This window comes from Leiobunum rupestre, chromosome 1, assembly GCF_980474605.1.
Source record: "Leiobunum rupestre chromosome 1, qqLeiRupe1.1.hap1, whole genome shotgun sequence".
Classification (NCBI taxonomy): Eukaryota; Metazoa; Arthropoda; class Arachnida; order Opiliones; family Sclerosomatidae; genus Leiobunum; species Leiobunum rupestre.
In genome coordinates this window covers 94,376,598-94,431,155 of record NC_143384.1, presented here as the reverse complement: position 1 = coordinate 94,431,155, position 54,558 = coordinate 94,376,598, and the positions used below count along the sequence as shown (strand labels likewise).

Here is a 54,558-nt window from a genome sequence, read left to right as displayed (position 1 = left end):
GGGGTGTTTTAATTTGATCGCCCCAGGTATTTTGCTCTGAAACTATATTACCTAGAAATGTGAAAGTTTCAGGATGGACACTATCGGAGAAAGTCGTTGGTAGTTGTAAATTTCAGATCAAATCGTGACTTTTTTCATGGTTTTGGAATTTTTATCTTCGTTTTGGTGTTTTTAAAATAAAATACTCTATGTTGCACCGCCTCTCCGCAACTTAACGAAAAAAATGGTAAATCACGTGTACCTCCATAAAAATGCATAACTTTACCACCTTTACCACCATAGCTGCACGGCCCGAGTTGGACTCGGGCTCATCTCAAAATTTTTACATAAACGTTGAAGTGATCGTCTCTGGCTCAATTTACGGAGAAATATTGCACAGGCTCAACTCAGACTCAGGTCAAACGACAGGGTTTGAAACGGCTCGTCTCGGACTTGTGTTAGACTTTATTTTTAATGTGGACTCACCTCGGTCTCACTTGTTTTTAATTTTTTTCCTCGTCTCGAGCCAATTTTTCTTAAGTTAAATAATTTGGGCTCGTCTTAAATAAATAATTCGTTTAGGACTACTCTCAGACCAGGGGGGCACACTTGTTTTGAGTCGTCAACTCAACCCAAATTTTATGGCAAAGTACAAAAATATATAATTACTCGGTATAAAATAAATAATAGTTGTTTTATGAATAAAGGGGATTTTGTGTACCTATACATAAGCATTAATGCTTTTTAACTTGCATCCTCCAATAAAATGGACAGATTACCAGAATTATCTTCCGAAATATTATGTTTTACATAAACAATAAGCAGCGTTCAGACTATGTGAAAATATTACGTTAGCATCGGTCGTGTCGTTTCGGTTATGTTGGTCGCGTCGGTTCGTTCATTTCAGAAAGGAACCAACCTTTCATGGAGATTAACATAAAAGGTGATTGTTCATCCAATCAGAGCTCAGTACTAACGGCGGAAAAATTTAAATAATATTTTATCCACCTCTGATTGGTTATAGTATTTCGATAGTCCGCGCTGATGAGGCATAAGGCTAATTGTCTGCTATGAACCGAGACGTCATCTAGACAGTCCGCAACGAAATGAAAAAATGTAAACGACACGCGCGAAAATTTAAAGTCTCTGTTGAGAAGTCTGAACGGTGTAAGAAATCGAAAGAACCGACACGATCGACGCAAACGTAAATTTTCACATAGGCTGAACGCTGCTTTAGTTGTTTAACCCCGAATACCTCATTGTTCAAGTGTTTATGGAAAGGGGAAACCTAAGAGTTAACTTGCAAACTCTAATCGGAAGGAGTGTTTCCGTGTTAATAATAATAATAATAATAGTCAGTTAGGCTAATGCCCAAGGCATATAGAGACTTACTCGCCTTTAATTCAGGTGGTCCTATAATGCTACCTATAAGACGGTAGAATATTCCAAACCTTATCGATATTTTAAAAGCAATATTTATTCTCTCACTCGGATTTCGATATTTATTTGTTATTCTTTGGTTTATTTAAAAACAATTACGATTAAAAACAATATAAGTTCAAAATTTACAAATACTGTTAAATTATGATTATTGAGGTGATGTGTTATGGTTGTTTGTGTCGAAACCAGGTGCATATTAAATATACTGCCAGCAAGAAACTTCCAAATGATACACTGTTGCCACATTTTGTGCGAAAACTTTTATTTTTGACAACAAATTTCATCAAATACGAAAAAATATTACATTTTTAAACGAATTTTCTTAAATTGAAAAAAAAATGAAAAAATATAAATATTTATGAAATTAGAAAACAACTTTTCCTAAATTAAAAAATATTAAATAAGATAAATATTTATGAAATTTGAAAACTAACTTTCTTAAATTTAAAAACTTATTTTAGTTAATAAGAAAAATATTTAATTTGAAAACTTATTTTAGTACATAAGAAAAAGATTTAAATTTGAAAACGAATTATTAAATCTGAAAACGAATTTTCTTAAGTATGAATTTCTGATATAAAAATCAAACTGGCTATTTTTTGGAAGCAGAGACCGCGGGAACAAGCTCCATTGTACCTTTGATCGAAAAATCGTTACAAATTGTACAAATTTACAAATAACTTCGTCCTTCCCCGATTGTGTTCATCGTGAATATTTGACATTTCTAGATAATATAGTTTTTGAGCAAAATGCCTGGGGTGAACAAATTAAACACCCTGTATAGTTTATTCAATCTTTATAGCTTACTTAGTTTATTGAGTTTATTGTAAAATAAAACAGAATTTAACAAAAGTAATGATAATTAAAACAAGAATATAATAGAATTAATGAAAATTGAAACAAGAATTTAATAGAATTAATGAAAATTGAAACAAGAATTTAATAGAATTAATGAAAATTAAATGAAGATTTTAATAGAGTTAATGAAAATTAAATGAAGATTTTAATAGAATTAATGAAAATTAAATCAAGATTTTAATAGAATTAATGAAAATTAAATGAAGTTTTAATAGAATTAATGAAAATTAAATGAAGATTTTAATAGAATTAATGAAAATTAAATCAAGATTTTAATAGAATTAATGAAAATTAAATGAAGATTTTAATAGAATTAATGAAAATTAAATGAAGATTTTAATAGAACTAATGAAAATTAAATGAAGATTTTAATAGAACTAATGAAAATTAAATCAAGAATTATTGACAATTAATTTAAAGAAAGGAAAGGAGGTTGAAGATATTGTATTTTGTCACGGAGCACAAAATTTGGTAACCGCGAGGTGCTTGCCTTGTGGGGGGCACCATAGGAAACTTGGGAGAAACTTGCTTCAAATTATTCGAAGTCGCTGAGATGTACGGTGGCTTAAAAGACTTAGTTGGCCAAACCCACATCTGGAAACGCGGAAAAATACGGAATTGTCGCCGTGAAGAAATCAGTGGTCAAATGTACCTACGAAGGCTTACATACTTGGCATATTTCCTTTCATTGGATTAAATCGATTTTAGGTTACAAAGGTTCTTTCAATTTTTTGTTATATGTATCTCTGGTATTGAAAAACTCAAACCGTAATGATGAATTCGTTATTCTTTGGTGGGAGTTAGAAAATAAGCATACGGTCTACAGGTTAAGTTTATAACGCTAAAACATTAATTAATTGAAAAGCATATTTAAAAATATATATGATTATTACAGGAAGGAAACCATTTTTACCGGTGGTTGGTTACGATAAGAACATTGTTCAAAACTTAACATTTACTGTTTCTGAGAATTCTTATCAGCGGATAAACTAACGGCTCGTAAGTATAGTTTAAGTTTTCCTTTTGCGTCGTAAAAATGTCGACATCGGACGTAACGCCGCCCGAAAACTGCTTTCAAGTTAAAATCCGACAATGGCAATTTAAAGCCATGGTCACCATGAAGAACGCCTTTTACGTTGGTCCAAACGGTGACCCGTTGCCACTGGCCGTCCCGAGCCCCGCTTTCACTTCGACTCCCAAAGGTAGCGGAATATTTTGGGTTCTAACCATCAGAACCATCGACGAGAATCACGTTGTGTTTCTGAGCCTGGACAGGATTCCAGGAGACTACAAATGCGTTTTGGCGACGTACGCCTTGGACATCATCAACAAAGAAGGTCAAAGAGGCGAGAACATCACGAACTTAGATCCGGTCGCCTTTGAATTGCAAAAACCACTCAATATCATGTCTTACAATTTGAGATATTTGAACGCCGACCTGCAGAAAGAATGGCTACCGGAAGGAGAATTCACCATCCTTTGCCAGATAACGGCTTACGTCCCGAATAAATCGAGCCTGATTGAAGATTGTTATCGAGGAATGAATAACGAATTAGCGTTGGACATCCTAAAAACTTTGTACAGAGAGGAACTTCACCACGACGTTGTCTTAAAAACCGGAGACAAGAAGTATAAGTGTCACAAGAACATCCTGTCTGCCAAGTCGAACTACTTCAAGGCAATTTTCACCCACGACATGAAAGAGAACCAGAACCAAGAAGTGGATTTGAGCGAAACCATGAACGAAGTTGAATTACGGGACTTCTTGAATTTTGTCTACCTGGGAACTGTTGACAACTTAGACGAGACTTGCGTAAAACTGTACGAAGTGTCAGAGATGTACGATGGTTTCAAGCCGTTGCAGGAGTTGTGTCAAGCCAAAATGTTGGAGAAAATATGCCCCGAGAACGCGGTGATGATGTTGAGCTTTGCGGAAAAGTTCAACATCGCTGCTTTGAAAAAGTCGGCGGCCCTATGCATTGCCAAAAATGTTTAAAAAGTAGTTTTGGGGAAAGGCCGAAAAGTCGTGCATAGCTCACCCGTGTCAGAGGTGCAGTTTGTAAAAAATGTCCTTTACAAGTTTCAAGAGACATTCTATAGCATAATTTCCCTCATTACCAAATACCTCTTTTTATGACCTTTAACACTCTCTAATACTGCATTTTTAATATTTTAAACTTCAAACAATATCGAAGTATGAAAATTTGTGCATTTCAACCGTGTCCAAAACAACAGTGGCGGCGTCAGGAGTTTCTGGTCAAGTACGTGGGACCCAGTTTCTATTTTTGGGACCCCCTAGAAGAATTTTTGGGGACCGGTTTACTTCCTAACGCTTTCAATTTTCAATGTCTTCGTCTGAAATAATATTAGTTTACACAAATTTAACATGGGTTATCTAAAATGTTTGGGCGACCTTGGTAGAATTAAAATTAACCCCCAAACGTTTTCGTAAATTTGGACTTTTGGGCCCTGCCCCAGCCACTTAATTGACTTCTAAAATCACCCTAACGTGAACATTATCCAAAACAAACGTGGAAGACTGCGTTTACAATTTTGTAAGCTTGTTTTAAAGAATAAATTATTATTTTCTATTGGAAACAATATTGATTGTTATAATTTTCTAGTTTAACTTTTATCACTACAGAACGATAGATTCAAACTGCTAACAATACATCTTCATAGAAAATCACTCCTCGGAATTCAGCCCTCCCACCACACGTCCTCAAAACTGCGAAAACTAAAGTTTCAGAGCGTCAAAGAACAAGTTGGATTCGTTAACTTACAAGACAACCGCCTCCTTACCAAAAGATTTCTAGCGACGTTTTGTTAAGTCTTATAAAAGTCTATAGAAAATATCAGATTTTATATCTCTAATAGAATAATCTAAATAATCTAAATTTCTAGGTATTTTCAGTGGTTACAGAAAAATAACCCAACTTTCTAACGCTTCTTTGGAAATTTGGGTCTTTGTTCTATAGCGATCCAACTACATTTTTATAAAAAGGCCTTGAATTTCTGAGATTTTTCAATAGCTATATAAAAATAACTAATTTTCTCTATAGAAATTTTGATTTTATATCTTTAAGATTCTGATTACATTAATATAGAATTTCTATAGAAAATACATCGAAAATTCTTGGTTTTTTATAGATATAAGAAAAATACAAAATTTCTATAGAATCAAAAGAAATTTGGGTCTTTATAATTTTTATAGATAGTTTTGTTTACCTTCTAAGGCTTCTATAATCACAATTTTAAAATACTTCATTTAAATAAGAAATTCCAAAATAACAGAATACGAAAAGTAAACCCTGATTTATAGAAGTTTGTTTCCTATAACGTTGGCCATCCAAATTTCTTGATAAATCCGAAGAAAAACGCGTCTTTTAAAAGACAGACAAACAACGGCAATGGATAAGACGGGCGATCGGGGACATACTGATAAAATAAGTTTTCCGAGCTATTAAAGAAGTATGCTAGAGGAGGAACAGTCATGCGAACCCGGACAAACGAGCGGAAAATAGAAAGTACATATTTTTGCCCGTCCTCGTAAACAACCTGACAGCCACCACGAACCCCTCGAATCGAGTCAAGTCGATACTTCGCCATAAGTCCCGTCGATATCAAGTTGATCCCGTAACCAGGCGATCAATTTCCGAATTTTCCCCTTCTGACGGCAGCGGGTGATAGTGCGTCTAACCAATGAAATTTGTACACAAGAAAATGCATGACTTTTGACGGGTTGCGTTCTCCTTGTGGGGGGTGCTGTGTTTGTTAATTGCTCTTAGCTGATACTGACTAGCAATGCGATGTATTTTCTTAATGGCAGCTATTGATCAGTGACCGCTTAGCCAAAAGATAGCCTCAAACTAACACGGCAATTTTTTTGCTAAGGAAAAGGTAATTCCGAAAGGTGTAGTTTTCAAATTTTCAGGGTATACTTATAAAGTAGGGAATAATCTTATTACTTAATTTCAAAATAATTTAATAATATTTTCATGTTTCTTAAAAATGTATGTTGATAGTCAATGAGAAATTTCTAGGGCATACCTGAAAACGTAAAATAAAGTTGGTTTGGTTAAAAAAGAGCGATTTTTTATGTTAAACAATGTTGGAAATTTACTCCGGGTTTGCCTAATTTGTAGAAAAACCACTGTAGAATTAGTGATATGATGCTTAATTATCTATGCTATGTAGGTATTATGGTCGATGTATTTTAATTATGTGGTTGCCACTTCCCCCTTTATATTGCATTTATAAGTAACATTAATGCAAAATGATTGTAGCATTTAAGAAGGTGGGGTGGCGTAGTGGTTAGCACTTTCGCCTCGCTGCAAGATAATCCAGGTTCGATCCCAGCTTGCGGCACTGGGTAGAAACTTGGAACAACTCCTTCTGCATTGAGTTTGCAAGTTCTCTCCCCGCTGCTCTTCGGTTTCCCCTCCCATAAAAATTTGTTGAGATTAACGGTAAAAGTTAGTGCAGGGAGCTGTTGGCTCGCGTGTCATGAAGGGCTTGCCACCAACCTCCTACGCATTGTAACGCGGCTACCATTATTGGCTTTAAAAGTCGCTCGATGACTTAGGCCGAAGGTGGTGACTTGGGTATTAGCTGAAAGTGACATTTAGGTAACACTGCATACTAGAATGTCATCGAGAAGAATACCGATCAGTGGTTTTTACAGCTCGTGCATGGAAATCGTTTCCAATAGCGAGATTTAAATATGGTATTGAATAGCGATCGACTGATAGTTACGACTAATAAAAGACTATTGTTATTCTATTAACATGATAAAGAAGAATAAATAGTATTTAGGCCTATGTCTCAATGGTTTGTTGACCAAGTAGGTCGTGACCATCAGTTCTTGAGTATTCTTTTAACAACCGATGGAACAGCCAGTGGAGTCCAGATATCCCCCCACGACTTGGGTTAGGTCTCATCAACCATTTAGTTGGTCCTTTTTTCCATCAGTCTAGGTTAAATGGTCAGGCATACTTACAATTTCTGCAAGAGAATTTACCCGAGCTACTCGAAGACGTTTCGTTAGAAAGGAGAAGGTGCATGTGGTTTCTGCACGATGAAGCTCCACCCCTTTTAGCCTCGACGTAATAGTGGGAGCGCATGGTAAAACATTGTTGTCCTACAGCTCTGAAAATTGATACACGCTTACTATGAACTATACTATAAAATAGTTAAAAATAATTGTACAAAATTCGTATTGGTTCAGTTTTTATAAACCATCTAACCAATTGGTACCGATATCGTGTTATCATTAGAATTAATTGTGAATTGAATGAATGAGTAGTTTATTGGATTTGCGTACAGTACGCTTCCTTTTTAATCAGGGCGGCTCCGCTTGGGGGAGCACAATCAGTAGTCAGAAATATACAAAATGTCATTACACATAAATAACAATATATATAGATATGTATATATAAAATTTACACATTAAAAAAAATAAAATAAAAAATAAAATAAGGGTTCTCATACAGAGGAATTTCGAATTTGGTCACTTTCTTTGCAAGACCTCTCGTTTCTTCCGGTGCCTCTTATTTAGTTGATGTTTCAGAAGTGATGGATTCCAGTTAGTTATCATGAAACCAAGGAGCTCTTCCAAGGGCAAATTAACAGACGACTCTCTCCAATCTTGAATTTCCTCAAAATCCTCCATGGCCGGACATTCCAGTAAGACGTGTTCAATGGTTCCATTATCTGCTCCACACTGTACACATCTCGGCGAACAACCAAATAACTGTTCACAACATTCGCCTATCAATAGAGCTCCTGTCCGAGCTTGAAATAAGAGTCCACTGGGGAAACTACCATCATAGTAATCTTCCGGACTTGGTTTAGCTTTGGCTTTATAAATCTGTAATCTGTAGGGACCCGTGTCCCACTACTCCATTATGCCATTTAGACTACGAACGTGTTTGTGTCAACATAGCTTTTCCATTGAACCTCCGTCGTCGCTTTATATCTCTCCGTATCAACTCCGTAGCCTCGATCTAGAACCGCTACACGAACGTTGTTTATAAACTTGTACAGGTTAACGGTAATAGTGAGTGTAGGAAACTGTTGGCTCGCGTGGCTTGCCACCACCTAGTGGCATAGCCAGGGGGGGGCACAGGGGGCACATGCCCCCCCCCGAAACGTATGGTCGTACGTACAAATATTTTTATTTTTTTACTTTTTTTTTCAATGGTGTGCCCCCCCCCCCCGAAACAAAATTCTGGCTACGCTACTGCCACCACCCTTCTAAGCAGTGTAGCCCGGCCACTGTAATTTATGGCATTGAAAATCGTTAGATGACTTGAGACTAAAGTGGTGTTTAGCTTAGCTGGTTATTATTATTATTAATATCAACATATAAACAAAGTATCATCAAAAACTACAATGTATTTACTATATGAAGCAGATTTTCTTTTAACTGCAAACTTTCGAACAGAAGGCTGAAGATTTTCCTCTTTTAATTATACTGTATAAATTACACATCGGTCCACGCTGTCGCGTCAAAACTCCTAAACCATGGGATCCTTTAAAAGGAGACCACAGCAGCCCTACTTTCAAGGTCTTCGAGATCAGCTGGTGCAAAGGTGGGTATATTTTTGTTTGCTAACCACGTCTTGTTATTATAAAATCCAGTAGCTTACAAATTTATCGCGTTCACCGCTATGTGGCTCTAGGTAAACTGAAAAGGCTAGTCTTAAATAAATTAAGCAAAATAATCGAAACCCTAACCTTCTATCTTAATGCCTATTCATACGAGCCAACAATTTGCCCCAATTTTGAGCACCGGAATCGACTTTAGTTCGCTAAACACGGTGTTACTTGGCGAAGGAAAACACTCCTAATTCTTAAAATAAAGCATCTTCTACTACCAAACATGTCGATTTAAATTAGTTAAGGCATTTAATTTTAATATTTTTATTCAGTTTTGTGTAATGAAAGGATGTGTACGAAAGGTATTTGATTGAAATATTTGTAGCTAAGCCTCGGCCAGAACAATCGATCGTTCTTCAAAATTTTACCAAAAGAAGCTCTTCTGCGGCCAACACGTGAAAATGTTTTTTTTTTTCAGTCATATGGAGCAAATTAGTTTTGGTTGAATTGATGTCGAATTGATCATTCTATGGAGGTATCACCCATTGTGTTGGTATAGGAATCTCAGATCTTTGATGAGATTAAAATTCAGCTCATTTTAAATTGGTGATGTACACAAAAACGAAAATGAATTGCAAAAATTGGTCACTTGTTGGGTTTTGTGTTTTTACACAATTGTTTTTTGCATTTGAACACTTTTTTGATGAACTTAAATTCCAAGAAAAAATTTATTCAAAAACCATATTTATTTATTTTCAAGCACAGATTATCAAATTAAGTGTTAACATATTTCGTCTGGGGTTGATAATTTAAAGTTTTCGTCTTTTCGACCAACCATTAAAGCAAGTGCCGGCTCGACGTGAAGTAGCTCTTTTTGCAACAGATGTCGCTATCGTGGACATCAAAACAAGATAGTTAGGCTACATCGTGACTCAAAAGGAGTTACTTATAGGTACCCCTCGCGTTGATTGAATCTTTTGTAAATTGGTCAATAACATAAATTACAGTAATTTTAAAGAATATTTTTAGATGCAATAAATTAATTAGGTTAAATCCCACTAAATAGAGTATAAGTTGTTAATATATAATACTCTAATATGGCTCTCTGGTGACTTTATCATATGGCTATTTTGAATTTTAGCTTCCTTTGCCATTAATAGATGGCACCACGCTCTCCACTAAAGTCGTTTTTTTTTCGAAAAGTCTGATAAATTCATGGCCGTCTCTAATAACAGGGGCCTTTTCATAATACAGGTGGCAATGATAGAGCCGACAGTTGCTTTAAGTTTTCCGTATTCTTCAGGCGAGATGAGGTGTTAGGATTTTTCGAGCGAACAGTTCATTATATCAATCTTAGGTTTTAATGTACGTATTTATTAAACCTAACGTTAAGCGGCTTAAGTTATAAGTAATGAGAGAGAGAGGGGGGGGGTGCGCCTAGCCTTGTTCTTTATTCGAATGACGTATACCGCCAACTGGTGGCAATGCGTTTTACCAGCAGCCTATAAGAACAAAAGCCTCTAACTCGCCCAAAATCGTGAAACGTCTCGTTTTCGAACTAGAGGTATTCGGAGGGATACAGATTTGTTACGGCGATATGTGGCCAGAAAATGTAGTCCCCTCGATATATTCATACCGAGGGACTTCAGGTGTACAAATCAGCTGTGAAATCACGTAAATTTAGTAGCTTATATAACTTTAATCAATTAAATATTGAAATCACTTGAAATCTGAAATCGGATGTACAAAATGTCTAACATTGGAATGATTGGATAGCCCCTCGAATCATACGCGAGAATACATTTGAAAATGCGGACGATTTTTTACATTTTAGCTCGTAGAATTCCCATAGGATTTGGCTGGGGATTTTAAATTTTGAGAGACTCGCCTTGTTTTGATTGAACTTGGTAATTTCTACATTATAAAGGTAATAAATGTTAAAACTATTTTTTGCTATCATTCATATACATCCAAATGAACAATAATCATGATTCTGAAGGCGATATATCCGTATAATTTTCTCAATACGCTTTGAAAAACCTTAGGCCTTGCCCGCCTTTCGCCTTTAAAGTTTTAAACCAAGGATGATCTATACCTACGTTTCAGGTTTGCCAACCGACGTGTTGGAGAGCAAACTATTTTTTCTCGACAAAGACTAAATATAGCGGTCACTAGATTCGCTAGTCTCAGGCCGGCGGCCGCGTTAATTTCTTCTTCGCTGCGTGTCGAAAACAAGACGTTTCAAAAGTTTTATGTTGAGGGTATCGGGAGTTAGAGGCTTCGCTTATTATAGGCTTCATGTTTTACAAAGAGGTGGAAGTGAGAGAAAGCCCACTTCCGAAAATTGGTATCGCCATCTAACTTGATGGCGATGTACTATCGTTACATGTTTCATAATTATAGATTAGATCAAAATTACATTCTTCCATAGTTAGATACTTCTCGTAAGTAATATAATATATTATGATTATATTTATATAATTTTGCGTTTCTAAATTTCAGTAATTCATTTACAGGTGGCGTTTAGTTGAGAGTTCATTATTTGGGCCACTTGTCGGGCACTTGGTCCTTCCAGGAAAGAAACGTGGTTTCCAACGACCGTGTGAACGTCAATCTTGCCTTCGACCATCTATAGAAAAGATTTACTTGTATTAAAACCATAAGAAATTTACGCATTAAATGCACTTCCTAGTACTTCACTGGCAAAAAATACTCAAAGCACGAAATCTTGATTTTATAACTTCTAACTAATGTTATTGCCTCCTCCAACTTCTTTGTCAGTTGAAATCTTCAGAAGGCTCAAATTATCATTTTAAAACGCAAATAAAGCTCATCGAACCTCAACTGTGTTTAAATTTCCCGCCAATCTGCAAATGCATTCGGAGAAGCTAGACTCCATTCAAAAATTCAAAACCATTCTCCAGACCTCTTTTGGTTTCACTTTGCCCCCTCCAACTTTTAGAACGTTCCTACGCCTCTGGCGTGTACGAATTAAAGAAAATACTGAAGTTTTAAATATCTATAGCGATAGTCGCTGCTTTCCCCATCTTGTTCTGCCTCACCAGCCTTGTAAAAATACCACACTACAGATAGCATTTTCCCGAAATTAAAGATTAAATACAACTATCAATCGTAATAATATATTTCTGATAGACTGGCATTGCATACAAAATTGTCCTTGGAAAAGGATTATTGTGGTAAGTTTTCTTTGAACTGCTTCTTTCTTTTGACTATCGTTGATGTATCTGCTGATTTTTCTTTATCTTATATTTACAAGTATCCTATGGCGACTTTCCAATGGCCGTTGATAGCCACAGCCATAATTACAAGGGCTGATGTCGCAACTTCGTCAGAAGCTTGAGTTTCATTTCCTGTCCATACAGTATGTTTCTTGGTTGACGTTTCATCAATAGATATTGCTATTAAAAGTTGATGATCTTATTTGTCACTCTCATTTTTAATGTAGTTAAAATTTTCAGCTGTGAAGCTAGTTTGGACCGATTTTGTTTATCTATTCGCCTAGAGGGTTGGGATGTGGTAAACAAAGGTGCTTTCTCAAGAAATCGTATGCTTTCGGTCCGGAGAATAAAAATGAACTGTCATGGTAAAGCTTCGTAGTAACTGAGGGCATTGCTGTTTTTTAATTTTTCAATCCAGGTTGGTGTAAAAATTTAAACAGTTCTATTGAAGTTGAACCAAATCTTTCGTCTAAATTCAATAAAAACTTTCGTTTTCTCATTTCACGAAGAGAGTTTTTTTAGCGATTAAAGCTAACATGAAGTTGTTTTCACAGAAAACTAACTTTGATTCCAGAGCCTTTGTAGTGCAACCCAGTGCATTGATGTTTGAGACGATTTACAGTGAATAAACTTAAAATTCAAAATCCATCCATACTGACTACCAATTTTAAACAACATGAATCACGGAATATTAATTATAAGGGAGTGTCGAGAGCATAGAACGTTTCATCTTGGACATCCGAAGACGTTTTTGGGAGTTTTAATGTTTCCGAAAACAGTAGGTGCTAGATGTATATTATTAATCTCGAGTGTCTCCGAACTGACCAAATCATTATGTTAGCTGTAAGTCCGCTATAAAGTTGTTTTTTTATATGCCAATCCACCCAAAAACCATTCGGTTAAAAATGGCAAGGTCCTTTAAACAAAAACGCCACGTCCAATATTACTCTAGGCCATAAAAGTAGTGAAATCAAATAACGGGCAAGATCTGTAATAACATTCCCATAAACGTCATAAACTGGACTTATTTATCGACAAGTGATGTGCTCTGAAGTAATATGATAGACCTTGCGCGTCCTAAGTGTTTTACTGAGTTAAAATCCTTTGTACAACCATAAAACATTTCAAAGAGAAATAGAGAATATTAGAATCGCATTGTATCAAATATATTGTTTAGATCGAAATATATTATCTACATTGTTTAAATTTACTCTTTTACCTTAAAACCTTAATTAAATAAAGCAGACAAGTTGTTGACTGCAGTAATTACGTCTGCTTTCAGTAATTTGCCAGTTTCAATAGTCGCACCGCCACCGATCGATAATGTACAGAAATGTTCGAGTACCACTAGTACGGACAGTTTTAGTAATTGTATCTAGTGTTTTTATTTTGTCTCGGTTGGCCCTTGGATTAAGAATAGTAGTGCCTACCTTGATCTATCACTTGGAAAAAATCTGACCAGCAAATGACTTTTGCGACAGCAGCGCCGCTTCGACGAATTTAACGGAGAATTTCCGAAACTCCCGTAATACTTAACCTTCTACAAGGCAGAACCCGTAACAAACACTTAGCAAATGCACGGGGAACGATAGAGTGATATTTGTTAATCCAAGGTTGGCCAAGGTGGTACTTTGAGCGAGACAAGAATTAAACACGTGCCAACGTTTATTTCACTGCCAAGTTATGTTGACACTGATTATTGAAACTCGTTTACTATGCTTTTAAGGTAAAAGAGTAAATCTAAACAGAGTAGATAATATATTTCGATCTAAACAATATATGCTCCTATAAATAAAATAAACAAGCCGGGCCACGTTTTGCGAGAACGAAAGAAAACTTTAAAGTTGGGAGGTTGAAATGATCCCGTGATTAGGTAATGCTGCCATCTACATCGTTTTTAGGAACTAATTCTTGATATTTATGCTTGCCTTTCGTCCGCTACGTTGTAAATTTTATGATTTGTTCCTCTTTAGACATTCTTAAGAAAACGTTTTATCTTATATTGACCTTTTTCTTTAATTAACTTGGTAAATTATTTAACTCTTTTGGTATTATTAGAATCGTTACAGCTAAGCTAAGAAAACTTGTCTCGGCCATCGAGCCGAAAATACGTTCTAGCGCATGAGCGAGAGATAGCATTTTCAGCCAATAGTGTGTTTCTTTCTTTCCCAGAATGCTTTGTGAACATCCCAATTTATTTAACGGTGTATTTGATACAATGCGATTCTAATATTAGCCATTCTCTTTGAAATGTTTTATGGTTGTACAAAGGATTTTAACTCAGTAAAACACTTAGGACGCGCAAGGTCTAGCATATTACTTCAGAGCACATCACTTGTCAAATGTGGATAAATAAATCCAGTTTAAATTGGAAAGTGAACTTTCACCTATTTGGAATATTGAGAACTGCCTAGCTCTTTCGCCAACATTGTGTACGTTTAGATATTTGTTCACTTTAATTTTTTGAAAACGTGACGTCATTGTGCTCTTTAATTCATTTTTAAATGTTAAGAAATAAGCTTGTACGATTGTTATTAAACTTTACACGTTTTGCACTGTGTTTATTACTCATTGGCATCGTTTACCGCCCTCTGGCGGCACACTGCCCACCCTGACACTGGCGAGACACTTCGAACTCACTGCTGCACCTGTTTCACTTAGAAACAACCTATAAATCAGTAGCATTCGAATGTTTAATCTATTTCCCTAGTATCGGCCATTTTGACTTTGACCGCCCTACGGCGGACAACCCCTACCCTGACACTCGCAAGACTATTGTTGTCGAACTCAGCGCCCCGTTTTACCTACAATCCACCTATAAATATGTTGCATACATAGTTTCCAAGTATATCCGTCATAGCGGGCATTTTAACCTTTAAGACTATTTTTTCTTGGGGTGGCGGAGTGGTTAGCACTTTCGGCTCGCAGCAGGAGGAGCCGGGTTCAATCGCAACTTGTGGCACTGGGTGAAAACTCAGAACAACTCCTTCTGCGTTGAGTTTGCAAGTTCTCTCCCCACTTGTTTAAGGGGTTTTCCCTGGAGATGTTCGGTTTCCCCTTCCATAAAAACTTGTCTAGGTTAACGGTAATAGTTAGTGTAGGGAGCTGTTGGCTCGCGTGGCTTTCCACCACCCTCCTACGCATTGTAACCCGGCCACCTGAATTAAAGGCTTTAAAAGTTGCTCGATGACTTAGGCCTAGGGTGGTGCCTTGGGTATTAGCCTAGCTGATAATTATGATTATGATTATTATTATTCTTCCCTATAACGCATGCCACACGGGGGATGAAATTTTCATAACAGAAAGAAGCTCTTTTTCCCCCTGGTTGGGCCTCCTCATATAGTTATTTTCTATATCTATGTATAAAACCCGTGTTTAAGCGTCTGGTTACCTTAACAGTAACTGCTGTTTCTAGAGCGACTCACTGACTAGTCAACGATCAACTCGTGAGTTTTGTTTCCAATTTAATTTATTTAATAATATTAGCGAATGATGTCGTATTTAGATAACACGATTATGGTTTTTGGTTAGCTTATTCCAGTCAACAATTTACGTTTATGATTGTTAGCAAATATAAATTTTTATTTTAAAAATTATACGTAGAAGTCGGTGACATAGGAATGCTGCTATTACCCTAAACCGGCCTAGCCTTGCAGCCTCGAATGAAGGGTGTGTGAATTTATTATGAATTTTGCCCATAGGGTCATTCCATGACAAAACGACCTAGTTTTTTTTAATTTTAACACCCGACCCCTTTCGATTTCGCCAAAATTTTGTATACAAGGTTTTTTGGGCCTAGGAAAACGATTTTGACAGTTTCATAACGATCGGTTCAGCCGTTTACGAGATACAGCATACGCGTTTTTTCAAAAGTTCGCCTTGACCCCCTAAATGTTTTCTAGTATATCTTATGACATAATTATCGCAAAATCACATGTAATACCTCATTTTAAAGACAATGCGCACCCTAATATGAATAGTTAATCAGAGTTGTCATTTGACGTAAATGTCATTAAAATCTGGGCCTTTAAATAATTTGACCTTTGACCTTGCCCAGACACCTCAGTCGTAGGTAAACGATTTTAGCATTTTTAAAATTCCCACTATCGAATACATAATAATCACTCAAAATCTCAAAGTAATATTTGTAGTTTTCGAGATATTAATTTTTGAAATTTACCCCACCACACACAAAATGAAATACCAAAACCATTTATTTTTATAGTTTACACACCAATTAATTTTTTATTTACACAAAACAGCTTAAACTTCTTTATACATGGAAAAGGCTTTGGTAATTTTATTTTTATCGTGTTCTTTGATTTGATAGCCTTTCGAATTTGGTAAACCTACAAGAATTTCAATTGCACATAGAACATTTTCACTTGACACCCAACTGCTATCGATCCTTCTGGGCCATGTGTATTTGTCCGAAATACCAGGGGGACGCAAAAAGTTTACAAAGAAGTCTCCAAACTCTTCTGATACTTCCTCAATTAATCCAACGTAAAGTTGGCCTTTGTAGACGCTGGCTACTAAATTTCCGACTTTAAAGTTTTCAGCCTCTTGATTTCGAGTATCTGACAATTCTAAAGTCGAAACCTTAACTGTGGTTAGCGAATCGTCATTAGATAACGGAGAAACCATGATTTCATTTAACGATTTCGGAACGAATTTATGAAACCCTCGAGTTCCTTTTACTGTTATGCCTTTAGAAAACCTTTCTTTTAAAAGTTCCTTTTGTCGCTCAATTTCTTCGTTTTTAACATAGATGAACTTGATATTTTCGAAGTTTGATAGGCAGAAATTAAACATATCTGTTGGAGTCAAAATCTGTCCAGTCACTGGTCGCTGAAGACTGACTCTTGCTGTTTTACGCTTCACTGTTCCGCCAATTCCGTCACAAGGTCCCTTGCCATGAGATGTGGCAAAAAAATGCCATTCAGCGTCCAAACCAAAATCTTGTTTGTGGCAACAGAGATTAGAAAAGTTGTATTTGTTTTTATACTGTCCAGCACATCCATCCGTAAAATAAATTAGCTTTCTAACATTAGGAACATGTGTTTTTATATTTGGAATTAGATAAGTTTAAAAACTGTGAACAGTATTGGTTGTATGTGTTCTGGTATCACTGATAATACAAAAATTTAAGTGGTTAAGTTCTCCGTTTTCGACTACCCTGAAGTAGATTACGAAGGGATGCACTGTCGCTTGAGAATTGTCCCAATGGAACCCTTGTGCTTCGTCTTGAATTACGAAGGAATAGTTCTCCGCAAAATCACCGAGAACAATTACGTCACCAGGTTTTAGAGTTTTTTTGAGGTTTTTAAGATAATTAGATTGCGACTTAGATGTGTAATGATGACGCGTTAGTTCAAGTAGTTTAATGGCCAAAGAGTCGAAAAAGTTTTCAACACTCTCGCTCAAGGTCATGAGCTTTGTGCTGTCAGTTGTCACCCATTGCATGAACTTTATATTTTCAAAATCTTCTAAAAGGTTCGTTAAATATTCATTTTCAAGTAGACCATTTTTCCCAGGACAGTCCTTGCACACCCTCATCATACAATTCCTGTTTTGAGTGTCACACACGGTGAGCGCCATGAAATCGATATCACATTTTAAAGGACAAGGAGACGGTAGAGCTGATATCATTAGCTTGACATTTTGGTGATAGGTGCAGACACACACTGAATGTGTACCTGACGAACCTGCTAATACACACCAAGGTGGTCGTAGATAACAAAATGACGAAAATCCTAACGTCAAATCATGCTCTTCCTTGAATTTGTTATAGAGCTCTCTCAGGTTCAGCAGTACAAGCCTCTTTTGATGATGTTCTTTTTGACCTGTCTCGTGGTTTCTAACTGACACAAACTCCTTTTGTCCAGGTGTCATACGACTGTTATCGTCATTTTCGTAAAATTCAACGACCTTTGATTTAACGTCTTCGGTCAATATTAATCCCTTCGATTGTTTCTCTGGTAGCGAAAGAATTCCTTGACTAGATTTAAGATTCCTGCTTCGTTTGACCATGTATTCTGGTGCTCCAAATTCCTCCATTGTGCGTTGTATTCCAAATGATGACAAGGTCAGGATCTGAAGCTTTTCGCCGTATGATGTCTTGGAGTTATTGAATTTCTCTCTCAGTTCGTTCAAAATATTCTCATATAATCGATGTTCTTCGAGCTTTCTAAAAACATCGTCCGTAACCATATTATCGTCTGTTTCATCAAGAGAAATTTCCATTGACTCTTCTAATTTGCGTTTCAATGAATTGTTCACAGCGTTTAACTTAGTCCTGCTTAGAATTGTTTTTTGGCGAGATGACAAACCTTCTGTACAAAAGTTAAAAAATATATGTATTTATATATGTATACATATATAAATTCTTTCAAATTGAATATATTTCTTACTTCTTTTAACAGGAGATTCTCCCAAGTTTATTAGAGTTTCGTTAACTGCCACTAAAGCTATAGCTTTGTCGTCTTGCGTCGCATCTCCCGATGAACAAGGTTGACTAAATGAAAAAGAATCGCTTTCTTGTGATTCTTGTGCAGTGTGAACTTCTGAAACGTCCAACTGTATTTGGAGTTCATCCTTTACTTTTTTTCCAGCAGACATAAAACACTGGATGCACAACTTATTTCCAGCGATAACTTCAATTCCTCGTAACTTTAATTTTTTGAACAAATCCAATGAAATAGTTTTTAGTCCACTCTTTCTTTCAGCGTCGTGAGTCCCAAAAGGATTCATACACTTCTTTTGACTCGTTGAATACCTTTTCATAAAAAGTTCTTCATGGTGACGACATATGTTTCTTATTTTGGACATAGGTATAGCTGTTCGGCTGCTAAGAACTAATTTGTCATCCTCGGACAGATGGTTGTTGATACCAACTGTTTTCGAAAGTGTTTGCAAATGACATTTACTACTGTCTCTCCAAAACGAACAATTTCGATCCATTTCAGGGCTTTGTTCGAGAATATACAGTTAAATAAATTATATTTCGCTACTCAATTATCGCTGTTAATATATTTAACTACTCAATTATAACTATTATATATTAAAAAGATATTAAAACATTTTTACGTTATTAAAAACGTAATCGATATGACTAAGAGCAATATTGGGTTTTCTTGAGATATCTAGCACATTTCCATTTTAGGGTGCAGTAAGATACGCTACAATAATATTGAACGCCAGACTATACTAAGGACAAGCAATTTAGTGATGTCTTCTGTCTACAGATAACATGCAAAACTAAAAATAATATGTAAATAACTCAACTTAATTTAAGAATTAGTGTATTTGATATTCTAAACTCAAAATTACCAAAATAATAATATTTTTAATTTATTTAGTAGGTCAACTAGTTTCGTGTATAAAATAGCATTTTCATTAATTTGAGGGGTAAATTTCAAAAATTAATATCTCGAAAACTACAAATATTACTTTGAGATTTTGAGTGATTATTATGTATTCGATAGTGGGAATTTTAAAATTGCTAAAATCGTTGACCTACGACTGAGGTGTCTGGGCAAGGTAAAAGGTCAAATTATTTAAAGGCCCAGATTTTAATGACATTTACGTCAAATGACAACTCTGATTAAATATTCATATTAGGGTGCGCATTGTCTTTAAAATGAGGTATTACATGTGATTTTGCGATAATTATGTCTTAAGATATAGTAGAAAACATTTAGGGGGTCAAGGCGTACTTTTGAAAAAACGCGTATGCTGTATCTCGTAAACGGCTGAACCGATCGTTATGAAACTGTCAAAATCGTTTTCCTAGGCCCAAAAAACCCTGTATACAAAATTTGGGCAAAATCGAAAGGGGTCGGGTGTTCTGTGGCAGGCGTTTTGTCATGGAATGACCCCATAGGAAACAGACATAAAATAAAATAGACCTCGGTGAATAGGCTAAGCCTAAGCAAGAACTAGCAGTCGTGAGGTAAATTCAGTAAAAGTGCCAACTGAAATAACAATACGATTTGTCTACCTTTCATTTTCTACGAATTAATATATTTATTTGCATAATTAAAATTAAATAGCACCTTCATCAGATTACCAAATAATCATTTTCTCGACACCCGTGACTTTCGTGAAATCACGTTAAATTTCTTATTTAATCGTGTCACCCATAGAAGGCGCTTTCCCCAGTTTTACCTCCCGTCTAGCTTGCACACGCGCTCCGTGTAAAATCGTGGGTCAATTTCATTTAGTATGTCTATGGCAGTGATGCACAAAAAAATTTCTATCTATCTTTTTCGTATCTTTTTACATAGATGGCAGCAGTTATACTATACTTTCAATTTTTTCCCTCTGAAATTTCTGTAAATATCATTTTATTTTTGATATTTTTGAGCATAGATGGCGACAAAATCATTCACAATCTTTCATTTTATTCAGTTTTGGCCCTTTGATTTTTTCACGATCTTTCAAATTTCTTTAAGATATGAGAGTTTCAATTATTTTCAATTCTTTTTTGCCCTTGCCTGAAAAATTTCAGAAGAAATCTTTAAAGATTTAGATAAGTATCATTTCAAATACTTCTTTAGTTTTCATTATTTTGAAAAGTATATTTAAAAATATTTCAAGTACGTTTCACGAGAAAGTAGAATCAAATTTTTTCATATCAAAAGTTCGAAGTATTAAAATTAATATTTCAATTTTTATCTTTTGATTATTAATTCAGTAGTAAACCTTCCAATATTTGATTTTGATTTTATGGATTAGAATCGATCTTAATTTTCGTATTTTCAAAAACTAAATTATGGAAAATAAATAAAGCTATTGCATCGCCACAGCCCACGCTGCCAGTTTGCAACACACGTGACACTCTAACTGCGTGGGAGTTGGGACGGTGGGAAAAATAACTTTTGGAAGTTTTGGTTTTAGTTTTGAAATCGCCTTTCAGTCTACGCGGCGCAGCTTTTTATCGCTAGAATCAGTCTTTGCTTTCCCTCCTCTGTCTGCCTAGGGATAGAGGGAATTATCCCCCCCCCCCCGTTAAAAAACAGCCAGAAAAACGGCGCGACCTTTGACCGCTCCTCTCCCTTCTATCACTTAACATTGTTTCGGGTTTGGCTATATTTCGGTATCACGTGAGATACGTTCGCCGCTCAAATAGTGTATATCGGCATATCTAGATGGCGCTAAAATATTTCCTCTCAAATACAAACAAAATTGAAGATAAACCAGAAAAAATCTATCGTGTAATTTCTAATACAAAAAATGGAAGCACTAGCTCTATTCCGCTCTTTTTTTCGCTAGGCTAGGTAAGAGAAGAATCTTTTCAAATATAGTTCGCTCCCGAATTTATTTCTTCAAAATTCTATCGCGATCATTTTGCAATGTAGAAGATCATATCAAAATCGTATATTTTAATTTTTATTTTTCGGATAAAGTATCATCTCGTATCCTAAAAGTATCCAAAGATACGAGCGCGCCCATCACTGGTCTATGGTAGGAAAGTACTATAACCAATTCAAGTCATTACCTAGGTACGGCGAACTGCAATAACGATAAACATCGAAGTTGACGTACATTTCTAGTGGCTGGTACATCCAACTTCTAACACGCGCGAAATCGAAGTTGGCCGTACCCATTGTAGCGCCCTGGTTCTGTTTTTTAGGTTTACACCACTGCGCATAAGTTTTGAAAAACGTAGTGCAATATTGTAGTATTTATGTCTTGATAGATTTAGTTAATATGCGTATTGACAGATGGCGCGAGCCTCTCAATAATCAGTCATAAACATAGAGACGACGAAGGAACGAATAGCTTCAAAAGTCAGAGTGTGATTTTTGGTAAAAGGAATCATATTAATGGGTAATGTAAACGCGCACCGCGTCGCATAAATTAATAAATGTGTGTTGTTAACTTCAGAGCTATTTTTTCGTTAAGCAGTTATACGCGAAACATCACAAATATGTTGCGTTATACCTTGCTGAGACCGTAGTCCTGGGGTAGTTTCGAAGACAATTTGACGCTTTCCTCAGCTTTGATCAGAGTGACGTCACCCTGGAATTTCCCAGATGTTTGATATTGGAAGGCTGCCAGTAGTTTCTGGTAGTAGGTTTCAGCCGCTCGCTTGTAGATCTCCATGTCGATGTCCAAACCCGTCGACTTGGCTAAGATTTCTCTGCCCATCGTCAGCTGCTCTTCCCAAGAATTAAGTTTTTGCAGTTTGTCAAATAGCTGTGCAACAAAATATAAAAGTATTTTAACTATACACAATTATATATATAAATGTTATTTGGAATTCCTGTCATAACCCCTTTGGCCAAAAATGGATAAGGTACCTTAGAATAGGAGGTATATGGGGCGGATTAACCCTTTCGGCGCCTTTAGGCACAGAAAAATTTGGCGCCCCTTGGCATTTTCCAGCTAAGGAGGGGCGTATCGGTTTGTAATAAATAAATAAATATATTTAAGTTTCCCCGAACCTTTATTTCGAGTAGGGGTAAGCCAAGTACATGTACCGTGGGGCTTTATCAGAGTTTTGGCACCCCTAGAAAAATGGCGCCCTAGGCACGTGCCTACTTTGCCTAATGGTTAATACGCCCCTAAGTACTATCATTAGCCTCTGGTACCACCCTCGCCTACTTCGTAATGATAAATCGTCTGCTTTTAATAACAATTTTTTCTGCGTGAAAGCGTGTAACGGAAAATAGGTCAGGTTTAAATTATCAACTTTTGCACATTATTAAGGGCTTGAATGTTAGGATAGGCTCGGAAGAATAAAGCCTGCAGGTGTAGCGGACGGGTGGAAAGTTCGGTGTCATCAGAGGCGGAAATCCCGTTTCATGTTCATTGCCGCTTGGCGACATCCATACACTGAAAGATAACTAATAACAAGTAAGGTCATAGTTCTGTCACCTTAATACAGATGGCCAAACCCAAAATGACCCTTATTGGAGGTCGAATTTACATTTGCATGGCGGCCACTGATGAAACTGAACTCTCCGCGAGGTTATTATTCCTGCATCCTCCAAGTTCTCTTGAACGCTTTTTGGTAGGACAGTTTTATATCAATTCAACGCGTTCAAAAAATTATTTTCTGTCATAAGGATAGTACATATCTGTCTACGGTTCGGGATGGTAATAGGCAGCGATAAGCATTCCAAGTGAGAGGGACATTGTCTTACCTCTGAGGACTGGTTGTTTACGAATCGAAGCAGAAATACCCTAAGAGCAGTGATTCGTCCCTCGGTTTCGATGTTCTTCATACGGCCAACTTGCTTCTCGACCTGGATCGTCATGAAATCCGGGGCTCCATCCAAAAGCGTCAACGAGCTGACGCCGTGTTTGATTCCCAAATCCTGCTGGAGTAACAGCGCCATCTCGAAAGCCACCAAGCCGCCGAACGAATACCCACAGAGATGATAGGGTCCTTCCGATTGAACTGACTTTATTTGCTGCACGGAAATAGGGTTTTGATTTATAGAAACCGAATTTACTCTTCGAAATTGTGCGGGTAAAGAAGGGACCGAAATTAAAAAAGTTATGAATTTCCAGCAGTGTTCCGAGGTGGTAATTAGCAGATGGTATGCGTATTGAGAGATGGCGCGAGCTCTCAAAATCAATATATAACAATTGAGATGTAAAAAATCTGCGACGTTGGAATATTGGGTTGCTAACACTGTTGGAACAGCTTGTGACGCATAAGTTTTGAAAAACGTAGTGCAATATGGTAGTTTTTGTGTAACTTGATAGATTTAGTTAATATGCGTATTGAGAGAAGGCGCGAGCCTCTCAATAATCAGTCTTAAGCCTAGAAACGACGAATGAACGAATAGTTTCAAAAGTCAGAAAGTAACTTTTATTAAAAAGAATCATATGAAAAGGTTAACGCGCACCACGTCGGATAAATTAATGTTTGTTGTTAACTTTAGAGCTATTCCTTCGTTAAGCACTTTTACGCCAAACATCACAAATATACCTCTCTCAATACGCATTGTGTGGTAAATAATAGTTATATATCAATATCAATTTTTTTACATATATCAAGTCAAAATATTTCATTGTTCGGTTTTTTAAACAAATATTATTACCGTTAGTGTATAAAATGGGAAAAGTTTTAAATAATGGCAAATAATGGCAAACTTTAAATTTTCCTGAATTAGGAACCCATTAGAGTTCTTGCAGCTCCCGTGAAAAACGTTCTACGAATATTTTGACCAATTTTTTTCGTTCCGTAACGCTCAAAGGACATAACGTCGAGAGCGGTTACTCACTGACAGTTTTTCCGTTTACGGTTTCAACGTGTTGTGACTCACCGAAGCTCGGCTGGAAGAGCATGCTTTTTAATTTTATAGTCCACGGTTAAGTTACGAAACATGTTCACTTGAGAATAGTGAAGAATGGCACGAACATTAATTTACCTTATTTACGATATTTACCACTACTTACCATTGTTCAACATTTCACGACTATTTACCACTATTTACTGGCTTAACTAATAAAAAGGACAGTTCTTGTACATAATTAAGATATTAAAATAATTAACAACAACTGTTGTACAATTAAAAGGTTTTATTACCAAAAACACAGCTACGGCCGTTATACCTTTTAATTGTATAACAGTTGTTGTTAATTACTTTAATCTCACTATTTACTAGCGCGTTGTTAATTTTCCGGAAAAATAAAAAAATTAAACATTGCATTCTAAGAGTTTTTTATTCTAGACTAGTCTAGAGGTTTAGTTTTCCTTTTTTTTCGAAAAAATTCGGAAAATGTTCCGGAAAAAAGACCTCGGTAATTTTCCGGAACTTTTCCGACTTTCAACTCCAATATTTACCAATGGTACGCACAATATTCAAAAACACTAATTTCCGTTGATTTTACAAACTACCGTGGTGCCAGCGATAGGCAGCGCTTTAATGCTGCCTACCTGAGTTACAGAAATCAGAAGGGCCCTACAAAATTTGAAGTAAGGAACCTCGAAAAGTACTATAAATGGGGCCTCTTAATTCCCAATTAGGGACTAAAGAGCAACTAATATCCTGAAATATTAAATTTTTAAAAAGCTTTTTGGATTGTTTATATTCTTCTCTTTTTCTGCTGTATGTTTATAACTGAGTTCTCTGCAGCATTTTAGTTGACTGGTTACATTTTAGAGTGAAGCAGAGTACACGACAACGCAATACGATTTTTGGACAAAAGTGCCTTCTTTTTCAGGCTTACTATTTCGTCTTTGCAATTGCAAAGATAATACTATAATACAGACAAACTTATTATCTTCGATTTTGGAATATTATTGTTAACTTTGAAACCTCCAAAGACTAGTAGTAACTCTTTAAGAGTTGTCAACTTTTACCCCAGTAAATGTCGATTTCGGCATACGGAAACAAACGGATAACTCAATTTACAAAGAAACGAACTTAAATCTTAAATTTGCATATTTATCTTGGATCAAAAAATTTCCCATTAACAGAAGTTATTGATCGGCGCTAGTTAGGTAGCGTAACGCGTGTTATGTTTCCATTTATTTCCTACTCCATATAAAATTTTAAAACCATAGTCTATTAATAGGAAAGTTGGCTCTAGAAGAACAAGCAGTGACATACTGATGTCAATAATGTCAATTTTGGGAAGACAAAAATCAAATTTAAGGTATGAGGGCTTCTTACTTGTACATAGAAACTCGCCAGATCCTGAATGGTGTCGATGGGAGCCTTCGCCGTGCACTGAAGACCGAAGGAAGCTGTGTTGAGATGGGAACTCACGGCTCCTAGCATGACTGAGAATCCTTCGATGGGATGCACCATGAAGATGGCTTTGGCGGACTTGAAATTGTTCAGAGGAATGATCACTTGTTCGGGAAGCTTCAAGTCGATTACTTTCGGGTGGTTGGGAGTATCACCGTTGACGCCGTTCGTGGTATTCGGTTCAGTTGTCTTCTTGACGGTTTCGTCTGACTTGGAAACGGCGCTGGAAGTTGAACCACCACCGATTTCAATCAACTTCTTGATGTTTAAGACACGGATTTCTTGGATGGAGAGATTAAGTTCGTAGTCCCTCTCGAGGGTTTGCTTCACTTCGACGCCCATCAGAGAGTCCAGGCCGAGTTCCGCCAGAGTCCTTTCGCTGTTCACTGAAGCTATGCTCTTCCAACCTTCGTGGAAATCAAATAATTAAATTAACTACTGTTATAGGTTAAGATATTAGTTTTTAAGGCTAGTTTGCACTAGGGCAAATACGCCGCAATGACAAGCGTCGAAGCAAATTTATGTTATTACTCATAGAGTCGTACAACCATGCTTTGAAACGATCTTTATGACATTATTTCACATCCGAAATTCGAGGCAAAATACCCTACGATCATGCGATGCAAATAATCACGTGACCACAACGGGTAGGAATTTGTATACCTTTAAACCTAGTATATTAATAATCCTACATAATAATGCCCTGCGATAAAGTGCACTACCCGGACGGGTGACTAACAGTAATAAGTAGAAGGAGAGCCACCCTACTGACGGTCGCACCACGGACACGACACAAGTCTTTCAACTCTCCGAAATGTTCAACAGTGGGACGACTCATAATGAGACCAGCCGTCGCACAGCCGGAAACCAAATCCCCCCGAGTATCGTCGGTGTAAGGACCATCATGTTAGCCTGAACCGAAGCACACGTAGCAACCCTTGCCTGACCGAAAGGGTGGGAGTAGGAACAAGGGTAACATCTCCCAGTGCGGAGCAGCGCAACCACATTCCGACACCATGGTAATGTATACGAGTAATTAGACCCCTAATCCTAGGCATTTCCGATAACGCCAATGAAAAGAGTCTGGTTCTTTGACCTGACGTTGTTATTCTTCACTCTTAAAAATAACATTTAACTGCAACCACTAGTGAAAATCAAAGATTTGGTGGCCCTCCTATAGATAAAACAATTTTTATTAAAGTTCGACTATATAAATATTATCTGACGCCAAAATAAACTGCAATCTTTAATGTGCCTTTAAAATGAATAGTTTTGCAGTATTCAAGTTAATTTATGTTACCTTTAGGGAGTCCCAGAAAGGTTTTTTTGTCGTTGGTCAGAGTTTAAAGTATACCGTTTCTAAAATAATTTACCTAAAATTCTTCCAATCGATTGCAGAAGGTCTTTCTTTCCTCCAGATTCAGAACTCGCTACCAGCTTTTCGACAGGGACGAAGCTGGACACAACGGCAGGACCAAAGGGACATTGACCATCCACTGAGTCGTCGGATGACAACTGCAAGAAATTGTCGAGGGTAGACAAGCAAGACTGGATTCTTTGAGGAACAGAGCCGCCGATGACAACGTCATTGCCTCCCATCATCTCCTGGATGACGCCGACATCTCCGATAGCACCCCATTGAATAGCCAGCCCTGGAAGGCCATCGATCTGGCGCTGTTCGCAAATCCTCTCCATCACGGAGTTGGCAAACCCGTAGTTCGTTTGACCCGCATTGCCACGACCACAACTGACCGACGAGAAGGCCACGAACCACTCCAGTTCGGGGCACAGAGATCTCGTCACTTGGTCCAAAAAAATCGTTCCTCGTACTTTCGGGTCGGTGACTTTTACATAGTCATCCACTGTCAGGTTCTCCAAGAAGGCGTCCCTCAAGATCATAGCGAGATTGAACAAACCACCAATGGGCCCCAACTTCGCAGAATCTTTAATCAGACCCTCTGCCCCTGCTTTGGTCGAAGCGTCTTTGGTTGAGACTTCCACTGAGGTTCCTCTCTTCCTCCACCTCTTCAGGCATAGTTTCTGATATCCGGTACGCGCTCCCGTTCTTGAAGTGACTACCAGCTTATTGCAGCCCCGGTCCACCAACCAGGTGCCTAACTCTAAACCGAAACCACCGAGGCCTCCGGTGATAATGTATGTCTTGTCCGGATGACAGAAAGACTTTGGAATGGCCGAAACATGAATAGGGACTCGTTTGACTTGTTTAAGGTTCTCTTCTTCTCGAACCTTGATGACGACTTTTCCGATGTGTTTTCCACTGGCCATGAATCGGAAGGCGTCCTCGGCTGTGTCCCAAGTGAACAGCGAAGTCTCCAATGGTCGAACAGTTCCATTCTTAATTCCTTCGGTGACCAGTTCCACAACCTCTTTCTTTGCGGAGGAGGTTGCCATGGTTTCGTTGAACAGAGCGTCCAGGAAAACGCCGTGGAATGATATGTTTTTGAGGAAAGCCGACATGCCGAGTGGGTTGTTGGCCGACAGATCGAACTTGCCAATTTCGAGGAAACGGCCGTGTTGAGCCAAACATCGGAAGCTGGCCTGCAGTTTCTCTTCAGACAATGAATTCAGGACTAAATTGACCCCTAATCAAAAGCACAATCAATCAGTAGTGTGTGGAATTTTTTCAAAATATAAACATTTGTAAACCTCTTCCTCGCGTTTCTCTTTTGATGTCGTATTCGAAAGTCACTTCTCGGGAATTGCTAAAGTTCCTGTCCTGAAGTTGTGGGAATCTTCTCTTCATATAGTCTCGTTTTTCTTTGGAGCCCACTGTTGTGAAGACTTCGCAGCCCATGCTAAGGGCGATACTGATGGCAGCTTGCCCCACACCGCCACTTCCGGAATGAATCAGAATGCTCTCGCCTCTTTTCAAGCCGCCCCGGGTGACCAGGGCATAGTAAGCGGTAGTGTAAGCTACCGGAACTGTACTGGCCTCTTCTAAGGACCAGCTTTCGGGAATTGTCCACAAAAACTCCAAGTCAACGAGGACAGTTGTGGCGAGACCTTTGGCTTCAACGAGACCCATCACTCGACGTCCTCTGCAACTGTCTTCTCGACCAGAAAATTCAAGACCCAATATGCAATCTTGGCCTGCCAAGTCACCTAAAATATGTAATTTTAGAGATAGAGCTAAGGATAAGAGAACTGATTCAATGGTTTACCAGGAACTGAGTCTGAAGAGAGTTTTCCGGTGGCTAACATAACGTCTTTAAAATTAAGGGCTGCGTAGTATACGTGACACAATGTTTGTCCATTTTTGCTTTTCATTCGGTTGTAGTATCTTAGAGGAGACTGGACCCATTTTAAACTGGACAAATCGCCTCTGGTCAAGACATTCAAGAAAGCGTCTTGTGAAGGAACCCCGGAATCTTCCTTCAGCGAGGCCAGTCCGAAATGGCGGAAGCTGCCCCATTGTCCGTTCCTGTTAATATTCATCAAAAGATCCTTTCTGATGATGTCCGCGTAGAAGGGATCGCTTGCTTTGAACTCAGGCAACGGTTGGTTGGTGAGGTTGGTGTTGAAGATACACCTGATTTTCTTTCCGCCAGCTTCTTGGCGTAGGCAGTTGACCAAACCAACAATTCCGACGTTGGCTTTCTCAGCGACCAGCCACAGATACTCCCCATCTGGCGCTCCCTCTTGTTCCCGAATTTTCTTCTTCAACTGTTCCACCCAAGCGTCATAGTTGTTATTGTCTATTTTTATAACAGTTTGTTTTTGTTGGATCGTAGGAGGTGTCTTTTGCTTCCTCAGTAAGTAAAGGGTTGAGGTCACAGAGTCCGTCTTTTTACCAACCACAATAAGGTTTATATCTTTGAAAGCCGTTTCGAGGTCCTGTTCGCAGTTCTGAGGTAGATTTTGTTCGCTAACCTCATTCAGGAATTTCTCGGCGGGAGTCAGTTGGGTTCTTTCCATCAAGATAACGAAACCATTGTCCCTGGCCGCTTCTGCGACAGCACGAAGGGACGATTTCAAAGTATACCTAGTGTCTGTGTTTGAGAATAAGTCTTTGGCGACTACCAAGTCGTAGCTCTCGGATGGTCCTTCTTTCGAGTTTAGATCCCACTTGATGGTTTTCACACCTTCTGCGAGACTACCAGAGTCCAAAGAAGTGTCGCTTACTTGGCCGACTATGTAATCCGCCTGGATCGTGACGTGGTAAGTGTTTACGTATTTAATGAGTCGAGTAGAGATGGAATTGTCCACCACGGCTTCGAGAATTCTCAGCTTGTGGAGGTTTGGAATGTTTTCAATCACTAAATCCAAAGATGCCCTGAGGGAGTTTTCTTTCAAAAGGGTATCAGATAAGATATCCTTCTTTAACGCTGAGCTTTGGTCTGAAATTATTTGTTTTAAAATTAATGCTAAGTTTCCCTTGTTGGCGGATGACATCGTCACGTCCAGAAGATCCTTTAAAGTATTCAGTAAAGAGAAATGTTCCTTCCTTTGATTAAAATACTGCTTCAGAATGTGGTCGGGAGCTTCTTTGAATCCGGTCATTACTTTGCTGATTTGTGTCTTGTTTTTTCCACTCGCTTCTAAGATCTTTCGGGCCAATGAAGAGCAAACTTGAGTGTACTCCTCGATGATCGTTTTCTCTTTTCTGGAGAGAACGTTGGAGTCATAGTTAGGCACAAACTGGTATGATTCCAAAACAGGCGCACTCTGGCCGCCAGCACGACGAGGCGCCATACTGCACTTCAAACCTTCGATTTCGACCGCGCCAGCAGTGCAAACATTGATGTAACGATCGTGGTACACGGGAATCTCAGACACTTCCGATGGATTCGGCTGTTTTCTGGGGTCAACTTTTATCTTTTGGAATCTGGTGGGCAGATATAGGCCTCTATTCTTCATGCCAAGAATAGGGAATTGCAGCATGGTGTCCATGAAAGTGACCCAATTACCATCCCATCTCAATTTTCCCGATAATCCGGTGGACTCAGCCTCAATTACTCCTTGAAAAGTAGGACCGTAATCATAACCTCGGAGACGCAGTTCTTTGTAGAAATCTTTGCAATGTAGGTTAAATTCAGTCGTTTCACTTTTATTTAGCGGTGATTTCGCGACTTGTTCACTAAGTCTTAACGAAGGATCCTCTGGAACGTAAATTTGACCGCTGACCACAAGAGAGCCGCCTTCGGAAATTTCGAATTCACCCGAGTCGGACAACACAATGCGGAAGCGAACGTTGCCTTCTTTTGGAATGACTGTGGCTCGGTGCAGAGTCACGTTCTCGAAGACTACAGCGAATTCGTCAAATTCGCATTGCAAGTGTCGCGCGAGTAATTTCCAAGGCAGCATAAGATAGCCAGTGGCTGGATAGAGAACGCGACCGTCAATTTTGTGCCCAACCATGTAGTAGTCCGGGGATTCGGTGTTGGAACAGTCGACGTCCACGGTTAAATCCGCCGCTTTTTTCGTCGAGGCGAAATCTTCCAAGGTTGGTGCTTGCCAAGAGTGAGAGTGGTCCCATCGCACTAAGCTCGAAAGACTTGGCGTTCCTCGAGGTACTGGGAATGTGAGTGTCGGGTACAGAGACTTCACATCAGGATTTAAACCGATGTTGTAAAGCCTTTAATAAAAAGATTAATAAAAAATGTATAACTATATTTCTCTTAATAGCATTTACTTAACCAGGTAAACTGTTATAAAATATAAATGGATGAGGTAACAAATAAATTTTGATTTATATTGTAATTTAGTTTAGCTGAATTTACGGATTTTATACAGTTTCTTAAGCTTCTGAACTATCAAATTAAGTAAATAATTTATACATATGATTCCTTTATTCCTAGACCGATGACCATGATGGTTAACATATTAGCTTAGACCTCTTGTAGGGTAAATTAGAAACTTTTACTTTAACTATAATTTAAGCAGGAATTTGATAAGATGATCATTTCCTCAGAAACTTACTTTCCAATGGCCGATAAGAAATGCTCAACGTTGTTGGGATGTTTTCTCTTCATTAGAGACACGTACGTGCAGTCGCTTCCCAAGCGCCTCTTGACGATGGCTTGCAACAGCCCGTGAGGCGCTATTTCGATGACAGTGGCGTTTGTTGGAACGTGCGCCAGAGAATCGTGGAACAGCACCGGTGACAATAAATTATTGATGTGATAAGCGGCGGATGAATACTTGGCCAACGGTTGATTCCAGCGCGACTCTGGTATAGATGAACTGACCCATCTTGTAGACCTCGGCTTTGGATGAGGAAGAAGCTTACCTAGAGCGTCTCTAAGTTTATCGACCATCGGGTTTAAGTAATGACTGTGGAAAGCGATACCACAAGTCTTCACCTCTCGCGCGAAGATATTCTCCGATCGCAACTCTTCCAGAAATTGAGCCACTTTGTCAGATGGACCCGAGATGGTGACGGAATCTTCAGCGTTGTGACAGGCTGAAATGACGCCCTCTGGACACCGTCTTTTCGCTTCTTTCCAGGACAATCCCACTGCCGCCATTAAACCCGAAGGTAGTGGAGTGTCTTGGCAGCACTTTCCTCTCCAGTATGCCGCCATCAGCATCTGTTCGCGGTTGAAGCACCCGTCAGCGTACGAGCAGCCCAATTCGCCAACGGAATGCCCCACGATGCCGTCCGGAGTGATTCCGAGATCTCGCAGCATGTCCACCAGGGCAATCTGAACAGCGGCTATCGTGACGAAGGAGGCCATTATTTTACCCAAATCTTCGTCGGTCCCATTCGTCACTAATTGAACCAGGTCGACGCCGTACGGTTTTAGAATCTGAGCTGATCGGTTGATGGACTTGGCGAAGGCCTCCATGGTCATCATTTCTTTGGCCATTCCTGACCATTGAGATCCCATGCCGGAAAACAAAAACCACAATGGTTTTGTGTCCAGTGGCGCGTGCTCGACGAGTTTGATCGGTTTTTCGGGGTTCTTGACCAGCATGTAGCCCCTGTACGGCATTCCTGCTGTCGGCGCTTTGCTGACCTCCTCCAAGAGCAGCAAGGCTTCATCCGGGTACTTCTCGGCTTCAGTTTTCTCGAATATGAAGTCGATCGCTTCTTCAGTTCGGCCACAGGCAGTTACCAATCTGGGAATCTTCCCTGATGTTGAACGGGAAATCGACTCTTTATTGTTTCCTTTGAGGACCAAGTGGGCGTTGGCCCCGCCAAATCCAAAGCTGTTTATGCCGACAATAGCTCCGGTTTCCAAGGGAACATTGTTCTCGACCACCTTCAATCGGCCATCGTGTAATCCCTTGATGGCGGGATTCGGGTTTTTAAAATGTAAGTTTGGCGGGATGAGGCCTTCCTCCAGGGCTATGATCACTTTGGCCAAAGAGCACATTCCTGGACACGATAAAACAGCCGTCAAATATTAAATTCGAAAAAAAAAGTGGTATCAGAAATATAATAATATAACACTTAAGGAACAGTTTATGTCTCCTCACACACCTAATGTTATTAGCTCGTGCATTGTACATTCACAGGTTACAAAATACTTAAACCATTACATTGGAAAAATATACTTTAAAAATGAATAAGTAAATATCCCTAAGCAGTTAAATTTTTACATTTCACGTCGTTAAGCTGAGTTGTACCCGAGGCATATATCTAGCCGTGAAGTGGTGCATGCTTGGGCGGGAAATTTGATACAGTGGTATATTTTTCTCGAAGGTACATTATATATTTTTTATTTTAACAAATACACACCCGACGATGACTCAGAGTGTCCCATGTTTGATTTGACGGAACCGATAGGCAAAGGCCCAATCCTGTTTTCGCAGAAGACGTCCGTGATAGCGCCCACCTCTTCGGGGTCGCCCACTTTAGTTCCGGTGGCATGAGCTTCAACGTAAGCGACATCTTTCGGATCAATTTTCACCTCGCTGTAAATTTCTTGCAATAGCCGTTTCTGCATGGCGCCCGAAGGATATGTGATTCCTACGAAACGTTATGTATAGTCAGGAAATTATAGAAGTAAAGAAGATGATTTCTACAGAAACGGGTGTGTTTAAGAGCTGAAAATATTAACCGTAAATACCTATAGTTATGATTTTAAAATATTTTGAAGAACAGATATTTTTCTAAGAATTACAGGGAACTTTGTTTGCTGACTGGAACGCGCAATTTCGGAAGGGTTTTGTGGATGAGTCAATGACAAAGGCCTGTTTCCTAATTGGCTTAAGTGATAACGTAAAACAAAGAAAGGTGCTACCCATGCTAACCCCAGATGTTTTAAAAGATACTGATATACTTTGATATTCTAGGTTGAAATGAACACATTCATGGTTTTAGTACGTTCTAACGGGCATGCATCAGATTTATAGCCTGGTGTACCGGTAAGATTGAAACCACACCACCGGAGGTCCGTCATCATAATGCCCTACGCCAGCATCCGCAAGCCCGGACAGGTAACAAAACCAGCATGGGTAGCAGAACCCCACTAATGACGGTCGCACCCTCGACGCAAGCCACTCAACCCAACCCCCACTTCGCACACAGCAGTGGGAATAAGAGCGGATGCTCTGGCAACGCCGGCCGGCACCCTACCTAGGAATGTAGAGAGCCAAGTCCATTGGAAAGAGCTCCTAAAGGGGAACGGCGGGCACAAGGCAGCCCGCATAACCCGGCACAGCTGGCACCGGATATCCCGGTGGAACCCCAAAAGGCCGGGAGATGGGTCCGCCGTGCCCTCATTCGGAGACCCGCAGCCACACAGCAGGCTACTCAATCCGCCGAGACAGCCAGTTTGCTCGGCCCCTCTCCGTGAAAGGAAGCCTAATACACTTACAATAACCTTAATACGTTATTGGTTCATCCAATAAAAGGAAACTTACCTTCGCTTTTGGCGCCATCTGTGTTGATTTTAGAATGTAAAATGGTGGCGTAAACTCGTCTGGCGTTGCTGACCCGTTGCAGCAGAACCGCCGAGACTGCTTCGGCTCTAACGTAGCCGTTCGCGGAGGCGTCGAAGGATTTGCATTTTCCGTCAAGTGACAACATGCTTAGTCTGTGGAATTGAAGACTGTTGGTGGGTTTGAGGGTGATATTTACTCCGCCTACGATGGCCGCTTCGCATTGGTTGCTGCGAATGGCGAGCAGAGCCTGTTGCAAGGCGTAAAAGCTGGAAGAACAAGCCGTGTCCAAGGTGTAACTGGGGCCTTTGAAGTCGAAAGCGAAGGAAATTCGATTGGCCAACATGGCCCTGCTGCATCCAGACAAAGGGTAGCCGGTGACTTTGTCTTTGTCCGACGTGTAGGCCTCTTCCGATTCTGACAAACTTTGGCCCATGAAGACTCCAATGTTCTTTCCTCTCAGTGACTGGGCACTGTAACCTGAAGTTTTTTTAAAGTGAGCGAGTTTACTTAATAAGTTGGAGTAATAAGTAAAGTTGAAAGATGTACTGTAGCCTTTGCGTTTGTTGTTCTAGTTCCCCTATTCCCACTAGGAGCGCTGTTGATTGACATTTAGAACCTAATTCTATTGGATTCCCTATTCCCACGCGCGTTCCTTTGACTTAAGTGGAAGCGATATTTTCGAGTCACTTTTACCATATATGTCGAACTTTACAAATTCTTTGCCTTAGGATATTTTTAGAATGATACTAGAACAAGTCGGCCCAGGCCGTAATATTAGTTCCACATCAGTGTATTCGAGTGGGCAAACCCATACACCCTTAGTAGACACAGGTAGGCAAACTAATACAAAAGCTGTTGAGGCTACGTGATTTCTTATCGTTTGATATATAAATTGCCATCCTAAGTTAAAGAGTGGATGCCGCCCACCATCAGGAGACCTGGGTGGGAAAACTGATATAAAAGCTGTTGAGCCCTGGTTATTTCCTATTGTTTGATTTATAATTTACACCCTCAGGATACGCGGGGGGGGGGGGCAAACCAATACAAAAGCTGTTGAGGTCATGTGACTTCCTATTGTTAGATATATAAAATTCCACCCTAAGTTGAAGGATTAAAACTTGGGCACCACCCACACTGCAATTCAAACTTCCCGCCACGCCCGTGTCACCCTTCGCGCAAAATTCACTAGGTTGGGGGGGGGGGCGGTGAAGTTTGAGGTTCACTTGACCTTAAACGCCGTAAATGTACGTAAAATAACGCGGAAAAAGGAACGACAATTGTGACAACTTAACTAGCCAAATCCCCCGCGTCGCTAAAAACGACTTGGAAGTTCCGAGATTACTTTGTTGACAACGGCGTAACTCGGTTGGTAAAGGGGTCGGTTGTTGGAGATTACGTGGCTAGCAGCTATCTGGGTTCGGATCTCGGTGGCGCCAATAATATAAATTATTTTTCGCAGCTCCAACTACCGTGTCATTGCTTTCCACGCCCAACAAACAACACTTAACGACATTCCATCCATAGAAATATATATATATCTCGTTGTGGAACTAAAAACTGTTATAAAAGTATTGTACATTTATGGACAGCCAATAGTTTTTCAATTCTAAAGATGAAGCGAAGATCCTCAAATAACAAGTGGAGATTTTAGAAACATTTTATTTTACAAATCGAAGCAGACGATATTTTTACAGGGTGGCAACGCATTTTTTATTATGGACTTTTTTGCGTATGTAATGCATTACATTCCATAGGTGGTTTTAATTAACTTTAACTTAATTCCATTGGATTTCGTGAAGTTTGCGAATTAGAAACTCGTAAATTGCGAACCATATCGAGAAAATATATCTCGTAGAAAATCAATGGTTCTTCCAGCAGCCATATTTTTGGTAACATAGACGAATAGCATATGGTTCCGGAAAGGTCTTGCGTAGTCAATATGAACTCTTTGAAACGGTGGTCAGCGTGGATCCAAGGGGGAAGTGTAGTTTTCTGTGGGTTTCTTTGTTGCATTTAACCTACAGAACATTGCTTGTCAAATGGTTAATTTTAACTATCTCGCAACAGAACGTGTCGATAAAGGAAGGCGAGATAAACCGTTGGCATCGCCGTGTGGCGCGGAAGGCTTGTATTTAATCGTGAAGTTATGTCCCGACCGTAGAACAGCCATCGCTGGCGCCGCGATAACTGAAGTTACTGAATGTTCTCCGAATATACTAGTGAGAGGTCGTTGGTCGGTGTTAAGCGCATGATATTATTATAATGTCTTGGCCGATATTAAAAACATAACTGAGGTATTATAGAAGAATACAAATTTGGTCATGTTTAATAAGATTCCCCAACAAGAATAAACTGTGTGCGCGGTGCTCTCGATTTTAAGCATTAAGAGTTTGCTAATTAGATTTTACTCGCGCTATATGCGCTTCGAGGGCCCCCGGATTTTATGGGCCCCATTTTGCTAATTCGAGGGGTTGGAAAACGTGACATTGCCATTCTTTGAGTCAGGTCTCGAAAAACGGCCCAATCTCACCTAGCGGCCTCAAATGGTATAAAGGCGCCCCTGCTGTGATATGTAACATAATAACTCATCAGAATATTCTGAAGGTCGAGATCGTGTTATTTGGGTAGCCTTGCACTAGATAAACTAATACCAATCGCCTTAAGAAAGGAATTGTAAAAATAGTTACCCGAATCAACAATGGCTTCGTAGACCACCTCCAGCAAGGTTCTGTGTTGGGGATCCATACCATTCGCTTGCTTGGCATGGACTCCGAAATATATCGCGTCGAATTTCGTAATGTCCTTCATTTTTCCTTGTCGAGTTGGAAGTCCAAATAGACCTTTTTTTTAAGTAAATACGAGTCACTGTTTTGTTAGTTTGTTACGGTTAGTCTTAAGTTTAATAAAATATTAAAGGTCTAGACAATCGCTTGAAAAGCTCAGACCAAATTTCCTTTCTTAAACCAGCTTTTAAATAAATTAAATTAATTAAATTAATACCGGGTTTCCATCGCCTGCCGTCTTCGGTACAGAGATCAACTTTGTCGAATAAGTTCTTTTTGAATTCGTCGATGCTGTCAGATTCGGGAAAGCGGCCGGAAATACCGGATATGACGATGTCCTCGCTGATTTCCCATCGGGGCATCTTGGAGTGGATAGGGCCATCGAGAAATAGTCCGTCGTCAGTTGAAACTGGCTCGCTCACGAAATGGGCAGACATCTAGGTTCCGCACTGTGGTATTTTTCATAGAGGTCACAAATATTGTTGATTTTGAAAAGAAGAATCATGCTCGATCAACAAATAAGGGACCTGGTTTCCAAATGACAACACGTTGCGCGCGTTCTCTGGTGACAGATTTTTGAAATATATATACTTATACTATAATAACATTAATACTCTATATTTATAACATCTATTGCAACAGGTCTGAGGCTCTCTTAAGAGCGATGCACGGAATTTAAACCGCGTGGGAGAGTTATGACAAGCCTTGCCACGTATAATCACTAGCATCGTTACAATAACTATCGTTTTAAAACCACATCAGCAAGTTTTTATGGAAAGAGAAAACCGAAAAACTCGGAAGAAAACCCCTTTTACAAACAAGGAGAGAACTGGAAAAATCAACACGGAAGGAGTGGTTCCGTGTTTTCACCCAGTGCCACAAGCTGGGATCGAACCCGGTTCCATTTGCAGCGAGGTGAATGTGCTAGCCACTTCACCAGCCTGATGTATCGAAATTTAGATAAACTAATTTTGAAATTTAGGTAGCCCGTTAAATATCATACCATAGCCGAATTTTAAATTGAATTTTATAATAACAAACAGACTATGATCTACAAAATGGATTGCTTGGTAAAAATATTTCTTGGTTTAAATGTAAAATACTGTCGTCTGGCTAAGATCAAAGTGTAGTATCTTTTGCAATAAGCTCTTAGGCATATACAACTATGTCCATCATTAAAATTAAATCCATCTATGCAATTAGCAGGGCTAGGTTGGTTTGCTGCCCACAGCAGTTGCAACAGGAACCTTCAGAATTCAAAAGGGCCACAAAGTTCTAAAAAGGCATCCTCAATTTCCAAATTAAGGAGTTCTTGTTAAGGTTAGACGATTTCAGGGTGAAACTCTACTTAATCTGGCCGTAAAGTGGCGTATTATGTTCCTTTGAGGCCCTAGGTGCAATTTTCTTATAAGCTGCTTTTAAGTAATAGAGGTTTTTGTATTTTCTATCACTCTGTAATATTTGAGGCCCGTGGCGCGCGCCTAGTGCGCTAAGGTAGAGTTGACACACACTTTTGAGTCTTATGTCGCTTTTGGTTTTAAGCTTACTACAGTTTATTTCGTCTTTGTAATTGCAAAGATAATACTGTAAGACAGACTAGCTACTACATGTATACTATACTATGGTCTATGAACGTATTTCGTAAACCTTTTTAAACTTTCTGGAAAAATCGGTGCTTTTCCGATTGAAGTAAAATCCTACTTCAATATATTTTTAGGCTGGTTGGTAAAGCAAGGCAACACGAATTTTAAAATAACTTACCGTTTTGTGGAAAAGACTTGAGGCTGATGTTAAATAATTTTGTGCAACGCTTGTAGAAATTTCTGAAGCACAATCCTTTCAAATCCGTGTCTGTGATTTGAATGGAGGAACTGAAAGGCTGTTAAGGGGTATATTACTGCTTCAACCACGATTGTCCTATAAACTAAATTATTGGAGGAAGTCTTATCGACGCGCCAATAAACATTCACAAATCTCGGAAACAATTTATGATTAGCTTGTTACATATATAACATACATGTACGCTCAAGAATGCTCTTATGTAACCTTGAATGATCAAAACTGCCTTTTTTTAATTGAAAACACGTTTTCTCCAAATGCTCGTTTCCACTCAACCAAAAACTAACTTTAAAAGCGGAGATTTTAAAAGCCGACAGTCGTGTTCTTGCCCAAATTAATTCAACTTTTAATTTTAATTATAATAACGTTAATTAAAAAACTTAGAGATTCCATTCGGGTTGTTATTTTCAGATATCTGAAAATAATTTTTATAATCCCCTCACCCATGGCAATCTGATCTCAAACTTTATCTGATTCATTATTTCATGTAACCTGTCTGAACTTGGGCTCGGCGTTCGGATAAGAAATTTTACGTTAACAGTCAACCGAATTTTTTATGATTTATTGAAATTTCGGTAGTTTATTTATTCGTTTCCCTCAGCTCTAATCTGAACTTATATGCTATAATAACTCAGCAGATCATAAACCACATTCACTTATCTGACTTAAACGTTCAATGCGAAATATTGTGGATTGCAAATAAAAGGAATTTAATAAGGGGAACTTTGTAAAGTCGATAACTGCGATGCATCTGAAATCTGTTCACTTAATGTTTGTCGGATTTCAATGAATTCAGATTAATTTTTTGCTTAAAATATCTGTTTTGCATTTTGACCAACATCAACATCTAATAATATCTGAACATAAATGCATTTGATCTGATGTCTGATTTATCATAATTTTTGGTTCGGGTCAAATAACTGTTATCTGACAATCGGTTGAAAGCGCTAGCCAAACTAAACCACGATAATCTCTCAATTTGACGTTTTTGGACTTTCTCAAGCGTCTTTGAATACTCCCGAAAATAGTTTCGGCATTTTGAAAGAAAATCAAATATATATTCAATTTGGCCTCACTTTTGACTTATTTGGTATATCTTTAAAAATGTTTTCTATATTTGACCACAATTTCATAAAACTAACGGCTAGGACGTTTATGGTAAGTCTCCAAAATATTATGTACATACCTTCTTGGGTATATAGAACATTATGTTTAAACAATAAAATTGCGTATAAAATGCTCCAAATTTATTTTTTTCGGTACACTGCTCAAAGGCAGGGATTTACAAAACTTTGGCCCAGTTTGGAGTGGGTCGGGGCGTTCGGAGACAGAATAAGCGGGAAATTTTCAAACAAATAAGAGGAGAAAAGCTACTATAATTAGATATTCATTTTGGTATTTTAACAATTTATTGGGTTCCTGGAAAAGGTAATATTGTACAAAAAGTAGTTTTAAAAAACCGTGATAAGATTTTCATGTCAGATGATATGTTAGATGAAACGAGCGAATCTATTATATTTTCAGTGAGCTAAGCTTTTGCTGTAATTGAAGCATTGTACAACAGTATACGTATGAAACTAAACATATTTTGCAGCAGTATACGTATGTAACTAAACATATTTTGCAGCAGTATACCTAACATATTTGGCAGCAGTATACGTAACATATTTTGCACAGCCATATACGTATGTGTACATTTTACATTGTATAACAGTGTATGTATAAAGCATTGTACAGCTAAAGTATTTTACATATATATTTTTAAGATTTTAAATATTGAATTTCCATTTACGTTGTCTAAAGCCTCAAAAAATTCCTAGGGTTTACAGTTTTCATGAGCATCTACATCCATCTAAGTTTGTATATTTCACATGGAAATCTAGGTGATATGCAATTTTATTCAGGTAAATACAATCAAAACCATTCTCAAGAGTTCACGATTTAATTCAAGAGTAGGTTTTGAGAATGTGTTATTGGAGATAACGTGAAAATATTTGAAGAAGCTGAAACTTCTATGGAAAACAGTACCGACAATAAAAAAATAAGAAAACCACCACCTACAATTTCTCACGCAACAATGTTAAACTTTAAAATGAATTTTTTAAATTAAGCCAAAACAGTAAAATCTCAATTTATTGAAAATTACACTCACATAAGTACGACACCCTTTCCATATAGCAAGAAGTACATATGAATTCGGAAACTTAGTTTGAAGTGATAAAATTCTAGATAATGAGCTGCAAACGCGAGAATACGTTGAAGAAACTGAAAACATCGAGGCTCAGTTGGAAGATTTACAAATAGACTTTGATATCCCTTCCGAAGAAGATCTCATTCAAAACACAATATCACTGAAAAACCAGAGCTCATAAACTAAAATCTCTTGTCCCTGGATTTCAAAATTACGCAAGAAGATAGTTGCAGCATGCTTTATAGAAATGGTGGTGTTACGATGAAGCAAATAGTAAACGTTTCTAAGGTTGCGAAACAAAACCACAATTAAAAACTCTTTTCCTGGGATGAACTGAGATAAGTTTCCGGATTTTCTTTCATCACTTCATGAAACCAATTTTCGAAGTATTTAAATCCTTTTTTAATGTTATCTAACTCTAGCTATAATCCACTTGTAGGAGTCCATTTCCAAATAGTTGTTTACATGCTCTCAAGTACCGATAAGCGACCTTTGCACTCTCCCTTTTTTCACTTGTACTTTCATTTGAACAGCTAAAAGCATAAAGTTCGCAAAGTACATCTTCTTGTTGCACGATTTTGCTATGGACAACGTTGAGGGGTGACCAAGAATCTCGGATTATATAGTTCGTAAGCAGTTTAAGAACATGTTTTAAGATATTATTTTTAGCTCTTATATTCACACCTTGTATTTCTTCCCATCCAAATTCTCTACCTTCTCATTGGAAATTTTTCGTACCCTTGTCTCTCGAACTATGCAACGCCTAAACTATGCTTTTCAGCTCGTTTTCATTTTCTTCATAATTGAAAGTACCTTTATGTCCAATGGTAGATTTTATTAAGGCCAAGTTCTCACTGGCACCATCGAAAACCAAAGCCATCGTAGAAAACGAATATGATTGTAACAGTTACAGGATATTAAATAGAGCTTCTCCTATGTATTGTTCATTAAATGACACTGGGCTGGTGAAATATGGACCAATCAAATCGAATTCAGATGACCAATCTCGCCAAAGAAATTGAAGGACATACTGCGTTATGCTTGGTACGTTTCCTTTACCTTCTTCAAAAATATCATTGGGGTCTTTAAAGCAGTGGTGGCAGAACGGGGGTGGGGACCAGGTATTTGTTGCCCCCCCCCCCAAAATGCTTTTTTATTGAACTTCTTTCTCGAGTAAACATTCGAAATGACTAAAAAATGCGTGTAAATTGTAGTGCTAGCAGTTAGCTGAGTTATAAATCGGCTGAGTTTTCTGTTTCTCTCATTTTGTATTCAGAAACTTAGTGTAGTGTAGTCTCTAAACTAATTTAATTAATTTTTCGTATCACCAATTCTGCTTCATATAAGAATAATATCTGTATTACCGAATACCACAACGGCTTGTCTAACTTTAGCTTAGGTTAGCATTCTGCAACCGACAGTTTTCAGTTACTTTACCGACGGCGACTGGATCAGTGGATCTAATAATCTATTGATTTTTTATTATTGTATTTAAAGACGTTAATTAAAAATAAAAATGAACGGTAAAAGAACAATAAAGGACTATTTAAACAATTTTGGTGATAAAGCAAAAAAATCAAAGAGGGCCAAATCTGATGATTCAGATTTGGCACAAAGATGAAGAAAATATTAAGAAAGTCGAAGAAGTTCCAAATGGTAAATTTTATATTTGATCATTTTACTTTGCATAATTCTAAAATAGTAAAATTCTACACCGTGTTAAATGAAAATTAATATCTTTATTCTTTAAGACGGTAGACCTAAACTCTGAAAGTAGTAAAAACTGTAGCATGACCCGAGTGACCGTCGCTCACCGACTCCGATTTCTCCAGACCTTCTAAAATTATAATTATAACCAATACAGTACTGCCTTAGGTAATCCTTAACGAGTATACAGCCAGCTTTCATCCATTTGGAAATATATATATCGCGGGCTTAAGACAAAATTACGTCACATTTTTTTAGGTTGTTTTGTAGCTTTTGAATTCTACGAGCCAAAGTTTTCCTTGCATTACGTAGTCGTGATAAACTAAATTTTTTTTGCTGGTCGAAGTCAACTGGCTTATGCCATAGTTACTAATCATCTGTTGACGTTTCAATTTTCGATTTGGTGATTGGAGTAATTTTCCTTTACGAGCCTTTGAGTAATTTGTGAATGTGAGAGCACATTCCTTGCATTTTTTTACGTTGAGATTTTGGAAAGATGTTCTACCTCCTCATAAACTTAACATATAGTAGATTGGTATCCTTCATGTGGATATGTTAAGCGAGTCAAACTTGGGGTTTGAATAAATGATTCACTCTTAGGCAAGATACCCGAGCAAAAGACGTGTTTACCAACAAATGACAATTTATCAAGTTTCGTCTTCAAAAGCTTTTCATCGAGTGTATTGTCCAGAAATATTTGACACTACTCACTTGGTTTGTACAAAGTATGAAAGGTTAAAATTCCTTTAATTTCAATGGTTATGAAGACTTGCTCTACCATTTACCCAAGCAGCCCATACTATTCCTTCCTCATTATCAGCAAGTATTCTTTCTTTAGATGAGTTACTTTCTACTAAAATGTTTAAAACCTTAATAGTGCAATTCTATTTATCTTAATATACAATATTCTTTACTCGAAAATCAAATCATTGTAGCTGGTGATATAAAACCTAGAGGTCGGCGGAACAAATAAATTAACCGCAAAAATTTCAATTAATCATTAAAATTAGTATTATTTGTTTTATACGAATAAATTATACGATTAAAAAACGATTTAACATGCAAAATAAATAATTTTTTTCGAATATCTATGGGTAAATATAAACAATCGTATAATTTCTTATTCAAACGCCGACCTCTAATAAAACCTTTCACGGAAGATAAGGCTGTGTCTTCGGACGAAAGAACTTCATATTACATGTTTTATTTTTATTCATTTTATTTTATAGAAATATCTATTAAAATAAAAATTTTGTTTCAATAGGTGTTTCTATAAAATAAAACCATAAAAAAGAAAAGTATAAAATATTTTTCTCTACGTCAATGGCTTAAGCTTTTTAATACTTTATTGGCACGCCCGTTTCGCACGTGGACTTCAAACATCAAAATCTTCAATAACTATAGCTTGTGACGTAGAAAACATATACATGTGACCTTCCTTATTTTATAGAAACACCTATTATTTGACTTACTAGTGCCAAACAAATCTCAAATATTTTGATTTAAACCAAATTCTCTAAGAAATTGATTTCAAATTCGCGGGTTTGTGTACCGTCTCGTGGTGACACCATCCAACAAGTCGGCCCAGGCCGTAATATTAGTTCCACATCAGTGTATTCGAGTTGGCAAACCCATACACCCTTAGTACACATAGGTAGGCAAACTAATACAAAAGCTGTTGAGGGTAAGTGATTTCTTATCGTTTGATATATAAATTGCCATCCTAAGTTAAAGAGTGGATGCCGCCCACCATCAGGAGACCCGGGTGGGAAAAGTGATATAAAAGCTGTTGAGCCCATGTTATTTCCTATTGTTTGATATATAATTTACCATTATATGTTAAAGAGTGGGCACCGCCCACCCTCAGGATACGCGGGGGGGGGCAAACCAATACAAAAGCTGTTGAGGCTATGTGACTTCCTATCGTTCGATATATAAAATACTATCCTAAGTTGAAGGATTAAAACTTCGACACCACCCACCCTCAGGATACGCGGGTGGGCAAACCAATGCAAAAGCTGTTGAGCCCATGTGATTTCCTATCGTTCGATATATAAAATACCATCCTAAGTTGAAGGATTAAAACTTGGGCGCCACCCACCCTCAGGATTCGCGGGTGGTCAAACCAATACAAATGCTGTTGAGGCTATGTGACTTCCTATCGTTAGATACATAAAATACTATCCTAAGTTGAAGGATTAAAACTTGGGCGCCACCCACCCTCAGGATACTTGGGTGGGCAAAGCAATACAAAAGCTGTTGAGGCCATGTGATTTCTTATCGTTTGATATATAATTTACCATCCTATGTTAAAGAGTGGCCACCGCCCACCCTCAGGATACCCGGGTGGGCAAACCAAATTAACCAATACAAAAGCTGTTGAGGCCATGTGATTTCCTATAGTTAAATTATTGAAATTAGTGGAAATATGATATAAAGAAATTCTTAAACTGGGATTAAAATGGGTTTATTTTAAGAAATTTATATCAAACATTTGGGTAGTTTAGGCACCAAAAGTCATGTAATTCGTAAATTCATAAACAAAAAATACCCATGAATTTATTAACTGGTTTTTTCAATCTCTCCCTTTAAGGAGGTTGGTCGGAGGGAGCGGAAATTAACGGCACTGCGTGCGCGTCAAAGAGTTCTATCGAATGAGACCAACTTGTTTTTTCGGTCACTCTCCCTTTAATGGGTTGGTCGATGGGGGCGGAAATTAACGGCACTGCCTGCACCTCAAAAAGTTCAATCGAATGAGACCAACTTGTTTTTTTGGTCACTCTCCCGTTAAGGGGTTGGTTGAAGGGGGCAGAAAATAACGGTCCTGCGCGTTCTATCGTTTGATCTAAAAAGTACCATCCTAAGTTAAAGAGTTGACTTTAACGTATTGTTATTAAAGGGGGGTCTAAAATGTGACCCCTGTTTACCTGACAGACCTGAAACTGGCCATCGGTAAAAGTTGTGTAGACCCACACTGTAATTCAAACTTCCCGCCACGCCCGTGTCACCCTTCGTACAAAAGTCACTGGGTTGGGGGGCGGTGAAGTTTGAGGTTCACTTAAACGCCGTAAATATACGTAAAATAACGCGGAAAAAGGAACGACAATTGCGACAACTTAACTAGCCAAATCCCCCCGCGTCGCTAAAAATGATTTGAAGTTCCGAGATTACTTTATTGACAACGGCGTAGCTTGGTTGGTAAAGGGGTCGGTTTTTGGAGATTACGCGGCTAGCAGCTATCTGGGTTGGACTCTCGGTGGCGCCAAAAATATAAATTATGTTAATAAATTATTTTTCGCAGCTCCATCTACCTTGTCGTTGCTTTCCACGCAAAACAAACAACACTAAACGACATTCCGTCCATAGCAATAGTCCCACTTCGATATATATATATATATATATATATATATATATATATATATATATATATATATATATATATATATATATATATATATATATATATATATATATATATATCTCTCGATGTGGAACTAAAAAGGGGAGGTCAGTGGTGACCTCAAAATGAACGTTCTCAAACGTACTTTTAAAATGGTAGAATTGGGATCTAAGAATAACCAGGCAACGTGTGTTTATTCCTCTGGTAGTCTTAACAACGCGTGCTTATTTTATTGGTAGCCTTGACGGCGCATGTTTTAAAATGAATAACCCTTAGCACGGTCACGCCATTCGCGGCGAATAGTTTGTTCTTAGATCTTTATTGAATAACTCGGGCTCAAAATTAGGTTTGCAAGAATCAATGCTGACACAGAGCACCTATGTCCCCAGAGCAAGTTTATAATGGCGACAGTTTTTTTTACTTAAATCAAGTTATGCTTTTCAGTTTTTACGCCCAATTAACTTTACAACTATAGCTGCCATCTTTTATATTTTAGAAATTTATCGCTATTTTAGTAACAAATCTCTTGGCCTTTTTAGTTTGTAGTTTTGCCTTATTTATGTAGTTCCAAAATCTAGAACTGCCTACTGAAAACTGGGCTTTACTATAGGCTTCGTGTGTAGTTAAACTTTGGTTAGAAGTATCGCCGCCTACTGACTGACAATTGTGAGTTTGATATCAAATGTGTGAAAGCTGTTTGTTCATTCAAAATTAACTTGATATCAAAGTTGAACGTCTCAGCTTAAGAACATTCATATTCAAAAGTGGCCTGCTATAGTTTCTTCAAAAAATAATTGACCAATAATAAAGTAGATGGAGCTTTCTTTTCTAAGCACGAATCATACATAGAAATCTATAAGTGCACGGTCATTTTGGGTAGTTCTAATTTTAGTTGGTACATTTAGGACAAATAAATAAAATAAATAAATAAATAAACAAATAAAACTATTTAATATACAGGATGTTACGGTAGACTATGTCATAAATAAAAGAACGTATTCTTTGGGTCCTACTGAATTGAAAATGTCAAATGAGCATGGGTCCTAAAGCGTTTCGTTTCAAAGGTATGGGCCCTCGAAAATCTGCCGTCAAAACACAAAAACCACCTTAAAAGTGAAAGCCTGTATCTGCCTTGAACCCAATTGTTTTGAGTTATTACCCATTTGTTTTTTTATGAGATTAGATGAATTAGTATCAAAAGTGCCTTATTTCATTAGAAGTAGGCTACGTGTACTAGTGAATTCCATAATAATTAGGGTCTTTGAAAATGATACAAATAAAGATGTTAATTGAAATTGGAGCTCTTCCATAAATTGACATTCAAGGTACAAGTATGAAAAGAAATTAAATTACCATTTAACCGAGGTGGAAGGAAGTAAGTTAATAATAATAATAATCAGCTAGGCTAATACCTAGGCCTAAGTTATCTAGCGACTATTTAATGCCTTTAAAAAGGTGGCCGGGTCGCCCAGTAGCGCCGCCAGGATTTTTGGGGAGGTAGGCCAACGATTTGGAGGCCCCGCAAAGTTATGGAGGCCCCCCAAAGTTATGGAGGCCCCCCCAAAGTTATGGAGGCCCCCCCAAAGTTATGGAGGCCCCCCAAAGTTATGGAGGCCCCCAAAGTTATGGAGGCCCCCCAAAGTTATGGAGGCCCCCCCAAAGTTATGGAGGCCCCCCCAAAGTTATGGAGGCCCCCCAAAGTTATGGAGGCCCCCCCAAAGTTATGGAGGCCCCCCAAAGTTATGGAGGCCCCCCCAAAGTTATGGAGCCCCCCCCCCAAAGTTATGGAGCCCCCCCCCCAAAGTATGGAGGCCCCCCAAAGTTATGGAGGCCCCCCAAAGTTATGGAGGCCCCCCAAAGTTATGGAGGCACCCCCAAAGTTATGGAGGCCCCCCAAAGTTATGGAGGCACCCCCAAAGTTATGGAGGCCGCCCCCCCCCACCACAATTTTTTCAAATCCGTCCACGTGGATTATTTTTTTTACGCAAGTGGTGCAATTTTTGGGTAAAATGGGTACGCAACGAAAAAATTAGAACTAATAACACTGAACAAATGAGTGGATATTTACTTATTTCTACGACGGAATTCAAGTATCTCAATTTACATTCATTCCTTCGGTACTTCGCATACATCCCTTACATCAAAAATTACAACTTTACGAAAATGAATGTACATAGGTACACTAACAATGTAAGTAAAGTAAGTTTAAGAACCATTTATTTGTATCGATAAAATTAAAGATACAATTTGGATATAGTAGCGCTCGCCTAAAATTAAAACTAAAAAATAAACTACTGTCAACGAAAAGTTACTCGTACCTTTTTAAGGAATAAAAACAGCAGTGTCGTTAAGCGAATCACTCGCATTGTATATTGAAAATTTTATAAATAAACAAACTACAGAATTTTCTGATATTAAATAATTTGTAGACGACTTTTGGAGGCCCCTACCAAAATTTCAAGTAGCCTACCCCGGCCTGTTGCTGGCGCCGCTACGGTCGCCCACAATGTCCCATCAGACATTTACGCTAAATTGCTCTTGATGTGTTCTAACAGTAGTTGAGTGATGGTTTATTGGACTCCACTGGTGAGTGTAATTCAATTTATTATTCCGTCGCGGGAGAGATTGGCCAGCTGATAAGACAAATTTCGGAAACTCGCGATTTACAGCAAGCCATTGTCAAAAGGCAGTTCACCTTGGATAGTCCCGCTCGGATAGTCCCCGTCGTTAAGTGATTGAACATTTTGAAGGTGGAAAGGGTGATATTGATGGACGTGAAGGATTCGTCACACCATAACGTGATGAGCTCCCAATCGCCTCCCAACGTCCCGGATACTTGTTCCGGGATCATCGCCAAAATAGTAAGTACCTAAATAATACACATTTGTTATGTATTTCATGGTGCAAAAGTAATCGGGAACTTTGAAAAAAGTAGGAATAAATCTCATGAAAAAACCTAGTTGAAAAAAATAAGTGTAATTACGTGTTCTTTGGCGTAGTCAGATATCCGAGGTTTTATAACTAAGATAGAATGCACCATGATAATTATTTTTAACAATTAACCAATTTTAACCATAACGTGCTATGCTTCACTGTTGCCTGCCCTACACATGATTCGTTCCAGCTCCCAACCTATCGTTGTCGGGCCTTTTTCCATGGCGACTACGAAAATCTTGAACACTACCTGTTGGAGATCGATTGGTCAAGGGAGCTGGGTCTTCAGAGCGTGGAACACTATCGGGTTAACTTTCACGCCATCATGAATTAGGGCATAGACCTATTGGTTCCTTTCCGCTGGTTTCGCCCTCCTCCCCCCGATCACTTCTCAACTCGATACAAGACCGTCGCCTGGAAACGTGATGTTTCTCAAATCGAAGAAGCCTATTCTACCTATAAGAAGGCGTGGAATGCCTCCATCAATGCCTCTCGCAACTTCAAGTCAAAGTTTGAAAATGACCCCACAGAAAAAATCTATACCAATCCCAAAGCTTTCTATAGTCATATTAACAATCACCGAAAAGTCAAATTAACTTTGACTGACATGAAGTGCAATAATGACTCCTTATCCTCGTCCTTGCCTGATATGGCTGCTGTCCTAAATCATGACTTTTTTGCCGTGTCAGCACACGCAGCCCGACCACTAGCCCCAACCCCCCTCCCACCCTTTCTCCAGACAGCTCGGGTGCGTCTTTGTTGAAATTCCACTCCACCCCGGGACAAGTCCTAAAGCAGCTCCTCGCCATGAACCGCTTCCTAGCTCCTGGTCGGGATGGGTTACACCCTATCATGATCAAGCGCCTGACAAACTCTGGCATCCCCTCTTTCAATGATCATATTCAAGAGTTTCGAGTCTGGCAAAGTACCACGAAACTGGAAACCAGCTTTCATCACCCCTATCCACAAGGGGGATCCCGCAATGATCCTAATAAATTCAGGCCCATTGCTAACACGTGCCATGTCGCCCGAATTAGTGAGAAACTGGCTGATGAACCAGTGCTAAAACAGATGACACGGACTCCCTGCACCCAATTCAGCATGGGTTCAGGACCAAGCACTCTTGCACTTCCAACCTTCTCCAAGCGAACAACGACTGGACTGCTTGGCTTGACGATGAGAAACAGGCTGACGCAATTTACCTCGACTTTAGCAAGGCCTTTGATACCATCCCGCACTGTGGCCTAATCACCAGCTTCATCTCTTCAAGGCCAAATATCCCCTCGACTTATGCCCCTCAATGACGTCCCACAGGGTAGCGTGCTGGGACCAATTCTTTTTTCCAACTTCATCAACTCTTTACCAAGCGTTGTCGAGCGCATCTATATTGTTGCCGACGACTCAAAGCTCGCAAATTCGGTGGCTTCTGACTTGGAGAGGTCCAACTAGAAGAAAGACCTTGCTGACGTGTCGGCGTGGGAGATTTGACACAGTATGTATCTTAATGTTAAGAAAAGTGGTGTGAACCACTTCAGCTCCAACTACCTTCGCGAGTGTTATCACATCGACGGTTCCCCTCTTCCAAGCCTGATGCTCCAATTCGTGATTTAGATGGATCCTTCCATAAGTTTTAGTGATCAAACAAAGAATAATTCGATCACTGGCTTGACTAGGAGAATGTTTTTCTTTTGGTCTCCGAAACTCATTCGTACTCTCTACAATTCCTTGGTGCTTCCGCACATCAACTTCGCCTCTGATGTCTGGAGCACACCGATGATTGGCGATCGAACGCGTCTTACCAAGGCCCACAACCGTTTAACTAAGCTGACTAGAGGTCTCGACACCTTACCCCCGAGGAACGGAACCAACGTCTCGGCATCGATGCCCCCTTGTAACGCCATACTCTCAATGGCATAATTCAAATCTGGAACATATGGTCTGGGAATTCCGCCATTGCCCACTCTACTCGCTTCCAGTTTCCTATCCTCCGCAAGACTCGAGGCCACTACGCCCAAAATTTTCGAACTAATGTACGATGGCACCTTGGACAAATGGAACTCGCTGCCCCCGGCTGTCTTCGACTGTGTCACGCGCTCCAGCTTCAGAAAGAATGGTAGTGCGTTCTTCCGTAACCAAGCCGTTCGTTTTTTTAAACCTGTAAATTTTTTTCTTTTTATTCTTTTTTTTACATTTATTTTTATCCTTAAATTGTCTAACGGTATTGTCCCTATTGTATATCTTATTTTATATTGATATTGTTCTGTTTCTTCTTTTTTTTATTCTTTAGTATTTTATCCTCATTTTATATTATTGCCTCCAGTAGTATTCCGACCACCCGCTGGGGGATTGGTGGTCGTCCATAAACTCTGCCTCCCAGACGCTTGGGATTACAGGAGTACGTTACTACTCCCGGCAAGTTTTTAACTTAATGTAACCGACCACTTTGAACCAGATGCGGCACAAACGTGAAAATCGAATATTTTACGATGACTAAAACAAAACCGTTATCTTTCGGTTAAAAACGGTCTTCACAGGTATAATATATTAATAATAATAATATTAAAAACAATATTAATCAGCTAGGCTTATACCCAAGGCACCACCTAAGGCCCAAGTATTCTAGCGACTTTTAATGACTTAAACAGGTGGCCTGGTTACATTTAAATAAAGTACCCACTTTTTATTGTTTTAAAATGTAATATTAATACATTTAAGGATTTTATAGATGACATGCCGGTTTTATTTGTTAGATACTAAGTGATTTAGAGAATAAGGTTAATATTTGATGTAACAAAGAAGTATTTTTGCAGTTGATTTAATCATGTAAAGCAATTGAGACTAGTAAAACTACAGTAAATCCCACTTTCTATAAAAGAGAGTTTAAAATTAACTTTATCGTAAATACCTAATTAACGGTTCAATCAGTGAAGGATTTACCAAGAGGCTTAGCAGAGGTCCAGATGTTGTACACAGCTTACGGACTCGAAACGCTGACATATCAAGGTAAGGAAGGTAATTATTCCAAACTTATGGGCCACGGCAACTGCTGTTTGATTGAAAATTGTTTCGTAAAAATCAAATTCACGGATTCTTAGTTTTTATTTAAGCGGTTTTATTGGAAATTGAATGCATTATGAATGTGAAATCTACGGTTTGATTGGAAATTGAATGAGTTTTAAATGTGAAATCTACGGTTTGATTGGGAATTGAATGCATTATGAATGTGAAATCTACGGTTTGATTGGAAATTGAATGCATTATGAATGTTAAATCTACGGTTTTATTGGGAATTGAATGCATTATGAATGTTAAATCTACGGTTTGATTGGAAATTGAATGCTCATCAAAAACATCGACGAGTAATCGATGCCAAAATTTTGTGTCTGTACGATTTTTCCTGTTTCCGATATGACGTCACGATGGGCATCCGATGTCTTGACGTTTAGCTGGAGGAGATTTCCGAAGAAATGGCTGAAAATCCAGAAAATTATACAACTGTTGTTTTAATCAACAATTCTACAGGTTTGCTTTACGAAACAATAATATCAATAAATGATCACTACAAAATTTTAACAACGCTGACTTAAGAAATAACACCGTTCAGTAACTTTCTACGTCACTATGACTACAACCGCTCACCAAGCAAACATCAATTAAAAACCGATTTATCCCAGATTTGCGTTATTGAACACAGCATCCTTTTTTCATTCAACACTTCCTTAACTTAATTTCTTAAAAAATCGTTTAAATATTTGAAATAAGAAGTGGCTTAACTGAATAAATTAAAAAAAGTTATAGCGTTGTCATAACCACCTCCTAAAAGTTATATCATATTGACTGTCGTAAGAACGTTTCCTTTAAGTCCATACAGAAATGTAGATTTAATGCTTTAGTCAATTGTATGGATTCGTGTACGAATTATCAATAGAGCTCTACAATTTTATTTAGAAAATTACAGTCTTTTCATTTTCCTTATGGTTTTTTGACTTCAAGAATGAGATTTCCTTTAACGCAATTTTAATATTTTTTGTCATAAAATAAATTTATTCTTTCTCTTTTTTGACAAAGGTTTTAAATTTTCGTGCAACCCCAAAATTATTTGTGACAAGTTCGGGATTATGCTCAAAATACTCGTATACAATGAACAACATTCGTCGAAAAATATAATGAAACATTTCCCAAGAATTATAAATTTTATTTTTTTTCTTGGTAATATCAGAAGTATATAACACTATTCGTACTTAATAAGTTTCAATTGTGGAGGTGAAAATTAATTTTAGCCAAAATTTCAAATTTTAATACGACAGATATAACTTTTTATTTTTGGTAATATCAGACGTATATAATACACTCTTTTTACAAAACACAATTTATTTAGAAAAAAAATTAAATATGATATTTATAAAGTTTCAATCTAGGTTATATCAGAAGTATTTAATATATTTTGTACGAAAGAAGTATACATTTAGGGCGTAAAAATTTAAATTTAAAATAATTAAATGTGACATCAGAAGTATATAATACTTATCCTACTGGAGAAATATCCATTTGGGAAATGAATATGATTTTTTCAAACAATACCGATTAACATTTCACAGATATACATGTATAGTTTAATTAATGGTAATATCAGAAGTATTTCTTATTAGAGGAGTGCCCACCTTGAACGTAAAAATTAATTAAAAAAATTAAAAGTGACAGATATAATTATTCATTCTTGAAAATATCAGAAGGATACTTTTCTTACATATGAAGTAATTAATTATGGAGTTGAAAATAATTTTTTCCAAAATTAGACCTATTTAAATTAGACAGCTATAAAGTTTGGCAATATCAGAAGAAGGAAGGAAAATCAATTTAAAAAAGATTTCAATATGAGAGTCACGAGGTTTAATCCTAAGTGATATCAGAAGTATACAATTAATTTAAGGATCGATATAGGAGGTGAAAAATGGACTTTTAACTTCGCAGGATCGAGGAAGTTTTCAGTTTAAGCTGTTTTTAAACCGATTCAGCATCC

The 54,558-nt window shown here is 38.2% G+C and overlaps 2 protein-coding genes across 2 annotated transcripts; one reads left to right on the top strand and one right to left on the bottom strand.

Moving 5' to 3' along the window:
• The first annotated feature begins 3,313 nt into the window (after positions 1 to 3,313).
• Positions 3,314 to 4,273, top strand: LOC149969006 (speckle-type POZ protein-like B). Its single transcript, XM_090169854.1, has one exon. It carries the CDS (start codon positions 3,314 to 3,316, stop codon positions 4,271 to 4,273), a length of 960 nt encoding a protein of 319 aa, XP_090025980.1.
• Positions 4,274 to 7,786: 3,513 nt separating this feature from the next.
• On the bottom strand, positions 7,787 to 37,943 carry LOC149969005 (fatty acid synthase-like). Its single transcript, XM_090169849.1, has 14 exons — positions 37,685 to 37,943; positions 37,372 to 37,524; positions 34,664 to 35,161; positions 33,537 to 33,767; positions 31,772 to 33,173; positions 29,014 to 31,427; positions 28,499 to 28,954; positions 27,205 to 28,434; positions 25,754 to 26,238; positions 23,270 to 23,539; positions 22,065 to 22,319; positions 11,392 to 11,506; positions 8,204 to 8,291; positions 7,787 to 8,153 (listed from the first exon to the last, which is right to left on the bottom strand). The coding sequence occupies exons 1-14, from the start codon at positions 37,902 to 37,904 to the stop codon at positions 7,787 to 7,789; spliced, it is 8,184 nt and encodes a 2,727-aa protein (XP_090025975.1). The 5' UTR covers positions 37,905 to 37,943.
• Between the last annotated feature and the right edge of the window lie 16,615 nt (positions 37,944 to 54,558).

Coding starts and splice junctions, on each gene's coding strand:
- LOC149969006 (XM_090169854.1), top strand. CDS start 3,314: ATGTCGACATCGGACGTAACGCCGCCCGAAAACTGCTTTCAAGTTAAA.
- LOC149969005 (XM_090169849.1), bottom strand. CDS start 37,904: ATGTCTGCCCATTTCGTGAGCGAGCCAGTTTCAACTGACGACGGACTA. Junction 37,525..37,684: donor CGGCAGGCGATGGAAACCCG/GTATTAATTTAA, acceptor CTTAAAAAAAAG/GTCTATTTGGACTTCCAACT. Junction 31,428..31,771: donor TTCTTATCGGCCATTGGAAA/GTAAGTTTCTGA, acceptor TTTTTATTAAAG/GCTTTACAACATCGGTTTAA.